The following is a 72,089-nucleotide window of genomic DNA, read 5'->3' on the forward strand; positions in this document are numbered from 1 at the left end:
CCCTTCGCCTGGCTTCTCCTAGCCCCCGGGAGGAGGCGCTGGTGGCCGGGTCAGCCTCTGCTCCCTCCCAGCCGGCGTCCCGGAGCCCCCATTCACAAAGGCCCGCTCGGTGGAGGACACACACACACACTCACACACACACACACTCACACCCCCAAAAGAGGGGAGTTTGATCTTGCCTCATTGGCGTCTGGGCCTGAAAGGAAAATCGTTTGGGTAAACAGCCAAGCTTCCAGGCTTAACGCCCGGCTCCCGCCCCCGCCCCTCCACCCCCTTCCCGCCTCCCCCATTCCCCTTCAACCCCACCCGCCACCCACACTCCGCTCCGCAGCCCGGCCCGGAGCGAGCTCCGCGCGTCTGGGCGGGAGCCCAGGGCTCCCCGGGTTCAAAGGGCCGCAGCCCCCGGGAATGCCCTCCTCGCTGTGCCCCGGGGGCAGAAGCGGACTGCTGGGCGGTGGGACCGGCCTGGGCCACGGTAGGAACCGCGAAACCCCCCGCTTCCCTAAGTGGGGCTCGTCCCGGGGGAGGGCGCAGGGGAGTTCGGAGCCCGCAGGGGCAGTTGCGCCCAGGCGGAGCGGAGGCCGAGCCCGGGGCGCCCCGGCAGGCACCCTGGGCCCCACCAGGCGGTCACAGGCCTGTGTCCACGTGTGTGCAGGGCCACGGGCGGGGGCGTGGAGCCTCTGCAGGCCGCGATGCGCTCCACGCACCCTGCGGTGATGACCGGGTCCCCACCTCCCTCCAAACGGCCTCGGCTCCCGGAAAAGCATTTAATCTGATATTAAGCGTTTTTCGAAGTTTGATTCTTTTTAAAAGAGAGTTCTTCTGTTAAGTGGCACAATTAATAGTTGTTAACATGCAAAAAAAGACTTGCGTGGTGTTGAAAAGGGTATTGGTTTCTCTCTAGCTCACACTCTCAAGCGTGGAAAGAACCTTGAAATCTGAAAATATCCTGATTTGATTATTACAGCTGATTATATGGTAACCCCCCCACCCCCTCCATTCTCTAATGCAATTCCTCTCCCTTCTCCCTTCCTGGGCCCTGTTCTCTCTCTCTCTCTCCTTCTAGTCTCCATCTCCCTCTAATCCAGGCGTCATTAGCAACACCCTCTGGCTACATGTTTTGCATCAATGAAACATTGTGACATAGTTGTAATACAAACTCTGCGCCTTGCACTGCATCTTGCGGTGGGAAGTGTAATAGCAATAAAAATCATTTTTCATCTCCAGGCATTATTCGGTGGGAAAAAAAAAAACACACACACACACCAGAAAATCTGAGTGTGAGAAGAGGGGTGGAGGAGAGAGAAATGGAAGGAGGCGAAGGAGGGAGGGAGAAAGAGAAAGAGCGACGGGAAACCTTGCCAATGTACAGACTTCTCAAAAACGGTGGGCATGTAGACTCAAGCCTATCCTTTTCTGGGCTCTACTCTCTTCTGCTTGTGTCCCTGTTCCTCACCGCTGTCCCTTGGTGGACCCGGGGGTCCTCTCAGCTCCCAGGATCTCAGCTCCCAGCCTCTTAGCTCCCAAGATCTCTCAACAGCTCCTTTCTGCCTTATGCAGCATTCCTCCAGGACTCCCAGGGGCCCAGGCACCCGTCCTCAGCTGGCTGGGGTGAGGGGCCCCCATTCAGTTCGGAGCCTCTTTCCTGTATGAACTCTCAGGAGGAATCTTTCCTAGCCTGATGGAGAAGGGACAAACCACCCAGAAAGCTGACCTGGCTATTTTCTCGGCTCAGCCCTGTAATTTCTAAGCTAAGGCTCTCGGAGAACCTGCTAATCTGCAATGAGGAGTGTTGGTTACAAGGAGAAGGCGCTTCCCTGCCGTTTGGGAGCTCAACCTGCCAACTCAGGAAGGAAGGGTCTCTAAGTTGAGTTTACTGAGGGCAGGAGACGCAGGGACTTAAACACCACCACACACACACGCTCGACCCCCACCCCCTGCTTTCCAGTGCATCCTGGGTTATAGGTGGCATCCACTGAGCTCCTTTAAACAAAAACAAAAACGCACTGGCAGTCCATTAGATAAAGAGTCTAAATTATGTTAGGAAAAGATCCTGTCCAGCCCCTCAAAACAAAGACGCCGCACCAATCCTCCCAGGACCACAAGACAGACACTCTCGTCTTCCACCACGTTTGGCAAATTCGCAGAAGAAATCTTGTTTTGTGAAATTTGTTTTTCCTGAGAACACCTGTCTCTTGGGGTGGTGCGCGTTTTGCAACAAATTGAAGCAAAGACTCACCATACAGTGAATTCAATTTTCTCTATAGTGTTTCGTGGCGAGGAGTTAAGAGTGAGGTGAAATTCAGAAGTTACCAAATGGGTAAAATAGGGTAAGATGTCCAGTTGCTCCTTAGAGAGAAATGCGGTGTAATCTCTACCTTCTGCTTGCGGCCCTCACTGGCGGACAGGCGCCCAGGTTTCCGGGCTGTATTTTATAGTCATTTTTGTGAGCAGAGCCGAAGGCTGCGGGGTACGAGGTTCCAATAGCCTGGCCACTGGCCCCTCTGGTGTCTGATTGACCAGAATGAGTGGGTTTCGGTGGAAATCTAAGTGGGAAGGAGGACTTCCTGGGAACCCGCTTGATGGGAGATATTTGCATAGGCCACAGCTGAGTGGCCCGAAACTGGCGGCCCGAACCTATGATCTCTGAGAACACATCTTTCATTTCTGTTCTCTTTTCTACCAAAATAGCACTTGAGCTTTGCTGAAATTGTACCCATATATTGTTTTCTCTTTCTCCTGTTATTTTTCCCTTGATCCCAATGCAGACATCGTGCGATGTGTCGGTCACAGATCATGGGTGTTAGCGGGTGGGAAGAAGACTGAAGCTTCTCTGAGGGTTTTGGGGGGAAAGTCCGGGGACGGTCAAGTTAGGCTGGGAGGCATGGCCGCGTAATTCCAGTTTCCGCAGCGAGGTGGCGCTCCAGGGCACGGCAGCGCGCCCGGCCGTCCGCCGCGTTCCCGCTGCGAGGCCGCCGCCACCGAGCAAGGTGAACGCCGGCTTCCCAAAGCCTCCGCGCGAAAATCGGGCAGCTCTCCGACCCGCAGGGCCCACTGTCCGTGGGTGGGCGAAGGCCCGAGGCCACAGCCGGGGAAGGCTGGCGACAGCGGGGAGCGCGGCCGGGCCGTGGCGGGGGCTCCGGGGGAATCTGCCAAGTTCGAGTTTGCAGTGGGACCCGGGCGGGGCCGACGCGGGGATGCGGGCCCCGGGTCCGGACGCAGCAAGGGAGTCACCCAACTCAGGACACTTTCATCTCTCTCTCTCTCTCAGGAAAAAAAAAAAAATCTTATGCACTGGGATGGATATTGTTGTGTCCCCCAAACTAGGTAGGTTTCCTATTTGATAGGTTTCTTTTCCCTCTCCTTTCCTGTGGTTTTTCTTCCCTTCCTTTCTTGATTTACCTCCCCCGCTTCTCTCTTTCCATCTTTCCTTCCTTCCTGTCTTCCTTCCTTCCTTCCTTCCTCTCTCTCCTTCTTTCTTTCTTTTTTTGGCTTCTGTCCGAGAGCTGGCTGTATCTGGATGGGGAAGAGAGACAGAGAGAGAGAGACTAAGCTCGGAGGTAGAAGACCCAGCACTGGGCAAATGACAGCAGAACAGAAGAAACTATTTCGATTTATTGACCGCACCTCCATGCCGGCGATTTCGTTCCCACACTTCTGCTCTCCAGGGGCATCTGACAAGCCTTTCACCCACCACGCTCAACCTGTGGTCGTGGAGGCCCTTTAAAATCATTTTTGAAACAAAGATCGAAATAACAGTGACAGTAACAGTGAACAACATGGCCACGCTGCGTGAACGTCCTCGTGGGTTTGCAGCCCCGCTCCGTGGGGCCAGAGCAAGGCCCGTGCGTGGCTTTAAATTGGTCCCTCTTTTCAGGAATTCATTGCAGCAGAACTCCCTGAAATTTCAACTATCCCCTTACCCAGTGGCTGTGGCTACCCCGCCTGGGCCCTGGCCACCTCTGGGAAGCTTTGCTGAGCCTGCACCGGGTCACCAACTTGTCACCAGCTGCATTTCTTTTAGCCCGCGTTTCCCGGCCACCTCACCTTGATTGAAGTTTTCTAGTATAAATGCAGGAATTTTCAGCCCAATTTAGGAGTCTACAGACACTCAGAGGGTCAGGCCATTAGGAATGTAAACGTGGTGACCAAGAATTATAAACATGATCTAAAAGTCTCTTCCAATTCATTTCTTCAAGTATTTATTCGACTTAAGTGATGAAAAGTGACAGTTGTGAAATAGACAGCTTTTAAAAGTAATGAAGTCAGATGAGGCTTTAACCTGTCGATTGCTATGAATCAACCTTGAAAAAGACGAATGAAGAACATTATTTGAGCACCTAAGAGCCAGCATTTGCTGTGCTGATGGTGGGTCCTGAAACCAGCCCACAAGCTCAGTGAGAGCGGCTGGCAGGGGAGGCCTTGGGTTTGCAGCGTGGCCCTCTGGTGACCCAGCAGGCCTGTGACCCTTGCTGCCTATAGGGGACATTTTCAGGAGGCTGGGTCTCCATTTCTACTTAGACTTCAGCCTTGGATTTGGGCCACTGCAGCCCTCAGCAGAGCTGGAAATTCAGAGGGGCCGCCATGCAGGCCACGATATATAGATGGGTGTTCAGTCCAGCTCCCCAGCAGCGGAGGGTGTCAACTTCCTTCTCCAGCCGGGTGGGGAAGGGCCAGGGCCTGCAGGAAACCGCGATCTTACCCATCTTTTGGAAATGGTGGCTTTTGGCAGAGGCCAGGGAGTAAGGTGAGGAAGTTGAGAAGAAAATGAAATTTCCCAGAGGTCCTGGGAGGCTGGTGGGTGTTGGGTTCTCAGGGACATCCGAGGACTCTAATCTGCTAGGGAAACCAGAGGAGGGCAGGGGCTGTGGTTTTGTGATAGGGAGTGGGTCTCAGCTCTGCACCGACCCCCCTCCCAGAGTCCAGGTATGGCTTCTGAGGAAGGTGCACTGGTGGGTGTCTTAAAATAAACACATTTTCTTGGAGATCTCAGCTCTCCCACAACCGCAATTTAGGTCAGAGCCAGACATGGGAGTGGGGTGAGTGCCTTCATCCCGGCATCCAATGTGGGCCCCAGGCGTCTGGGGGCTGCTGGGGTACAAGCCACAGGTCCTCCCCTGACTCCCGCACCCCCTTCCCTTTTCTTCTTCAGTTCTGGGGTCAACAGGAAAGAGGGGGATCCTCTCTCCTCCTCTCTCCCCCCTTGACCATGGAGAGCAGTCCACGGAAGGCCAGGAGACGGCACCCGATTTGGGGACAAGTGCCCGCCTGGAGGGACTGTCTGTGGCCCGAAATTCACTGAGCTTGAAATTCCCAGACTCTTGGCTGGTGGCTGCGACTCCGAGGACCCCCCTCAGATCCCAGAGAAAGTGAGGGGGAGGGGAGCGCACTGGACCACGCCCTCCCCTGGGACTGTCGGTCGCTGGGGACAAGCCGAGCGGGTGCGTCCATTCGGCCCCACCCTGGCCTGGGCAGCCTCTGGCGGCCTGGGGGCCTGATGCCCACCTCGGGCAGCGTCCCCTCCCTGCTTTGGAGAGCAGGACGTGAGGAGGGAGGCGCCCACACGGGTCGCACCAGGCTCTCGCTCTATCCGCGTCCGGATAGCCCTCCGGGTCAGCTGGAGCTGAAACCTGCCGGCCCAGGGACTCAGTGGGCGGATGCGTAGCCACTGCCCCCCGCCCGCCCGCCCCACTGGTGCCAGGGTCCCCACCTTCCCAGGCTGGGTGCCTAGGGCGCGGGGTAGAGAGGACGGCAACTTCCAGTTTCCATCCGGGCGGCGAGAGACCGCCGGAGGGGGCCGCGGGGAGACTCCTCCTGCACTGGGTCCCGAGGCAGCCGGGACTCGGCCGGCGGCGCGCCTTCGCCCGCCCGAGCGTTTCCATAAATCAGGCCGCTGGCAGGCTGCTAATTAGCTCCGACGGAAAAGAATAGAAAGCGGGAGAGTCCAGTAGAGCTCAGGGGGTGGGGGTGAGAGCTCAGTAGGTGGGAGATGAGAATTTCCCCGGGACCAACAGGAGACTCCAGGGGTCGCCTCAGCACGCCCCTCCCGCGAAGGCCACCGCTGTCACTCCCACCGCTCCCCGTCGCGGCCTCCAAGCTGGGGCCTCCCGATCGCAAGCGGCGCGCACCGCGCGCACCCCCACCTTGGACCTGGCGCGCCCACCCACGCCGAGGCCCCCTCTCCCCCGGGGCTGCGCTCGCCGGGCGTTAATTAACTCTCTCCGCGGCCCGTGCAATATCGCAGGACTTTCAAAACTCATCCCCGGGTGTTTCCTCCTAAGCCTGAAGCCTGCGCCGGGAACAATCGCCAGGAAAAGAGGGAGCTGGGGCTGGAGGAAGGGTCAGACACTTCAAGGGTTTGGGATGACGCCCCCCACCCAAGGATTGGGGGGACTGTGTGGGGTAGCAGCTTGTAACCCTATTCCTCCGACTCCCGTGAAAAGGCGAAGCGGGTCATTCCAGGTTAGAAATAACCCTGAAGTTGGATTCTTGATTGCCATGGAAATCCGAAGCTGAGGACTCCGCGAGGGAGCGCGACTGCAGTTGATTTTCTTTCTTTTCCTCCCCCACCCTCTTCCAGCCGCGGGGCTCTGCGCCCCTCCCCGTTCCCCCGCCCTCCGCCGGGAAGGGACTCTGCGATGACATCACCGCGGAGACCCGTGGCCTCCCCGCCCCCGGCCCGGGACCCCGGAGCGGAGATTGACAGGTGTCGCTCGCAAGGACAATGCCTTCCAGGTGTCACCGTGGCAGTCGCATCCCTCCTAACCCGCCCTCTGTGCCCTCTTCACTTCCAACTCTCCTACCCCCGTTTTTTCTCCTCTGAGGGAAGAGCTCTCATCTCCTTCCCTCGGCTCCTGGCATCTGGGCACCGCGGCCGGGTCTGCAGCTGTGGACCCGGGCCGGCAGGCAGGGCAGGGGCGGCGGGGACTCGGCCTGCTGCCGGCTGCGGGGCGGCTCGGGGACGCTTAGGGCCCCGGGAAGGGTCCGGGCGGCGGCCCACGGTGGGCAAGGAGGGAGCGGGCGTGTGTTTTAGAGGAATCACTGCGGTCTCCGGACCTCCCTGCCTTCGCTCTCCACCCCCACCCCCACACACGTAATATAACAGACGCGAAGATAATCCTGCCATCTGGCAAATCCCAAATTTGGCAACTAAGCTCGGAAAGCGACGGCGACGTGTCCTGCGGGGCGTAGGTGGCTGGTCCTGTCCGGCTCTCCGGAGCCGAGGCGACGACCACGAGCTCCGCAGGCACCTGCTTGCATCTCGGCGGAAGCCCCCAGCCCTGCCCCGACCCCCGAGACTTTGCGCGGCTTTTCCTCCCTCTCGGGGCAGCGGCCCTGGGGGTGCGGAATGGGGACGCAGGACTTGCGGGGCTCCCGTCGCAGGGTCCACCCACACCGCCTCACTGCGCTCAAACCCAAAGTCAGCTTCATTATGTAACACCGAATATAAGTTATAGCCGGGCGGCCTGTCGGCGGTGATTCACATCATTTGGTGATCGCGATCACACTTATTAGATGTCTTCAAAGCCGACGGGGGTTTTCTAGCTGCTGCTTCTTCTTTTTTTCCTTTTTTTAAGGAGGGCATTTGTGCTAAATTGCCCAGTACTGGTGTGATAACTGTCAAAAGTTTGACATCAAAGGAGCTAATATTATTCAGTTACTAGAGAAGCTGTCTAAATAAGAATATCTTAATTACCGCATGACAAAGGTAGGAAAGCAGTCGGATCTGAAAAGGGGAGCGCTGCTTTTGATGCGCTATCTATATCAGACCGATGCGCCTTAATCAGGCCTAGTCCGAGTTCCCTTCCTCTCCCCGTCGGTCCTCTGAACTTTATAACTCTATGTAAACACGTTGTCTGTGGGGACATAATCTTCTCGGGCTCTTCTTAGGAGAAATTTCCATCTTCTCCCGTTCTAGATTAGGCAGCGGAGTCCGCTCCGTCAATGAAGGGACTAAGGTTTCGGGGACAATAATGTGGCAATTGTTGATGGTTTGTGACCCATAAAATGTGGAGGTGACTGTTCTGGCTTTGGTATGTAATTATGCAAAACACTTTCCATAAAGACTTGCCATTCGATCTAATGGCAGTCCCTGCGGTCTATTTCAAAAAGGGAGGGTCTATATACAAGAGGGAAAAGTAACATTTGTTTTAACACAGGTTTTATGGGGGGGATGGATAAATACAAACACATCGCAACGCCTCCCAAAGTATTTTTTTTTGAGTCAAATTAAAATAATTACCAGGGCGTTTAATAAGTTAATCATAGCAACACGGCCCATCCAAATACAGAGAGAGGGGGTTCAGGGTGCAGCCCACCACTTGCCGTCCTGGGACTCTGCTTGTGTCACCTCCCACTTAGGCAGGGGTGGGGTGTAACTGTGTCTCCACTCAATCCACCTGGGTGCCCCGCTGGGTTCTGAAGCCTCAGTCTAGGGCTAAGGTTATGGAAAGGGTGGGCCAGCTCTCCACCCCTAAAATCTTGTCCGTGGAATTATTTGGCAGAGGGCATTTTAAGAAAACAGCCCTCTCCCCAAAGCCCTTCCCCATTTTCCCTGTAGTGCCCTCAAGCCCCCAGGATTTAGGGATCCCCAGAAAGGCGGGTGGGAAGGGGTGTCTGGGCAGGAAGCAGTGCCTGAGTGACTAGGCTGGGATGTCGAAAGCCTGAGCCCAGCTCAGAAATGGCAGTGGCTGGGCAGATTCCCAGCTGCTAAAGCTACCCGGGCACCTTTGCAAGCCACCTGAGGTTTTGTTTTGTTTAAAAAATAATAATACAAGACCTTTAGAAGGGACTGAAGGAGGAAAAGTAGAGTGAGATGGGGAGTCGTCTGTCCCAAGCCAGCCCTGGCGGCTGGTTAAAAGCAAGTGTTTCTCCGTCACCCCACGGGCCCCCAACCCTCCTGGAGATGCGCCCCCCTCAGGTGGGACCTTTCCTGTGGCCTCGCCGCCCTCTGCAGTGACTTGGCTGGTTGAGCCCTGCAGACGTGGGAGACAGGGGATTTTTCAAGGGGGAACCGATGATTAAAAGAGAGAATCATCTAAATATCAAAGTGACACATGGGGAGACCTGGAAAAAAATATTTAAGCTAATGAAAAGCAAATAAAGAAGCAGACACTTAGGCTGGGAAATAAAATATTGTGTTTAAGATGGTGCTTTTGGTGAGGGCTTGAAGATTTCCGATTCATGTACACATAATAAACACTCAGGTTTGTCATCTGGAGGTGCAAATCTGAAAGATATTCCAACAAATGAAGTGCCGGCAGAGAGAGGAATAAAGAGATCGGGCCTCTCAGGGGTCAGGCAGCCTGAGATTGCTTCTAGAGATCTTTTGAAAATTTCACAGGATTGAAGGCTTACGGGGCTTCACTGCGCTCGCATTTCAAACTCAGATCAGCGGGCTCACCATCAAAAATAGAGGTCTGGAAAATTTTGATGCAAAGATGGCCACGGACGGCAGGGTCTCTCTCACTAGCTCCTGCTCTTTTTTTTTTTTTTTCCCTTTCCAAGACATTCTGACATGGCTGTGATCCTCTGGATGACAGAATCGTCAGAAAAGAAAAAGAAAATTGCGTCTGGTCTCTCGTAACTTCCTTTCAGTGACAGGGAATGTCGGGTCTTCTTTCCAGTGGAAGAGGGAGTGGGGAATGATCCTTCCCTCGCAAGCAAGCGTACTAGGACCATAGCTCAAAGGAGTTTCATAATTAATGACCCGCTCCTGGCTGAGGATACACTTACACATATATGTACGCACACAGAACTTTAACCACTAAACAGGAAGATTGGCCGGGCTGTCTCCTATTTCGTGGGAGTTAATGCTCACTCATATTTTGCCCAGCCCCCTAAGATGTCAGCACATTCTGGTTCAAAAAGGACACAGAAAAATCAATTGTCTCTGTGATTGATCCACCAGGGGGGAAAAAATAAAAGGAACTGGGAAGGGAGTGTTCTGTGAAAATAGATCAAACTAAGGAACTCTGAGATGGGACCAGGCTGAGTAGATGCAAAAAGCTGGTTAGAGGCAGCCAGAGCTGGAGAACTCTCTGCCAATTATGCTAAAAATGGGAGTCATCCAAAACTAATTTCTACGGGTTTGGTGAACTTTAGGACAAGCAGGCAAAAAGGACAAATGCATTATCCCTTTGCCCGTTTTAATTTGTACCCGGCTATCTTAGACAAACAACAAAGTATTTGGAGGCAGGGAATAATCTGAATTAGTTGGTTTTCATTAACTCTGAGACCAAGGTGAGCAGAAGTCAGCTCCCTGACAACTTTCCTTAAGTGCATATATCAGGGGGTGTGCCTTGAGGAGAGACCCCACAGATGAGCAGGAGACCAGTATCACGAACATCTCCTGTTTCCTGAATTATCGACTCAAACCGTTAACAATGTGTGTTCTGTAACAGGTGAGCAGAAAGGGAAGTGTAAGAGTTGCTGTAACTGGTTTTACAAGTTCAAATCCTTGACTGCTAGAGCGTCTGCCAGGTGGGGCAGCTGCCCAAGACTTGGGGTGCCGGGACAGGATCCTACAGTCCTCAGGGCTGGCGGAACAACACCCCACAGGCCACAGGGTTGGCGGGACAGGTCCCAACCGCCCCAACTTTGGTGGGCCAGACTGAGGGGAACTCCGCCCCTGGCGCCCTGGGTTTGGTGATTCCGGGAAGAAGGAGGGAGAAAAGGGGATTGCGTGTACCCCGAAAGTCCCACATCTGGCGCCTTCGTAGACACCCAAGGTGCCAATTCCAGCGGCAGGACTTCCCGCCCGCCCTGGAGGTTTTGGAGAGAGCGGCCCTGTATCTACAGGGCAGCCGCTACCCTTACAGGGGCTTCTCCAAATACTTTCCTTCCACACCCCCCACCCCCAGATTCAGAGTTAAGGAATAGAGAGAGCAGGTCCTAAGTGGAACTTTTTAAAACTTGAGCAGAAATGAAAACGAAGGGGAGTCTTCTCTTTGCAGAAGGGCCACCCACAGGCTTCGCAATCTCGTTCTTTCTCGGTCTCCTACGTAGGATCCAGACCCCCAACTGGGCTTTCAAAGTGGGGGTTTTGTGCAATGAATGCGATAGGGTTTGTGTGCTTCCAGAAGAAGCGCTTAGAGAAGGGGCCGGCGGTATAACCCGAAGAGAGCAGGGAGAGGCAGGAGGGGACCTGAGCCGATGTGGATTGCACGGCCTCGGAGCCCGAGCCGCGCTGGGTGCCCAGCTGGGAGGCGGCGCAGCCGGGTAAGCGCTCGGCTGCGACCGAGGCCACCCGGGCGCACCGAGCGCCAGGGACTTCCCGAGCCAAGCTCCTCCCGCAGAGGGTGGGAGGCGTTGGGACAACCCTCCCTGCACAATGCAGAGCCCGCACGAGGCTTCGCAAAGACACTAGACCCAAGCGGTCTTGAGCGCTGCCCGCTTTAACCAAAACAGAGGGGTTTCCTCGAGCTAAGAGGGGAGGTGAACCCGAGCGGCTTGGCCCTGGCCAGCCATGCGGCACGGAATGCCCCTCCCGCAACGTTTTAACCAACAATATCAGGGGCAGGACGAGGGTGACAACTCCAAATCACAGGCTGCGAGTGACCTCCGGTCCTATTGACAGGTCCTCGTTTCTTACCGTCGCCACAGCCCTGGGAGCTGAAGACGCGCTAGTTACCTTCCTCTCACTGCCCAGTATCTCCTAACAAAAAAGAAAAGGGGGGAAAAAAGTCAGGGTTCAGCGGAGAATTGCAAACTGGGGGTCAGCTTGAGAGCAATCCCAGCCTCTAGATTTTAAAGCAAAAAAAAAAAAAAAAAAAAAAAAAGCCGAAAAGGACCCCAACGCCTTTGGCCGCGCACTGGCCGAGCTCGGTGCGTCTACTAGGGCTGGACCCTGGCGTACCCCTGCCAGGTTGGCCTCTAGTCACGCCTCTTCCCATTTGTGGGACCCCTCTGGACAGGCTGGCTGGGGTGCGGGGCGCTCACCAGGGCAGGGCCCAGGTTGAGAGCTCAGGGCCGCTGAAGGCTGGGCAGCCACGGCCTGGGCCCCACCCCAACCCTGGACTGCGCGCCCTGCCCTCTCCTGGACTCAAACACTATTAGACTCCCGGGCCTAGCCGAGTCCCGCGTAGGGAAAAGCAGAGCGCGGGAGGCTTTGCCCGCTGAGCGGAACACAGCGTTTCCAGCGTGGGAAACCTCCCTCCCACGGCTGCTGGGGGAGGCCCGCTCTGCGGGGCCGCCAGAACGCGCGCGAAATTCCGTGTTGCCATCTTAGCCTTTTCTAAAAGGATGGCTTTTCAAAAAAAAAAAAATCACGCAACTGAAAACTCCAGGCGAGGCAACGCCTTTCCTTCCGTTTTGATGGAACAGTCACTACATCCAAGTCTCTTGTAAGTCACCTCCCCTCTAACTTCAAAGGAGCGCGTGTGTTCATTTTCCCTTCATTGAAATGATGGCCCAGGCTGAGAGGCGAGGGGTTCTCCGCCTCCTCCAGCCCTCCCTCCAGATTTGGACGTAGGGAACCCAGGCATGATTTAGCGCCAGGCCCCCAACACCTTGACTCGCTTTTGTTGATAGTTAACTTCATGAGCTACTGTCTATAATGTAATATGAAATGCACGTGCCAGGACACAAATGGACGCAGAGAGAGCTGACCGGACCTTTCCTTGGGCGCCTGCAGGCCACGTCACGTGTGGAGTGGGCCCCATCTCCTGGCACACGGAGGTCTAAGCCCAGACACGGGTATTTCGGCGCCATGCGCGCCCAGATAACCACACTCCCAGGCGGCGTTGCCACTGGGGACTAACGAAACGCGAGGAACTTCAGGCGACCTTTTTGAGGCCACGTCCGGTTTTGAGGATCGCTTGCCAGTTTTTCAGTGTGTTTCTGTCCAGATAGACTACACTGTTTGGAGTGAATTAACCTGTGGTCCGACTCCAATTCATACAGAAGCAAAGACCGAAAGAGAGGGAATCAGGAGGAGGAGAGGGAAACACAAAAGGAACGTGCCTTGAGCTTGTACATTCCGTTACACCGGACTTTCCAGCTGAGAGGACCGATGTGCGCCACTTACTGTAATTGAATTGCTGTTATAACACCTTTCAGGGGACAGCGATACGTTTCAAAAAAGTTGCCCGCGCGGCCTGCGGCTGCTTGTCCTTCTCCGCCGGCGCCAGCCGCCCGCCTGCCAGGCACAGCTGCCCCGAGGGGACTGGGGACACACTCGCGACCCTGGGCGGAGCGGCAGGATCCCGGCCCTGGAGAACCCATCCCGGGCGTGCCAGGGAACCCGAGTGGGCAGGAACCGCGGCCGAGGCTTAGTGCGGCATGAAGCTGAGAACTGGGATTGCAGAGAAGGGTCGGGAGCGAACGCGGCGCCAGCGAGGCCTCTGCCCTCACGTCCCCCTGGACGGGCGTTCTCCCGCTGCCCTACCCTGGGGTTTGTAGCGCCTCTTTCCTCTCCGTCCTCCTCCCCCCAGCCTTGCTCTGGCCTCTCTGGGTCCCTACTCTCCCCAGGGAATGGAGGTGTCCTGCGCCACGGTGGCTAAGAGCCAGAAGCTGGGCCCTAGCGGAGAAGCCCGGTCTTGTGATTCCCTCCCCCGGTCGGATTTCCGCCCCGCGGCCCGGCCCAGCCTCGGAGCCGGCAGGAGCCGTCGCCCTGAGCTCTCAGCCGCAGCCTCTGGCCTCCTTCCTGGGCCTGTGGGACCTCCCACTCTTGGTCGCCTGTCCCCTAACCACCGAAAGTGTCCTCGCTTTGACCCCAGGGCCAGCTCTTCTCTCTGCCGCTCCTCATGGCGTACTGGCCCCCATCCGGGCTCCACACAACTTTCTGGGCACACAGCAAACTTTAGATTCATACGCACCGGCCCCCTCATCCCCCAGGAGAGCCAGTCCTCTGGCCTTCAGCACAACCTTTGGCGGAGTGGCCAGGAGCCACGGCTTGAGAGCAGTGTCTGGGGTGGGGGGAGGGTGCAAAGGGATCTGCGCACCCCATCGCCCTGTATAACTTCCCCCCGGCTAGTTTAAAGGGGCTCCAAGGGAAAGGCCAGTCCTGGAGGCTGGCGGGTGCTTCACCAGCCCTGGGAGGGTGTCCCGAGTGTGGTGGGGACCCGCGCGTTGGGCCCCGGGGTATCCGGAGCCCTTGTGCTTCCTGTCTCACGGATGCAGCCAAGGAGGCTGAGATTTCCCAGCCACACGAGCTCCACTTGTCCTGTGCCCTGAGGGGTGCGGGGCAGAAATCCATGAGGCTCCACAGGACTGTCCCGTGGGGCTGGTGCTGAACTGCCAGAGCAGAACAGGCTCGAGGAGCAACCACTCCGGGAGGAGGCACCATCCTGGGGTCAGGTCCAAACCGCAGGGTGGGGAAGCCCTATGGCCTTTGTTTGGGGTTCACCAAACCAGCGTGTGTGTGTCCACCCACAAGGTGGGGTGGTGAGAGGGAAACGTGGGACGGGGGCTTGGCATTCACCACGTGGAACAAACACGATGACTCGGGTTGAGCTTCTCTTTTTCTGGGAGGTCTTCAGCTTCCTCCAAGGCTTGCTGACGTAAGGTTGTCTTCGGAACCACAAAGTTGAATGTTCTCAGTGACATCCAGCAGCCTGAGCACGCGTGCGCTTCGTGGTCCTGAGAGGTGGGGCTCAGTCACCCAATCCCCACGCCTGCATTGACGTTTCTGCAAAATCAAGTTCTTTTCCTTTCCCGCGTGGCCAGGAGATGAGGCGTGGAGGACTCCCTGTCGCCTGGGCCTGGCGTGAGGCTGGGGAGGACGGTAACACATTCAGGAACTCGGGAAGGTGAGACGCGGGCTTGGATGGAAAGCCTCAGGGGCTGTGTGCGGGGTAGGTTGTTGCAAGGCTCAGCTGAGGACAAGAAATGCACGCCATGCACCTGGACCCAGTTGTCTCCTCGGGTCTTGGAGTTGCACCTCTGCCTGCCCGAGATGCCACAGGCCTGCGCCTGCCTCACTCTGCATCTTGGGGAGGGTCAGGAAGCGCCCAGGGGAGAAGGCGCTTCAGAGTGCATTAAGGAGTCAAGGGCGAAACGTCTGACCCGCCCCGGGTCAGAAACAAGGCTTCGGTGGGTCTGGCTGACACAAGACCCCTGTCGCCTGGGACCGCAGCCAGCACCGCCCCCAGTGCTCACGAAACCCATATCCTTGCATTTTTGACCTTCCCATCCCTAGACTTTCCTCAGCAGCGACACTCGCCGTGTATTAACCTTTGCACAGCAAAGATGATTGCCAACAGAAAGATTCTTTTGGAAAAGATGCGGAGAAAGATAGAAATAAGGAGAGCTGAAACGCACCAGTGTCACCTGCGTTCTTTCTTTACATCCCCACAACACCCTCCAGACGTAGGTACGGTTTCCTTTTTGCTGCTGGATACACTGAGGTTCAGGGAAGTTAAGAGCCTGGACCAAGCTTAGTCATTTCATAATCGTCTCTAAAATGGTCTTCATTTCCCCCCAGCCCTCGTCTGCAATGCAACGCCTTACATGTAAGTTTCCCCAAACATCCAGAAGGTTGCCTGGATTGTTTCCTGCTTTGCCGCCTGCCCGGACTAATTCTCTCCTCTGTGAGAGGGGTCTTTGCTTGTTCTTCACAGGCAGGGTGCGAGGGAACAAGCAAGCCCTGTTAGGAAAGGGTGCTTGGTGAACGGGATTCTGGGATGCTAAAGGGCCAGAGCCTTATCTTGTGGAAAACCAGCTCAGGCTGGTTCTCCCCATGCCCACTGAGTCTGAACTGCCAACCTAGGTTGGCAGCGGTAGGACAGCCCCAGCTTTCATGCTTGTCCTCTGGCTAATCAGTGAGACCCTGGAAGCCAGCTGAACGTACATGTTCAGCCAAACAGAAGGGAGAACCCAAAAGCAAAGAGAACGGGTGGTTCAGATTCAAATTTGGTGGCCAGGTATATGTCCGTGAGGCTAAAGCATCTCCGTGAAGTTAGACGTCTGATATTTTTTAAGGCCACTGTGAAAAAGAAAATCGGTGTACCTAGTTTTATTTCGTTGATTGCAAACAACAGAGTGACAGAGGGTATTCAAATCTCCAACTTGTAGGGAAGACCACACCCACGTGTGTTGCTTACCTGGTGGGAGGTGGTCAGCTGGGTCAGTGGGGCCTAGGGGACACTAAGTGAAGGTCAGCTGTGCCTACCTGGTCACACCCCAGGCCTACTGTGTATTTAGAGCTTCCAGTTTGGGAAGTGGCTCATGGGACATTGGGAGGAGGCAGAAGTGTGGGTGACGCCAGGGGTCTGTGTGTGTAGCACAGCGAATATAGGACTTTAGGAGCAAGAGTGATTATTTTCCTACTCTCCATGGAAACGTTCTCATTTCTGTGTTGATTTAACATCCACTTATTAAGTGGGTAGGATGTTCCAGCATGGTACAAGGGGCTGGTGGGTACAACGATTAATGTCAGACACACTGTCCTCAAGAAGTTTTTAAGTCTGTTGGGGAGAGGCAAGAAAATATAACATAATGCACTCCGAGAGCCGGCACGCAGATTGTAAAGCGTGAAGGAGGAAGAGCCTTGTAAAACTGCCTGGGGATGACTAGAGTGGAGGCGATTTTGGCCTGGGGCTCAGAAGATGTGGGAGACAGGGCAACACAAGGGTGGGGACAAAAGAGAGAAATGGGAACTGCAGCTGGAGGAGGGAAGCACAGAGCAAAGCCAAACAAGGTCAGATCAGGTTCTAACTCCTCTAGGGGTAAAACAAGGTCATTGTCCTTGGGTTACTGGGTGTGTGTAAAGAAACTGTAAGTTTCTCACCCAGTTCTTAAGACGTGTCCTCTGCCTTCCTGTCACGGTCATGGGCGAGGAGGGGATTTGAAATTGTTTCCAAGAGGATGGAGTTTTGTTTGTTTGTTTGTTTTGAAGTCCAACTGATGAGCTGCTACCTGTGTCCTGACAGAAGGACACAAAAAGTAGACGAGGTGTGGACATGTCAGAGGAGATTAGCACAAGGAACATTGTGGCAGAAAGAAAAAAAAGTTCCTGTCAGGAAGTATTCCTAATTTTGCAGAGGCCCAAAGTATTGGTACCACTGACTCTCTTCTGTCTATTAGAGCAGATGAAACGTGCTATTGGGGTTAGTTCTATGTCTATGTCTCTCTCCCTTGGGGCTGGAAGCTCCTCAGAGGCTGGGAGGACAGCTGACTCACTGGTCTTCCCAGCCCCCGGTCACATAATAGGAAGACCTCAGTACATTCGGAATGGACCACTGATGCAAGCTTAAGAATATTGGTTTTTAATTTGTGTTCATGATAGTTGGAGCGTCTGAATATCTTTTTAGGTTTGCCATTTTGGGTTTTTAACTGTGGTTGCATAAAGCGATCATTGTCAACTTAGTTTTTAATTATGGTGGGACCCGCTGGTTGAAGTGAAGGGCGTGAGCACAAATGGACATTCAGGAGCCCCTGTTTGAAAACCCCGGTACTAGAGGCTTCAAATCTAATTGGTTGCTTTAGATTACACTACCCTGGATCCGTCTGTTTAATATTCTTAGCCATAGGGAAACCTCATTCGACCAAAAAAACCCCTTACCTTTGTGTATATGTTTTGTTGTTGCTGTCATTTTATGTGTAGCCTGAACATTAGTCAAGATGCTTTGTTAGCTGGACTAAAATGTGGTGAAGAAGGCAGTATTTTCTTCCTTCTATGGCTTCCATATAACTTTTGGGTGACTAAGGAATAATCTGGATTCTTGAAAGTTAGTATTTTAAAGCCTCTTGCCCAGGGAGAGGGCGAGAGCTACGTAGAAGAAAGATTAATCCAAGATGTTTCGAAACCTTTTTCTGCCTCGCTGCATTACGTTATCATTTTCCAAACCCAAGCATCAATTAGATCTTGGAAATAAGCAGGAAGAAAAACATGAAATGAGAACAAATCGCGACCTGCTCCCTCTGAATTCTACCTTATATTTCAGCCAGTCTATTGGCTCCTTGGTTTGGAGTAATTTCCAAATCTCACTGGCTTAGTGGCAAGACATCTTCTCATTCTTCTCTGCTAAGTACATTCTCCCTTAAAAAACAAAAAAATTCCCCCTCCCACCTCATCTCCCTTGTGAATTCTCTTTTTAGAATTCAAATTGCCAAGAAATTCGCAAGTAAAATAGAACATATTTTTGAGCGCTTTGTTTACTGTTATTCGTGGGCTCTAGGGAGAGACTTTCCGTAAAGAAGCTTTTGTTTGCTTTGAGGACTCCACGTAACCTTGGTCATCGTCTCTGAGACACTGGCCTGTGTCTTGGTATTTAGACAGCAAAGGTACTGCCCAAATATCATCCAGCCACAGCTTGTGTCTCAAAGAAAGGAGAAACTTTGAGGCTGTGGGCCTCTAGTGACAATGGCAATATCCAACGCTCCCTGTTTTTTAATTAAAAAAAATTATTGAGGTATAATTGACATATGCAATTATATTCGTTTCAGGCCTGTAACAGAATGATTCGAAATGTCTTTATAAGGCAAAATGATCACCACAATTAGTTTAGTTAATAACACCTACATAGTTACACTTTTTTTTTCTTGTGATGAGAACTTTTAAGATCTACTCTACTAGCAACTTTTAAGCACACGATACAGTATTATTAGCTATAGTCACCATGTTGTACATTACATCCATTTCTTTCATAACGGACGTTTACACCTTTTGATCCCTTTTACGCATTTGATCTACCCTGCCCCCACCTCTGGCAACCACCAATCTGTCTTTGTATCTATAAGCTCATTTTTTAAATTGTTTTATTTTATTATTATTATTTTTTTAAGATGCCACATATAGGTGAGGTCTGAAGGGATTTGTCTTTCTCTGTATGACTTATGTCGCTTAGCAGGATGCCCTCAAATTTCATCCATATTGTCATAAATGGCAAGATTCCTTTCTTTTTTATAGCTGAATAGTATTCCATAATGCACTATTATTTACAAGAATAATACTTTATAACAACAATAATTACTTTCAATAGCCTAGATGCGAAAAAAGAAGTTTTCTTTTTGTGAAAAAAGTTTTCTTTTTTCACATCTAGGCTATCGTAAATAATGCTGCAATGAACATAGGGGTGCAGATATCTTCTTCAGTTACTGTTTTCATTTTCTTCAGATACATACTCAAAAGTAGAATTGCTGGTTTCAAACTCTCTTATTAACAGCATAATATGGTTCCAGAGAGCCCATGACAAGAGAGTCATATGAAATTGGATGACACAAATGCAAAAGATCTGAAGATGGTACCGTTTTTAGATCAACTGCCAACCCTTCTGCCTCCTGGTGGCTCTTTGAAGACTACAAAATGGAGACTCCACTTCTGATATGAAGGTTCGAATATAAAGCTGGTACAGTACCCTCTCCCGCCTTGGAGGATCTAAATAATTATTACAGCAAAATGATATTCTCCATCTAAACATTCCCAAGCAATGACAAGGGAGGAAGGACCTATCACAACATTATGGGATAATTACAAATCACATTCTTCAACCCTTGACTGTATTTATTGGATGTAGAAAACATTGGGAGGAAAATGAAAAATTCGTTTATCATTGAATAGATACTAAAGACCTAGATGCCTGGGAATTTTTAGAGAAATCATGGAACAAATTTCCTACTTCGCAATCGTAGGTTTTGCTTCGTGCATGTGGATTCAATTTGTCTGCCATCCACAGACAAAGCAAAGAAAGAGGTGGTACTAAATTCTGTCACTTGCTGAGAAAGGTAAAGATGAGAACACATAAGCGACTATCTTAGCATAAATCTGAAAATGAAAAAAAAAAAAGGAAGTAGAGTGAGTGGTAGAAATAAGGTTGTTTGTTAGTTTTTTCTTGAATTTACCTGGTTTGAGGAAGAGGGACTTAAAAAGACAAAGTGTGTCCTGGAGTTGGACCCTTCAGAGAAGGATTTTTGAGGGAAGGGGGGATTACTATCTAAGATCTGAAATTATAAATATGTAAGTTAAAAAGATACAAAAAAGTAATTGTAATCTGTAACTCAGGATGCTAGTACATTTCTTTTTGCATCGAGTATGGCCGCCTGTGCTATGTTTATTCGCACGGGATGGTATTTCCATGGTCATCAAGGAAAAAATGCTTCCTGTGTTGCCAATTCAGGGAGCATAAATTACTGGGAACCTTCTATGGAATAAATTATTTTCTTAAGCCGTCTCAGATGTGCAGCCAATGAAGAGTTTAAGGCAGAAACGAAATGCAAAATTTAGCTCGAAGGGACACTGGTGGTATTGGGAACTGTCTCTGGAGCTGTTTTCTCTCTGCACATCTGTGAAGGGGATTAGAGGGGCTACATTCCAACCTGAGGCTTTCTCAGCCACACGCGGCTCTTCAGAAACCGGCATGTGGTTTTCTTCTTCGATTTAAATAAAGCAACAAGGAAATATTGCAGTGTGGCCATGGCAGTGGGGGAAGGGGGGAGGAAGAAGAACAGCACTCGAGTCACAGACCTCCCCGTGCCATCACCTGATTTGTGTGCCTTCGTTGAGAACCCCACGCTACCGTCGTTGTGTGTAAAGCCCCTGTAAGTGCCATGTGTGGTACGTACACACATGCAAGGTAAGTTTAATTCATTTGTGGCTTTCCACACTGCTCACGGTGAAGTGGTACTTTGGCGTCTGAAAGGTGAGGGGAACTTTATTTCGATGCGAAGATGAGACTCTGCACTCTCGAACCTGACAGATGGGAATTCGAAGGACGATGGGGAAGGTTTGCATCGGCCAACCAGTTCAACAGGTCAAAATACAGTCAGACCAGTACTAGTTCAAGGAATTGGAACATGGAAAATTATTGGGAAATGCATTTGTGTGGCAGTTGCTCGGTTCCCTGATGACCTTTTTCTGATAGGATTTTCTGGGTCATCTTCAGTGTACCCCCACTGTCTTTGAGCATCTAAGGTGGCCAACTAGAATTTTAGGTCTAGGTAACAATTCTATGACACCCCGCATCTAAAGATACCACCTGTCCTGATGAGGAATTGGCGCTGTCTGGGTCTCCTGCAGAAAGGGTGAGAAGGCTCATCTCTGGACCCATGTCTCACTATCTCACCTTCCCACCGCAAGCCATGGCTATACGTCATTTGTAATGAGTTAAACATTTAAAAAAGCATCTGAAGAAAGTTTTGTTTCCTTTCTAATCAAGCCCCCTCCACGGCTCTCCAATGATATCCACGAATTCTCAGATGACCCTCTTTGAGAGCTGAAGCCTAATTCTGACAAGGGACAGAGAACGACTTTGGAAGCTAGGTAATAAAAAGCCAACTGTGTCTTCTGGTTTGGGTGCATGCTCTCTCTTTTTCTCTCTCTTGCATCGCTGGCTCTGGGAAGCGTTACAGAAACATCCACGTGGCAAGAAGCCGAAGTCTCTGCCAACAGCCAGAGAGGCACTGAGGGCCCCCCAAAACTATGGGCGTGAACTTGGAATTGGATTCTTCAGCCTCAATCTTCAGATGACCTCACTCCAGCTGGTAGCTGGACTGCACCTTGCGAGAGACCCTGAACCACAAAAGCTCCCCGCTAAGCTGTTCTCAGATTCCTGACCCTCAGAAGCTGTGAGATCATAAGTGTTTATTGTTTTAACTTGCCAAGTTTCGGGTTAATCTGTTACAAAACTATAGATAACTAGTACACCCCTAAGAAATAATTTGCACAGTCTCTGGTATCGACTAGAAAGCTAATAAATATTTGTTGAGTGAATTCATTAAAATGAAGAAGTGAAAAGCTGAATTTATATCCTTCCACATCTTTCCCTGTTTTTATGGCCCCTTTTAAAGTAGCTTCATGGCAGAATGTTTCTGAGAGACAGTCTCTTTAGTTATTAAAAGTTCAGTCATTCAACAAATATTTATTGCCGTTAACTATTTGTCAATAAACCTCTTTTCAACGGTGAAAGACTTGTGAGCCCAGGTGAGCTTCTGCCAAGGTTTTATACAACGGTATTTATGGAAGCTCTCTCTGCTAGTGTCTGCTTCTAGAAGTTAAAGCCAGATGTCGGGGGTCACCAGGGGACCCTGGAGGATGAACGGAAGGACAGACAGACTTCTCTCTACTCTGCCTTACTCAAGGCATTCGTAGGTGAAAATGAGACCAGTCATCGAATAAGGGGCATCAATAATGCAAGGCATTCAACAGTTAACGGGAGCATCTTGGGGGAAACGCAACTCCCTCATACTCCCTGTAGTGTGACATGTGGCTAAGAATCCCACTTCACCCGTTTACTAACCACGAGAACTTAAGTAACTCATTTAATTCTTTGGAGTCTCATTTGTTCATCTATGAATAAAGCAAAAAAAAAAAAAAAAGGAGGATTTCTTAAAAGACAAGGCATTGAAAGGTTTAGCTTACTGCCTGGCATGTCGTAGGTACTTCAGAAATTGTTAGCCACTTTTCTTAGGTTGATGAGTTGTCATCTTTTGTACATGGTGGGATTTCATTCTCCGTGTGATCGTCTGTCTAGTTTTGGTTCTGTCTTTTGATCTCTCCCAGTGCGTTTGGAGGCTCCCCTTGCACCACTGAAAGTGACCTTGATGTCCTGCATGTCAGCCCCATTTATATATATTTTTTCATGTAGACCCAGTTATATTTTAGATAGAAAGTCGAGGGCTTATGCGAGTATCAATGAAATGCATGTGAGATTTGGGCAAGATCAAGAACAGAGAGAGAAAACGAAATGAAAGGAGTAAATCCAGCTCTACAAATTTTCTTTTTATCTCTACTTTCTGTTCCTGAGCAGCTATCAATTTTGACAGACAATATACATAATCCATAGACATTTTGCACAACTGATAAATCTCCTCAGTTAGTGAAGATGCTTTCAGTCACACGCAATAGGACCTCACTAGAAACTGGCTTAATCAAAAAGAGGATGTATGAAATTACCTGATCAAAAAGGACAGGGGAGAGCTAAATGTGCAACTCATGCCTCTAAGAAACGATTTTGTATCTTTTGGCCCTGATTTTCTTTGTGTTGGCTTCATTGTCAGAAAGAGTCTGTTCAAGTGGAAGCAAAGATGGTTGCTAGTACCTCAAAGAGTGCATTTTACTAGCTTATCTTCTTTCTCAATAGTTATATCAGATTCACCCAGGGGTCCTGATTGGCTCACATGCCCAGCCTTGAAAATAATCACCATCATTTTGATTGGTCAGGCATAGGTCAGCTGCCAACCGCTGGAAACAATGTATGGTGTCAGCCCCATTTAAATCTAAGGCTTGAGAACAGAGAATGGGAGTGGTGTTCTAAACGAAACTCAAGATACTATTACTTAAAAGGGGGAACAGATGCTGGACAGAGAAAAATTACAGATATCTATTCTGGTAGATAGATATGTGCTTGAGTACTTAACAAACGCAGGAGGGAAAATGAATTATTATACTCAAGGGTGTTATTTTATGTGGAAAGCAAGGAGAGTTATGATGCTAAGGACAGGTGGGAAAGTCGGATAGATGAAATTGCATCTTACATTACCTTCTTCTCTTTACCGTTACATACATTTTCCCAGAGCTTTGCACATATAATAGCGGCAGATAACATCTTCTACATTTTCATAGTTTTATAGAAAAATATGTTGGAGGAGGCAGATGTATAGGCTATAAAACAAAATTTTAAAACCTTATAAGTGATCCGTCTTCTCCAAATAAATAAATATGAAGATGCTCTATTGATTCTTTAGATAAGACCTTTTTTTTTTTTTTTTTTTTTTTTTAATCCCCAGGAAATCATTCAGATTTCAGATGGACTTACCTTCGCTTAATCTGTAAGCAGTTCTGGTCCCAAACAGAGCTGTGCTCAGAAGGGCCATCTTATCTGTGGTGTTCCACTTTTCTGCAGGTGCCAGGGACTGTTCCCCCAAGCTTGGCATGACAGTTATGGGGCAGCCACTTCCTTCTTCAAATAACATCCATTTATCTGTATGGGAAAAGGCCATCATTTTCATTTCGTCATTTTCAACGGTCACACCTAAAATCCTAACTAAATTCGTACAAATCCATCAACAGGCCGTGCTTGTAAATAAAACCCATCAACTGATACTTGCTTAGCACCTCCTTATTCCCCAAGTTCTTTCATGCAAAGCATCTCATTGGATCACCCAGGGAGCTTTGGAAGGCTCCAAACGATACGATAATATTATCATTCTCATACTCTAAGTGATGAAACAGAGATGGAGTGACCTACTCAAGCTGATAATTAATGTCAATCTTCAGATTCCAGACCTCAGGTTTTTCCCACTACATCTCATTATCTGAGTTTGGGTGAGGGCCGAAGCGTTGGCTAGAAGCTCAGAGGCCAAGACTCTGCAATCAAATGAGCAGCGGTTTGAAGCCTGGCTCTGCTGATGGTTAGTGGTGTGATCTTGGGCAAATTTCTTAATGACTGGGCCTCAAATGACTCACCTGTATTGTTATCATCCTTCCATACGTCATAGGAGTCTTGTGACGATTGCATAAAATCGTGGACCACGCTTAGCAGAGGGTCTGCGTTTAGCCTCTGCTTCAGTATGTTAGTTATTGTTAGACTTGTGATCACTTATCTCTAAATGTATATTTACCCGGCATTTACAAAGGGAAGGATGAATCATTCATGGCAATTGCTCCATGAATAGAAGCAGTAGCTTCTATTAACTGCGGCTTTCAGGGATGGGTAAAAATGGGAGGGTGTAGTGCCTGAATCAGTCCTTTACCTCACTGGGTTTCCCTTCTAATTGCTTGATCGATTTTTTTCCCATTCCGATTACCCACCACCAAGCGTGGTGTATACCGCATGTATTCAAAAGATTATAAGGTTACTATCACTTTACGTATTCTAGGAGGTAAGTGAAACTCTGCAATGATTAAACAGTGAAGTTTAGACTTATGTAAAAACGCCACCATTTGAGTGTTTCTTCTTAGACACTCAAATAAGCCCCAAAGAAAAGTATGTCTCCCATTTTACTTTGTTTCAAAGTTTTCCCAATTCAGACGGCATCATAGATTTTCCCATTATTAGTTTTATAAAAGGGTAAATCAATTATTTCTACATAACCCAGCGCTGGTTTTTCTGTGATGTTCAGCTATAATGGCCAAACCACCATTTCATTTCAGAAGGCCCTCCCTGGCAGGGTGGTTCTGTGGAGTCCAGGTAAATAGCGGCCCGCCCCTGAGAAGCGGTGGCCTCGGTTGTTTCTTTCATCTGTTTGTGACCACGGCACCATGTGTCAGAAATGGAACTCGGGGACGGCGCACAGTGGTGAGTGACTAGACCAGGCCCTGTGAGATGGAGCTTGCGGCCTAACGCTGGGTACCGAAAAGTGACAGGTAATGCAAGATGGCCGTGGGAGTACAGGGGGCTGTGAGTGCTTGCAGGAAGAGATTCCGGAGTCCTTCTCAGAGGTGGTGACATCCAAGCAGAGATGAATGAATGTGAGTGCACCACGTCTGTTTGTTTGATGGGGAGAAGAGACGACTCTTTCAGGCCCGGGGAAGAGTAGATGCAAGGATGTCGAGAGAGCATGACGATAAGCTGGACTGTGGAGTGCAGGATTTAAGGAGAAACCTGGCAGGAGACGGGGGCAGAAGGAAATGTAGAGACCACAGTAGGGAGAACACGTGAAAAATGGAAACTTCTCCCAGTCCTAATTCCGTGAAAGGGGACAGAACCTCCACCGTCCCTGTTTCTCCCAGGGGAAAGATGATTTCCCTTAAAACCCAGGCTTTTGGGGGCTGGAAGAAAAATAACAAGGTCTGAACGCTTACATTCTGTGCCACGCACAGTGTTAGTTACTTGACCTTGCTTTGAACGTAACTGCTGTCCTATGATGTAGGCCGCATCGTCCTGATTTGCAGATGGAGAAGTCGAGGCAAGGGGCGTGGAACGACTTCCGTAAGGTGACCCAGCTGATGGGTGGCAGAGCCAGGACTGGCTCCTGAGATTGTCCCACCCACGGGGAGAGTTTACAGCAGTGGGGTGTCCCGTGAGCTGATTCAGGCACGCTCTGTAGAGCTCCTAGCGCGGCGCCTAACACAGCACTGTCGTGACACCGAGACATCTACTCTTATCTTTTTTGGGGAGGGTGGGACAGTGTTTTAATGAAATGTGCGTCTGAAAGTAAGAACGTACGCAAGTGCCCAGGTATCACCGCTATTGCAGATGAGGGTGGTTTACCATGGAAGCACTTCTGGACACGTTTGATCTTTACTCCTGCGTTTTTCTTTCACACGGGTAATAAAACTAGACAGGTCAATGTCCGTCAAAGTCAGTGACACTTCCTGGTTCCCCGGAGGTGAAAACGATGCCTTTCCAGCCCTGCTACACTTTACGGAAATTCAAAGACTACGTTTTACTGTGACTTATTCCAAACGTTATTTTGCTTTGTAATTTTTTTCAAGCAAAATTCCCCCCCCCTTTTTTTTTGGTAGATCGCGTGACGTTCTTTTGTCCCCAAATGGAAATGTGGAGTCTAACCATAAAAAATGCCTTTTTCAGAAGCTCATAAATTAGAACGTCAAAGGTGCCTTGTTGCTTTTGATGCGTCTTCAGTGGCATGAATGAAGTCCTAGAAACTACCCCACATTTTCTAAAAAAATACGTTAAAAGGGTGGGGTAGATAGAAAAAAAAAAGCTGAATTTAAACTGTGATGGCTTTATCAAAGGACTTCATAACTGACATTCAACATGACAACCTCAGAATTAACATCGCTTTGTTAATATTTACTGTGTGTTCACCACTTCTGACTAAACTCTACTTCCATTGGGAAAAAGAAAGTCATGCATGTTAACTGTTTTCGAGTTTGGCAGATGTACGCTGAGAATCCTTGTCAGAGAGTCAGATTAAAAAACAAAAACATTGCGTAATATTTATATTACCAGGAGAAAAATGCTTCTATGGAAAAAAAAATATTTCCGAAACGTCTTTAATTAGTTGCTGGAATTGATTTTTGCATTGTTTAAATTTTTTTTTTTTGTCCCTGCCAAAAAACGTCTGTCATGTTGGATCAGGTTATTTGATCTTTATATCCTATTTACACTTTCTCCTAGGACATGTGAACATGGGCAAATACTTTTTAATTATCCTGATCAAGTGTGGAGGACATCTTTTCGCTGACCCCACTTGTAATCAACGGTGATATCCTAGAAGGAGGTAAATTGATTGCTTCTATCCTTCCCAACTAGCCAGAGGAGTGGGTCATACATTATCCTGCCCCTTTGAAAAATCCCACTCAGTGATTGATTTTATGACTGCCTGTGGCCGCGAATTCCTTAGAATGAATTCTACCAGGTGAAGAAGTATTTCCTATAACTTGCTTTAAATTTCCTCAGCATTAACTTCTCCGAGGGGCCCAGTCTCTTATGGGATAACATAATAAAGATCTATCAGTTTTACTGCCCTGTACATGCCTTTAATACGTAAGTAAATCTCTCTTGTTTTCCAGCCTACACTTCGTAATTCTAACTTTGGAAATCTCTCGTGGTGAGTGAATTGACACGGCATGCAATTTCTCACCCAGCTCTGGAGCTTTGCCTAAACTACATTCCTTAAGGTGAGCAAATGAAAGATGGAGGCCGTGATACAGATGGACGTGTATCCGACTCTTCAATAATGCTACTGTTTGATGTCCTCTCTTACTTTTTCATCTTCTCGATTTTTTTTTCTTTTTGCACAAAAAAGGTAAATTCATCGAAAGCAATGGGAAGCTGTTTTTGAGAGATTTTTTCCCATAGTTCCTACTCCTGTACAGTCCAGTGTAATGTCCCCTCTTATACAGCTTGGACTTTTTCATCCGATGAGAAATGTCTTAAAGGGGCTTTGACAAATTGTTCCAATTTCTACATCCCCTGGGGTGGGATCAAGCCTCCTTTGTATTAAATTGAACAGACATCTATTTTATTAAATAGATGGACATCACGAGCATGAGTTACCAATGAAATGCAATTATAAATAAAGTGCTTAACAATCCAAAGACCACATTTTCTCTAGATTTTTTGCCAAAATGTGCGTCTCCATCTGCACCCTCACATACTATGATTTTTAAGTGCCTTCCTTTCATTAGTTTTGTAATGTCACTGTCAAGATGGAATTATTGGATGACTACAGGAAACTCCTGTAAGATTTTCAAAGCTTAAGTTCAAAAATGATATTTTAATGAAACATATTTTGTTATTTATTTATTGAGGTGTGTGAGAGAGAGGTTTGGTACTTCATGCTTGCTGAGTGCATTGGCTTGGAAATATATTTGAATTGTCGAATCAGGGCCCAGCAGGAGAAAGCAAAAAAAAAAAAAAACAGATCAAATTTTGGTGTGCACTGAGGCAGGGATGATTTCAATTTTGTTTTCATTTGGGTGTTTCTATGAAGAGAAGATAGAAGAAAGGGTGAAAAAGAGGAAGGGAGAGGTCACATGGGAGAGGGGTGTGGCAAATTAGGACGCCTCTGCAGTGTCACCTAATTTTCACTTCCTCTCACTGTCTTCTTTCCTTTCTCCCTCCTTCCCTACCTTCATTTCCTCCCTCTGTCTCTCCCTGTCCTCTCTCCCTTTTCCTTCTATCAAAGATTATTGCGCACCTACATGTGTAAAGATGGTGCTGGGATGCAAATGGTCCCTAATTCTGAGCAAGAACCAGAAATCAAAAAGCAGTTGCCTCAAGCTCTTTAGGTGGCACCTACAGGAACCACAAGAGCGTGGACCAAGGGCCCCTGTCCTCGTTGAGGGGGCAGGGAAGGTGTCCTGTGGGAATCCAGTCAAAACTGACACCTGAGGGATGCGTGGCCGTCATCGGCCTGGGAAAGACCTATCTCTTAGGGGCAGAAAAAGTCACCCACAAATCACACAGAGTTTGTGGCCGAGCAACTGAAGGGCATCTGCCAGGCTGGAGGGCAGCGTTCTAGGGGGACAGGAGACCCCTGTGATGTGACGCCATCCGGGCTTGGAGTGCCAACTGTTGCTTTGAGAACAAAACTAAGGGCAGTATTTGGAAAGCTCATTGGGGAAAAGTAGGTATTCTTTTCCTTAAAGCTAAGGGGAGGCTAGGAGCCAGGATAATGTGTGTTAATTCTGATTCAAAGAGGCCAAACTTTTATTTTGAAGGGCTCTTTCTACCTTGGCAGGACCCCCCACTATAACTGGACAGCCACGTCTGTGGAATCTCCCTGCCCAGACAACATGCTTGGGTGCACCTATGCTACGGTGCACCTATATAGCCTGGGTGCACCTATATTCCCACTCCCCAGGACCTCTCACCGAAAAACAAAGAAGGTCCCCAAAACACATTCAATGGAACTGAATTCAATGGCCAACCAAGCACAGTGGGTGGCACCTGAGGCTGCTGAAATGCCCAGCTCCAGTGCCCGTGCATAAGCCCTGCTCCTACTCTTTCTTTTTCTGCCTATTTTCTGTTCCGCGTCGAAGCATATCCACAACGGGGGTGGTCAACTCAATATCATAATAATGATAACGCGTGAGACTGAGCACTCACGGTGCATCAGATTGTGACAAGCACCCTTAGTCCTCCAGCGGTTGGAGGAGGTATTTCTATGTCACAAGCTAGGAGATGGGACTGGTCCATGTCACAGAGTTAGTAAGGGGTGGACCCGGAACTTCAAGTTGGTTTCTGTTGTCTGATTCTGGATGCTGGGCCATTAATCATTATCCAGACTCACCAGACTAGACCTTAAAATGTGGAAGGTTCTAGAAAAGAAGGGAGAGTTCCCCGGGCCCGAGTGCATGCAAAGCAAATTTAGAGTGGGCGGCTTCACCTTGACATTGATTCTTTCCTTCTTCCCTTTGTCCTCCGTTTCGGTCCTTTTCTCATGACTCTACTAAGCTGGACCAAGAACTAAGCAGGATTTTGAGCTCTGCTGTCCTGTTTCAGTTTTCCAGTTACTCAAAAAATATTTGGATCCAAATATGCTCTTAGTGTCATGCTTTACTAATGTGATACATCTCATACTAGCGAGTGCTTTTGAGTCATATGCCCTGAAGAAGTTACTGGGTTTCATTGTGTACCCTTTGTTAAAAAAAAAAAAAATTATTCCATGTGCTCTGACCTCATGATACCTAATCTCTGCGCATGCGGTTAAAACAGGAAAACTTGTTATCTGATCTCAGGAGAGACCGATCAGATGTCTCCACCCCCACTGGTGTGTGGGTGTGGTTGGTGGGGACCCACAGATGATGAATCAGAAATGTGCACGAGTTTCTTTTTGGTTTGCTTGTTCATGTCTACAATAAACCCAATATGAAGAGATACAGCGATGGCATTTCGTTTTTGCTGTTAGCGTATATCATTATGTCATCGCAGAAGCATTGCCCAAAGAAATTAAAAAAAACTTACCCCATGGGTTGCTTCACCGCCCTCCGCCTGCCTGTGGAGCTGTCTGAGAAAGAAAAGACAAGCGTGTCAGTTAGGGCCCTCGGGGCAAGGAGGTGTGTCAGTGGCAGCAAGCGCCAGCTTAGCCTGGGCGTCTGCAGAGCAGGCTTTGGCAGGCCACCAGCGAGAGGGCATTTCGTAATCCAGGACTTACCCCGGAGGATTGCCAGCTAGCAAGTCGCCAATGGGAACCAGGGGCAAGGCGGAGGGGGGTTATTCCGTGGACCAAAACCTCTGCACTTACAGACAATTCCTTTTTCAATTGGGTTTCCTTTCATTTTTAGTTGCTGCACATTTTTTTTTTTGGTTTGTTTTCATACCAGATTTCATTCACAAATTCTTCTGTCAGTGGTGGTCCTGAATGCCTTGTTATAGACATTTATAGACATTTATAGACATTTATCACTGAAGAAGGTACTAGCTATTTTGGGTGGAAAGATGTTGGTTTTTGTAATAAGATATATATAAGAATAGTGAATATGTATTGAGCACCTCCTTATACCAAGTGGTGTGCTAAGATGTGCATAGAATATCTCAGGTACCGTGACCAAGCCTAATTTCCATGGTGGAAACTGAAGCACAGAAAGGTTAAGTAACTTGCCTGGCGTCACACAGCAAGTAAGAAGCAAAGGCAGGAAGTGATCCCTTGTAGCTTGATCAAGTTCAAGCCCTGTGATCCTCCAGTTGGGAGCAGCTCTTGCCTTGCTGTCCATCAGGGGCTATTGGGAGGGTCTGGGTTTCCACGTTTGCTAAGTACCTACCATGCTAACTAATTTGAGCTTTGAAACCACCAACAAATGCATTGGGTTGGAAGACAGTTTGGCAATGTGTTACAAAACACACTCTTAGCATATGACCTAGAAATCGTGTTCCTTGGCATTTACACATATGAGTTGAAGATTTATGCCGGCACCAGAACCTGCAGAGGTGTCTACAGCGGCTTTACTCATAGCTGCCAAAACAGAGAACCAACCAGGATGCCCTTTGGTGGGTGACTGGATAAACAAACTGTGGTACGTCCAGGCAATGGCATAGTAGGCTGCGATTAAAAGAAATCAAGCCATGAACAGACGTGGAAGAACCTTACATGCATATTGTTAAGACAAAGCAGCTCGTTTTTAAAGGTGATGTGCTGTGTCATTTCAACTATCTGACATCCGGAAAAGGCAAAACTATGAAGCCAGTGAAAAGATCAGCTGTTGCCAGAGGTTTTGTGGGGAGGGACGGTGGATGTCCCAGCCTGGGGGATGTTTAGGGCAGTGAAGCTACCCCATGTGACACCATCATGGTAGACACACGTGCCAAACCCACAGAAGGTACAACACAAATACTAAAGCCTAATGTAAACGGTGGACTTTAGTTCATAATTATGTATCAATATTGGTTCATAACTTATAACAAATGGACCACACTAAAGTAACCACACTAAAGGGTGTAAAGGTGGGTAGGGTGTGAGGGGATACAGAGAAACTCTTCATACTTCCCACTCAATGTTTCTGGAAACCTAGCATTGCTCCCAAAAGTCTTACCCATTTTAAAAAGGGGCGTTGGTGATTTTAGGTGGGGATCGCCGGGAGGTAGGACTGAAGAAACAGGTTTCACCCTTTCCTACTTTTCGCCTATCTCGACTACCTATTCCAAACAAATGAAACATGTTTAAAGCCAGTAAAGGCAAGAATTCTCAACTTTGGGTATGACTGTGAGGCTACGGCCTCAAGTTTGGCCCGTTTTTAACGGTGGGATCTTGGTCCCCTGTATTCTCGAAGCACTAGGGGCGCCAGGCTCAGAAATGACCCCCTGGGTTAGAAAGTGGCCGGGGTTACACGAAGGGGCGTCACGCCGCCTGGTCCTTCACTTTCCAGCTTTGTAGGCAGTCACCCCTGCTCTCAGGCCTCTTCCGGTGGGGGAGCTTGCACCCAAGGGTGCTCATGCTCGGGAGAAACAGGAGAACAAGAAGGCAAGAAAACACAAAGGAGAAAGAGAGGGGAAGGAACAAAGGAAGGAAGGAAGGAAGGAAGGGGAGCAGGGAGGGAGGGAGGATGGTTTGGCCAGTTAGGAGGGTGGTCTCCCCTTGGCAGGCAATGCTGAAGAAAGGGGAAAGGGTGCCTTCATGTTTTCTAGCAAAACATAGGGGCTGGAATGTTTCCTGATCTCTCTTCTCCTACTTCCAACCTTGGACACAGCGTTAACCCAAAAGGGGGACGAGCTCACTCACGTCTGTCGCCATGTCCTGCGTTCTCACCACCAGGCCTGGTAGACGCCATCAATCATATGACACGTCCATCTGTGTGCTTTGTCATTTCAGCTGCTCCCCGTGGTCAGAAAAGCAGACGACTGGTAAATGCCAGGCACTGGGCTGTGTGGGTCTTCCCTGGAGCCTGGGTGGAGAAGTTACTTCTCTTCGCCTACATTTTAATTTTCACTAAATCCAATTCACTCAGACAGAACGAGGCAGGGAGGTTCAGAGAGAACAGCGCAAACCCAGTTCCACTTGGCTTTCTCGCCGAAGTGACGACATTAGAGGTTTTAAATATGACACACACACATACATCAAACCTGGTACAATGAATCAGGAATAAGGACTATCTGAACAATTTGGTTTTCTAGCTAATCGTTCAAGAAATGCTTGGTTCTCTCTACTGAAGCTTGGCTAGGACAAGCATTTTTCTTTTCTTTTTTTCAGTTGTGTGACTTAAGTGGCTTAAGATTGGAAACTTCCAGTTCTTCTTTACCCCTTTGTCCCCCAGGGAGATTATACCCATGAACTTTGATCTACAAGGAAATTTCCCGAGGTACAGAATATGATTTTCAACATGAAATCTCATTCATGATATATGGATCCCCTGTAAAGGCCCCCATAAAAATTAATTATTGGCTCAGTGTAAAGTTCTCCGAGAACCAGGGCCAATGGCTCCTTTCCAGGTAGAAGTAAGTTTTCTAAGAAGCACCTGGCTCTTCCTGCAGGTGCTGGAAGCTGCTGCCTCCAGGTTTGCTTTGATTATTTCAGGATGAATCTTCAAACAGCAACATGGTTTATCCTTAATTGCAAACTCCAGAAAGGTTTGATCCTGTTTCTGGAAGGAACGAATGATATCAGGATGTCAACGATATATTTCAACTCTCCACATTCTCCTGCTGCTCTCGACTCATCTTTGGACCAGTGAAACACACGACCTGAGTTTATCTGTTGTCTTTGGTGGTAGAAGTGGCCTTGGGCTGTGGGATACCCAGTGGGATACTTTTACAAGAATGACTGACACAGGACAAAGGACATTCACTGGCCCTCGTTCTCAACTTTGGCTTCCTTCGTGCCAACTAAGCCTTTAGATCCAGACATGAAAAGCCACCAAGTGGAACTCTTCCCAAAGTGAGTATTTCACCCGTTTCCACGGGCCCTCTGAATAAAATCCCAACAAGCCACCTCCCACTGACTGAAGGGCTTTACACACTTTATCTCCAGCCCTGTTGGTGTTACGATTTCTGTTCCCCAGAGGAAGATCCAGACACTTAGAGAGGTTCCGTCACCATCCTCATCCATGGCAATCATGGGTGGTTACACTGAGAACTCTTTCGAGGAACACAGAAAGCGTGTTCTTTCATGTATCCTCAAAGAAGTTTGTAAATTACGGACTCTGCATATTCCCATATTACAGAGGAAGAAACTAAGGCCCAGAGAATTACGTGACGTGCCTGCCCAATGCATCCTATACTCATGTCCAAAGCCTTTGGTCTCCATTGTTACAATTTCTGGCAATTAGTGGAGTAAAAATAAAGTAAAAGTCAGTGTCCGATTTACACAGACATTTCATGAAAAAGAGAAAGGGAAAAATCAGGACAAAGGAGAAACACTATAATATCTGGTTACTGGAAGCTTCAAATGTGTAAATTTTGAAACACTAAATTATTTTCCTAAGAACCAGAGACACCCAAAATTAAGTACAAATCTCTTCAACGCGACTGCTTCTGTTTCATAATCAGAGGTGGTTTTTCTTTTCTTTTTCTTTCCTTCCTTCCTTCCTTCCTTCCTTCCTTCTTTCCTTCCTTCCTTCCTTCCTTCCTTCCTTCCTTCCTTCCTTCCTTCCTTCCTTCCTTCCTTCCTTCCTTCCTCCTTTCCAATCAACTTTTTCCAAAGCTTAAAACAACTTTGAAACTTGTGAAAGTAGAGGTTAGACAATAAAAAGACCTGGGATAGCATACTTTTTTCCCCCTTAAGAATATGACTCGTACATTGCTCCGGAAATCAAAGTCCGTTGTGCAAACAATAATTTGGGATTGTAAGGATTATGTGTAAAAGCCAAAGGAGAGATGAATACTGTTATATAGATCGATGGTCACCACTCAGGTATAAAGTGATAACAGGTGACATTATCCACTGAGGACAACAGACCTGCTTCCTAGTTGGGACCCAGTCTCCCGGTGTGGTTCTCCTGGTTCCCTCCTGTGAATTCAGCATTAAGCACTTGCCATTCCTCTGTAGGGGAACAGAGGAAGGGATGAGAAAAGACAGATGAATGGAAGTAATGCCTATTTAGCAATGTGGAAAACAGTCTTGGTTTATTTTATTTGTTGAGACTGACAGGAGCATCTGAAGGGAGATGAAATACCTTTCGTGGACTTTTATCTGTGGGCATAGAGTGTGACCCGGAAAAGCACCAGGTGAGCTGCCGGAGAGATGTGTTTGCATATGGCGCCCCTGGGAACCAAAGGGCTTCTGCCTGCCTACGTTGCATGGACCTGCATCAAATTTTCCACCCCATTTCTGCCCTCTCCCCGCGGCCAGCACGCGCACGTGTGTTCAGGCATCACAGGAGGGAGGGGAATTTATTCTCCACAAACAATTCTCTCTTTGGCCACTCTTAGAATGTGCCAACCAGGTTGCCAATTCTGATACAGACACCTGTCCATTTGGAACAGGAATGAAAACAGCCACTCATTTCCTAGAAACCATCAAACACCCTGTCAGGGAACAACAGCTCTCCGTTGACTGCAATCTGGGCGAGACACGAACGGGTCACATTGATAGCCAATTACCGATCCTCCCAGCCATTCCGCTTCCTTCAGATTGATGCAAGTTTCTGACTCCTTTGCTACCACATGGTTTCGGAGGGTTGTCTTTTTAATTACGGTGATAAGGAAATGCTAAAGTGTTCATGTTTGTTATACAGTTGGGTCTTTAAAACAACGCTAACTTGCTAATGAGAGTCCAAGGTCAACCCACATTTTCAGGTGGCTTCCTGAGTGACACGATTGTTCCAATAATAATGATTTCCAAACACGTTGCTGCTGCATTCTGGAAATTCTGCATAATTTCAAATAGAAACAATATTCTCCAGTATGTGTGTTTGTGGGCGTGGGGGGCGGGTGAGGGCTGGTCTTTCTAAGTATAATACCCTCACGACACTCAGGTAAAGCATACTGTAGGTTAGTGCTGCCTGTGACTTTCAGATGAATTGCAGCCACCGAAGGGAACTTTCTGAGAAGCCTGGGTCCCACGTTTCAGAGCCCCTGCCTGGCGGAGGCTGGAGGTGAACGTGGGTTTAGGGTTTTTATGAGCTGGGAGGCTGAGCAATACGCGTCTGTTGGACATGACTTCTGGGTTGTCACGTTCAATTTGCACATGACCTCCTGGCCAAAAACCAGGAAAGAAGTAGTTTTTTTCAAAGCTCTTATTATTGCTTTGACAGTTTCACTCATCTAGAAGTAATGCAAAATGCAATTTATATTTATACACTCTGACCTCCCGCGCAGACAGGGGGAGTACCTAATGATGGGCCAAAGGTAGGGGAGGAAGAAACAGATCTCGGTGCAGCTGGCATTTGTCTACATTTTTGCTTTTCAACCATTCAATTACAGTCACAAGCTAAATGAAACACAAACAGTGCCCTGGTGAGGTAGTGACACGATAACTTGAGAGTGATTGGGTTCTGGCTTGGAGTCTTAGCAAAGGTGACCACCACACGCCTTATTTCACTGGAGATGGATAATCTGCCTGCTCCCAGGGGACAAAGGGCCTCGGCCCTCTGCTCCCAGGTGCGTCATTATGCCCATCAGAGAGGAAAACAGACACCAGCGACTCAGTGACACTCTGGATCTGCATTTGGAAATTCTTGAGGGGCTGACACGGTAATCCTATTAACTAAGATAAATCAAGTCAGGCCCGGTGGTAACTTCACTTGGGAGTGGAAATAGATGGTGGGCAGAAAGCACCGTTTTCTTTTGTGTGGCAGGAAATTTCCTTGCTTTTCTCTGCGCCCAAATAGCTTCATTTTGAGTCACGTCTACGGGGCTGAGAAGGGGCAGGACTTTTCCGGATCCTCAAATGTGTCCTGAGTATTTCTGAACAGTGTTTTCAATGAGTATCGTTTCTAGGGTCTATAGCCTCATAGCTCCTACAAAAGCAGGACACACAGGGGTAAAGGATTCTGGCTTTGTCCAGAGATTAAAAGGGGCAGTAGCAATCACCTTTGTAAAGGCAACAGGGCTTGCACAACTGATGGCAAACGATCACTTTAAGAAATCCACATCAAGGGTCCTACTGGAGACCCACAGATCAACCTTGAGAAATAAACACAAAGAGAAACCACGCCATGAAACATTCCTAAAATGATTGCTCAAACACAAGTACATTTTTCTATATTCTTCCTAATTTTGTTTTCCTTTGTCCCCCTCCACCCCCCCCCAAAAAAAGCCTCCACCACTTAAGTTTTCCTAGATGGATTAAACTTCTCCCCATTATATCTCACGGGTGCCTTCGGAGGCACAAGACTGAAATGCATTTTTCCCCTTAACTGAACGGAATGGACGTTGATATGGAGGGAATATCAAATAACCCCTACTCTCAAATCAAATCTTTCTACTTTCTCTCTCTTATCACAGTTTATGACACAAAGTCTTTCCTTCCCCCATTTCCCCACCTCCCCCAAAAGGAAATGGCCTGCTGAGTGCAGGCTGGCCAATTTCTTCAGGTTTCCTTTCGGGAATAGAATGTGGTTTGGGCTTTGAAAGCCTGGTTTGGAAGGTTTTACTAGCTTCCCAGTGCATAAAGAAATTAGCAGGAAAGGTGTGCATTGGAAGAGGGTACAGAAAGTCTGGAATCTGTCACACAGGCCACAGTCAGAATGCATTTCTCCAGGGGACACCCCTGAGAAGGGAAGGTGCCAGACCTAGGGGCAAGGTGAGGGTAGGCTGTTTCAGCTTCTCAACTGGATGAGAATAAGCTCATAGGCCCCTCCTTGTTTGGGGGACCTCCCAGAGGAGTTCTGGGGTGGATGTGGGGCCCCAGGGGTCAGGGAGTAGATACTCTGGAACCACCTCCATGAGGGGTCTTTCTCCTTCCTTTTTAAAATAAATCAGCCCATGACAGAATAAGGCTCCAGGAAGGCAGCTGCAGGGGCGCTCTGCTTTGCCTCCCCTTTCTCAGTCACTGGCCCCCTTACCTGCCTGTTTAACCCCTCTGCCCGGTTGGGGTGACATCACAGCTATTAATTCCTCTCTGTCACAAATGGTCAAAGACAAATAAAAAAATGTCTGGGAGACTCCCTGGCTCCTACCAGCAACCTCAGGATATTTTAAGGTGACTCTGCTGGGTAAGAAGAAATGGGGCCCGGAGATCCGGGGGCGGGGTACCCCTCGATCACGAGGGTGCCAAGCCAGAGGTCTCGTTCAGAGGCACTCACCCAAGTCTTGAGGACGCTGAGGACAACGCACCTGGCCCGGGGCATGAGGGACACCCCAGTCCCGCCCTCTGGGGGATGCCACACCCCTGCGCGCTCCCCCACCTCCGGTGAGAATTAATCTCAGCGTGTGGGTACCCTTAACGTTCACGTGTGGAATAGAAAATCTCGAATGAATCTCCCTCTTTTGATTCCTGGCCTAGGAAAACAATTATGAGCCGGGTTAGAGGCATTAAGGGAATGGTTTGAACCAGTTCAGTAACCCCCGGGGAAAGCGTTAGGGCCGGGACGACGCTGGCCCGCGTGGCGTGGCCTCTGTCTGAGCCTTGTTTGTTGTCATCCTCTTCTCCTTGGTCAAAACCCCCTCCAATTAAAAAAAGAACAGTGCAACCAGGCTGTTAGGATTTTGAGAAATACGCCTTTGCACACGTGTGTGCGCAGCCCTGGAGGCCCAGAAATTTCGCCGCAGTGTCCGCGGGGGCCCCACTCCGGAGCTGGGGGGCTTTCGGGGCGGCGGGACCCCCCCTCCCCGACCTGGGAGCGGGGTCTCCTGGCCGATCCCTCAGGAGTTAAACCCCCCCGAGGCAGACAAAAGGGAGGCCGCACGTCCTTTGCTCGGCTGTCAGTTGCAAAGAGAAGCGCTGCCCTCTGGACTACAACTCCCGCCAGACAGGGCACTTTATTACAGGTTATGACAAGTTGCCGAGAGACGCGGAGAACTCAATAATAAGGAGCGGCGAGTGGCATCACAAATGCTGGAGAGGTTTGGAAGACAGAGCGAAGACGGCTTCAAATGATAGGTGTTAGCAGGACTCGAGATGGAATCTCTGGATCGGCCGGGCGGGAGCCGCGCGGTGTCGCCGGGCGGGCGGGGACGCGGTGGCCCTGGCCCGGAGATGCCTGCCCCTGCAGCCACCACGGGGGACCCATTTTCCACCGCCTCAGAGAGTCTAGTCACTACTGCACCCCACCGATCGTCGCAAGAAATTAGCCAACCCCCTCTAACCAGATTTGTTACTTTGTGTTTTACGTTTTATAGGCAGGAAGTGGGCGCGCCCTTCTCTCCCGGCCTGTTTCTTTCTGGACCTCCGGGATATTCACCCTATAGACTTCCTTGTGTCCCTCCCCCCTCCCACCCCCATACACTTCCACTAGACTTTTCTTTGAATTGTCTACTTAAAACAGAGGAAAAATGAAATCAAGCCAGAGACATATTTTCTGCCAGGCGGAGAGGCGACTTGGGAAGTTTCTGCTAAGTCAGGCCGCAGTGTCGGCAGCTGCTTAGGGAAGGGTGGGGAGCACGCCCTCCTCCCCCGGCAGCTTTTCAAGTGCTTTTCATCACCCATCGCCAGTGGAAAACAGTTCTGTCTCTGTGAGTGCCCAGACCTGCAGAGCTCGTCCTGCCCTGAACGTGGAGTGGGGTGCAGGACCCCAAACAGAACCCTCAAACAAGTCCCCAAACTGGAAGTAGAGCTTGCAAGATTTGGGGGTGGTCTGAGGATGCCAACTGAGTTTGAGGGGGGCAGATCTCATGAGAAACGCTAGAGGAAAGGGGTGGGGGTGCTGTGTATTCCAAACAGGCTGATATGTTTACCCAAATTCCATTCCCATCGCTCAAATCTAGAGAAGACTGGTTAGCAGTTTCGAAAACAAGTCTCTGTACAATGTTTGTTTCTTTGAAGGGACTAGAAACTTTCTACCAGCAATATCTCCACACACTCTGGCAAAATGCTTCCCACACAGACCCTACAGATCCTTCTCTTTTCTTCTCCCCTTCTCTTGTTTTTTTTTTTTTAAATCTATGCAAACATCCCTGCCTAAATCTATCATTAAGGAGGGACAGAGAGTAAATAAATTGCAAATATGTAGCTAGCGTCCCATCAGTGTTTTCCATTGTCTGAGGGAGGGCTGGGTCCTGCCTGTGTTTGAAAAGTTGCTCAAGGGCTTGCAGGATGGGTGAATCGGATAAACTGTAACAACTCAAAAAAGTTTTAGAGAGCCCTTTCAAATAGGTGGGTTCTTGGGGTGAACACCTTGGACACATTCTGCGCTTAGCCCTTCCCACTGGGTATCAGACCATGGAAAACTAAACTTTGTTTTCCCAGCCTCCACCCAATCTCCTCTAAATTTCTTTCAGAACAATTTATTCTGGTCAGGTCAGAGTGTGCCTGATTTTTATAAACCTTAATTATTTGCTCTCTCTCTGGAACTCTCACTTGACCTTCCCCTCCCCTCAACAACTTACGCCAGACATAGAAACAGACTTCTATCTCAAATTTTGACAGAAGTTGGAGAAGGTCCCCAATAAAACAACTGAGCCTAAAAACACGAGTCCTCGGTGCCCATTGAGAGCTGGTGCAGAACCTTCTGTTAAATGTAAAAAGACTGGAACTAAGTGAATGGAAGAGGCTTCTAGAAAACAGATAATTTTATCAAATTGCATTGAAGTCACAAAATAAATGGAATGAGAAGTAATACTATTTATTTTTCTGTTAGGATATACCATTAGTAATAATTCCACCTTGAAGATAAAACTGTATTTCCCCAAAGATCAGTTTATTTGTGGTATTTTTGTTTTAAAACTCCTCAGAACTAAAAATAAAAATGCAAAATAGTTGTTCTTCAAATGTCCATTGGCATTTGAAATCAGCTGAAAGGTTTGCAGGACTAGAGGGTTCTTTCCGTCAATAAGTGACACACAGAAAAAGTTTTAGTCCTCTAGTTGGAAAACCTCCCTCTAATGTTTTCAAAAGATTGGGAGAGAGACGGAAACGAAATCAGTCCCCTGGCTTGGTCTGTGTAAACTGGAATTCTTAAACATCTGCTGGGCAATACCAACAACAGGAAAATGCAAATTATACTGAGCGTAATGCTCACTGCATTTGGGCGAAGATTTAACAGGTAAGACTCAATCTTTTTCTTTTTCTTCTCTCTTCCTTTCTGGAATCTGGTTCTATATCAATTCACCCTCCAGCATCAAACTCAGATATGCTTAACACTTCATTCATTACACAGGTTCTTCTTTTTTCTATATGCTGTGCCCCCTCTCTCTTTCTGGAAACAGCAAATTGTTGAGAGTCAAGAAAATCCAACATTTCAAACTTTGCCCCATACCCTTCTAAAAAAAAAATAAAGCCCAAAGACTAGAGATTTAAGTAGAAGATATATGAAGCTGTCACCAGCAACACCTCTGAAAAAAACAGCAGCAAAAATGAGAAAGGTCATCTGTAAGAAAGTTAAAACGAGGTTGTCATCTGTAAGGGGAATTGTCCTGGCAGAGGAGTTTTTTGCCCTGTATTGTGGCAAAAAATATGAACAGAATGGGCACCTGGAAATGACTAGTAATGACGGTACTGGTGAGGAGAAAAAGGGACACGTATTTGTAAGGAGAGGTGAATGAAAACAGGCGACATCCCCAGGAATACATTTTTTTTTTTTGCACCCCTATCCTTACAAAATTTCCAGGCAGCTTGGAGAAGAGCTGAAGACCAGACAAGGAAGATGAGACCAGAAACTCTGCGGAAGTTTTGGGCGGCTTTTGCCCCTTTATAGAAGCTAAAAGGGGGACATCTCTTTTTATGTCCTGCCCCCTTCCCCACCTTTTGAGCCTTGGAATAATAAACTCAAGTGGCCACCCGTCAGCCCCTGTCCGTCTTCTTTAGCAAAGTTGACACAGGGGAAGAAATATGACACGTGAATTATTAAAGAGCAGCTAGTTGACTTTTAACCCTGATTGCTGTTCTCAGACCCCTTACCTGCACATTTACCTAGTAATACACTGCAGGAATTACAGGACGAGCAAGCTAGGAAGGAAAGTGCAAAGCTAGGCTTTTGTGACGATATCAGGGAAAAGCAGGGCATTTTGCCTTCCCATCTGTGCCACTCAAGGTGAAGATAAAATGCTACAGAAAACAAACCACCTCTAAGAAGGGTCGGTTTCCTGGTCCAAGAAAGCAGAGGCAGAATTTAAAGCATCTGCATGACTTTCCCTTATATCTCGGATGCCCACTCCCTCAGGCAGAGCTTCTGACCATTTTGATTTTTGTTATCTTTAACCTGATTTAAATCAATTCCTAACTTTAGGAGGAACTTTCCCCCTCCATCTCCTCTTCTTCCTTCTTTCCTGTTTCTACTCAGAGGCAAACACTTCCCACAAGGGAAGAAACACAAGGCACTTTTAAAGATAGTCCACAGACCCTTCCTAAGTTGGACTCTTCCAAAATTTTAGGAACCTTCCAGAGACTGCTGAATTTGGGCCACTGATAACATTCTAAAAATCAGCAATAATCATTCAGGCATTCAAACAAAAGTCTCTTTGTGCCAATGAAGCAGCCATTACCCTGTGAGGTTCAGTAACTGGACAGCTGTTAGGCTAACCCAGGAAGGAATTTTTGAACACGGAGGGATTTTTGTTTGGTTTTAAATGGACCAAACAGGAGAGGTGTAATAATAATGATAGTAATACCTATTATTATTTTGTTCTTTGGCCATAGATCTGTACATCTTTTGGCCAGGGTGCAGACAACAATTGAATCTCTTCCAAATCTGAGCGATACAGTAATCAGAAAAGACTCCATCTGACAGGAGAGCCAGGAGGCAAGTGATAGACACTATTGTCCCAACGTGACCCTCCATTAACACTCCCTTTCAGCAGCTGGATCCTGTCACCATGTCCCATCCCAGAGCTAAGAGGACTGACGGGCATATTCCAAGTACTTCAACGGCTTCCAGGCTGCGCTCAAGCCCGTACCAACTAAATAGGTGGGGAGCTTGACCCCCAACCTGGCTGCCTCTGTCTCCACTTGCCTTATTACCCCTCTCCAGGCTCATTGCTTGGCAGGTGCTGCCAATTTGCTCCTTACCCCAGTCCTGTTTACGAGGCCTTTTATTAATAACAAAGGGAGAGACGGTATGAATATTAACACAATAAATAAAACAGTTTTGGGAATCCACCAGATGAATCATCTCATCATCTAATTGGAACTGGAGAGAAAGAGGAGGAGGAGGAGGGGGAGGGTGGGGGGAGGGGGGACACAGATGACCTACTGGGTGATAGGCACAGGTTGGAAGGGTGACATTTTATTGTAAGCCTCCCAATGAAAGGAAGAAAAGGAAGGGACCAGTCAATTTAATACAGGGACCAAGAGTGCAAGAGTGTTGCTAAGAGACAGAGATGCTGCTAAAGTTCTATCTGAAGCACGACTCTGACCTTATGCAAATAGAGGCGGCCAACTCTTTGTGGAACGGCTGAAAATTCCACCCCCTGTGTCACCAATACCTGGCATTGAGCCTTTTATTCAAATGTTCCCTGAAAACACACACAGAGGATCTGACAAAGCATGACACATTTAGGGGCTGTAAAGGAAAAAAAAAAAACACCAGACAAAATAGGGGGGGGGAATAAAATAATAGTCATAATTTTTAAAACCTGGGAAAAAAAATCAACACCAGCTCTTCCTGGGGGAAATGTCACCCATTTTTACCTTCTGGCTGTCATTTTCCTTTGGCTGAAAGTAACCTAAAGATTCAGAAACTGCCTTCTCATTGCAGAAATAGAAGCTTATTAAGACACCGCGGTGACATTCAAAGTACGGTGGTTAATTTACACCCCAGGAGTGTGGGGGAGGGGGTGGTGCGTGGGTGGGAGGGCAAGGGGGTAGACTAGAAGAATCACATCATATGCCCCCCCACACACACAAAATAAAGTAAGTATGCCCTTCCTTCTAGTTTAACTGTCCACTCCAGGGCAAGGTTAAGTGCAAAAGGCAAGAGAGGCTTGGGGACCAGTTGCGTCTCCCAGCAAGTTGACCGTCCTTGCAGTTATATAAAGTGGGAAGGCGGGACACGTCTAGGCGGGTGGAGTGGGGGTGGCACTCGGGCACCTTTGGTGGAAGGGCTCCCACCAGATCAGTCTTTGACAGGATTCAGCAGTGGGTGCACCTGTCCACCCCCCCCACCACAATTGGGTGCAGAGAAGGACGCTGGCCGCCCCTGTACAAGGCATGCCTCCAGCTGAAGCCTGCCTCTGCACGCCGCCTGACCCCACCTCTCAGCTGTGCAGCCCTTGGGGGACCCGTGAGAAAATCCTACCCCATTACTCAGTGTGGCCTGGCCTGCAGCCCTGGCACTGCTACCCTCTGGGAGACTTTGGGCAGCATGTTTTCGGGGTCCCTTCGTGTACTAGCACTTCCAACTGTCCAGGCCAAATTCTCATCGCCCCCTCCCTCTGCTTTTTACTCCAAATTAGCATCTGTCCCTCTGGGACATGAAAAAGGAGCCACATTTCCCAGGACAATCTTTCTCCCAGGAAAACCTCCCGACCTTAGGGTGCCAATCCTGAAAAGCAGCAAAACAGGTGATTGTTTTACAGTTCCTGTTGGAGTGTGTTCACCTGGGGCCAACCCCAGGTCTGTAACTTTGGGAACTTCTGGGGCTTTGGCTGGGCTGTCCTTGGGTGGAAGCTGTGGGGAGAGAACCCCACACAACCTGGGACCTTCTGCTGGCCTCACCCCCCTCCCCCAACGATAGTACCTGCGGAAGAGCAGACACTTCTATTCGCGCAGACACAGCACCACCACGCACAACTTTGCAAACTCAATTTAACCAGCGAGCTTTTACCCACTCCCTTCCCTCCCTCAGTTTTGATTTCAATATGGATAAAAGGCCCACGGGTTTCCATCTTTATGGTAATAGTTGCAAATGAATACATTTAACGACTGCGGGTGGGGCCTTTCAAGCGTTCAGTGGGGGACAACTTCCAGGGCAGCCTCTCCCACCTCCCCTCTTAATGGTGGGACTTTTCATAATGTGCACAATACTATTAAAATTTCATATTAGCAGTGTGTACGGTGAACTTTGTAATGGGAAATTCAATAGCTGCTGTAAATATTAATGGAATATGAAATGAAGCCACAGCCTCCACCAGCTCTGACAGTAAAACCCAGTGAGCATGTGGCGGCCCGGGGCGAGAGAAGCCCACCCTCGTGTCGCTCTCGCTTTATTACATTAGCGCCAGCCTCCCCGCGCCGGCGTGGGCTCAGAAGCCGAGGCGCCGGGTCACCCATGACAAATGTCCCCGTGTCTCGCCCACAGGCCCTGCCACTCCATCTGCCCAACAGGTCCCCGGAGAGTGCTTGCGGGTGTCAGTTTCAGGTAAAGGGCTCTTGAAAGAGCAAAGTCTCCAGAAACGGTACAAGGATTCCAGCTCCTGTTCCCGCAGCCCCGGTGGCGGCCACCGAAGAGGGGTTCTCACCCGGAGGTGGAGGGGGCACCCTGAGAATTTCTGGGATAGAAAGCGCTCTCAGGGCAGCCAGATCCCTACCTCCCACCTTCCTCTCCATCCCTCCGCGCCCCCTGCGAGGAGGACCTGCCTGGGGGCTGGGTAGGGCGTTTGGGATGGGATCAGGGAGCAGGCCACGTGGTTCTGCCGGGTCTCGATTTGTCCCCAAGGGCGCCAACGTGGCACGGGCCGCCGGGCGAGCCTGCGAGGCAATGGTGCGGGTTTGGGGGAGGGAGGACAGTTTACAGGGATCTAAGGTCGCTCGACCCCAGGGCCCAGCGTCGCCGGCGCAGCCTGTGCCTGGCGTGGATCTTCGCAAAACCGGCGGGGAGGGCGCGCGGGGACCGTGGGAGGGGCAGCGGTCACCCACGCCCGGAGTGAATCAGTCCCCAGCTCCCGTCACCTCCCAGGAGGGTCGGCGGAGGCACAACTCGCTGACAAACGTGGCCGTCAACACCTCGAGCTGCCCGGCGAGTTATTTCAACAGGCTGGGAAAGATCGGTATTTTGAGTGGCAGGCGACGCCTTTCCTCATTGCCAGTGTTTATGTTGCACGGAGGGCACTTAGGCGAGCTTAGTTTGAGATGGGGCATTAATCTTCACTGTGAAGAGATAGCCTGTCAGCATTTCCCCGGCCTTTCCCACTCGCGGCCACTCTCTGAGTACGATGTCCTCCCAGCCAGGCCGTGATGTGACACAGGCGCATAGGGCGATGCAGGAGAGGAACGGGGGCAAGGTGAGCGTGGGGGAGATGCCAAACGCGCCCGCGGGCGAAAGGTTCAAGTCAAAAATCCACTGACGTGACAGCCCAGCCTGGGCCCACACTCTCGAGGGTTCTAACACGATCCCCTCTCCTTTTTGCAAGTGGGGTATGAACCACAGCGAGGAGCATGGCTTTTCAGCCACAAAGCACACAGGGGCTAAACCCTCTCTGCGAATCAGAGCAAGTGTCTCTTTTCCTATTACGGACCCCCAGGATTCAGCTGCAGGAGTCATCCTGACCTCCCCTTTCCCACCAGCTCTATGGGGTCACTTTTCTCTTAAAATCGCTAGGGGCTCCCCTCCTTTTCAATGGTTTCCTGTCCAGTTATTCTTCCCCCCAATGAACCCAGAATAATTCCCTCCTCTGGTCCAGAAAGAGGCATGCCAAGGCAAGGGCTGAAATGAGCTGAGCTGAGCTGAGCTGAGCACGGAGTTGAAATAACATGGGTTTGCTTTGTACCAGAGGGTTCACTGCAGGAATAGTTTCAACAAGGTATGGAAAGCTTCAGGTGTGGTTTTTGCATCCTCACAGCCTCTTCTGGCCAGTTCCCCACCCCAGCCGCTGTTCTTTGCACACCCCTTGTGGAAGACTTGTGCCTTACTGCTTCTCTGGTGCCATTAAATCTTTTCCCTTCCCCCCTACACCCATCACGCAACTCCTTCCCTTTACCCTTTAAAAGAGTTACACTTTCTAAGAAGACTTAAGAAAAAGAAAAGGAGGGTGGGTGGGACAAAAGAAATGGATATAGGTTTTGTAAGTGTTAAATAACTTTCCCAGCGTGTATTAAAGGAAGATTGTATTTTATCAAGAGCTGATTGACGCAGCCGTGTGATCTGTCGCTTTGTCTATAGCATATTTATTTAACCTGCTGGGGAACTGCGTTCAGGGGCAGCCTGCTCACGCTGACAAGAGCAGGCACATTACACACTACCCCAGGTATCCTGATTGATTGTCCCCACCCCAAAGCCTTTGGTTCATAATTTAGCACAGCAGGTTTTACATCACAGACTAGGTTGCAAGGAAAAAAAAAATCCTGTAAGAGATTTCAATGAACAACAACCGCCAAGAAACCCTTTTCCACCTGCCACCCCCAAATATTTCAAATGCCTCCTGAGATGGTTCAGTTTGTATAATTACAGGGCACACAACCTTTATTTACCCTCGTTCCCCAAGTGTGATCAGATTATTCATTTTAATTTGTGGTTTGACCAACATTCTCTGAAGGGGGGGGTGGCAGCAGGGTGGGGTGGTGGTGACAAAAATGTCAACTCGTGTGGGCTTCTCTTTTGCTCTCTTTCTTTCAATAACAGGATATGGGAGGTGGAAACAGTGGAAAGACAAAATGATTCTTTTCACAGTCTCCTGAGGTTGCTTTGGGAATTAGTTCATAAAATCTTTCGGAAGCAGACCGAGTTTTACCACCACCACTCAGCCCCCATTTCCGAATAAACTTCCAAAATATTTGTGTCTTTTCAAGTAAATAATCCCAATCATTTGGACACGTCCCAGAGGTTCTGAAATCTGTGACCTGAAATTAGCATTAGCTGCTGAAGGACCCATGAATAATTACTTCCTAGGAGATTTCTATAAGGGAGAAGGCTTCTCCTTGATGCACTTTTTTTTTTTTTTTGCCAGCAACAACAGAGTACACATGTCTGTGTGCTAATTGGCACTTGATAAATACTATTTTTTGATATAATAAAAATGAGACTTTTTTTCCTGTGCATTTTTTTGGATTATAATTATCTTGCCTAGCAAGGGTATGTGTGTGTGTGTGTGTGTGTGTGTGTGTGTAAAAGGGAAGTTTCAAAATTGTGTGCTATTTTCCAATAATAAAAATGTGTTTCTTGGGCTTGCTGATTTTACATTTTTCCTTCAGAAACTCTTGGGATGACTCTTCAAGCCTGAAAAGATCCTCTTATGATCCATCTGATTAAGAGCTGACCAGACAGAGACCCAAGATGGTAGAGGAGAGAAACACGGTGCCTGCTTCTTTCCGAGAACACATTAAAATTACAACTAAATTACAGAACAACCAACCTGGAGAACCATGTGAAGTCTGGCTGAAGTTTTATGACTAAGCATGTGAAAGAAGAGGCCACGTGGAGACTAGTAGCAGAGGCAGAGACGCCCAATGGACCCCAAACCTCTGTGTGGCGGTTGAGAATCAAGAGGATATCTGGGCCACAGAGGTTCCCCCCGACCTGAGGAGTGAGAGACCCCAGCCCCACATCGGGCAGCCCACCCAGAGTCCTCGTGCTGGGAAGAGAAGACCCTACAACATCTGGCTGTGAAAGTCAGTGGGGATTCCGACCAGCGGGGTCGGTCGGACGGAAGGTGGCGGGAAACCGAGCATCTTCTTAAAGGGCCATGCACAGCCTCCCTCACTTACAGGGACTCACCTTAGGCTCCAACGAAGTGACGGTGACTCAGGGGTTGTCGGAGGCACACGGGGAGTAGACTGAGGCGTGCGGCTGCAAGGCCAGGGCTGGTGGACACTCAGCATTTCCCTGTGAAGCGACCTCCTCCTCCAGGCAGCGGGCAGCCAAGTGCAATCTATCCTGTGATGAGCCCGCCCCCTACGCAATCGGAATCTGATTGGCCTGGTGAGCTCCGCTGAGACCCCGCCCCATGCAACGCCCCCAACACCTGAGCGCTTTCCCGCAGCCGCCAGCCCTGCCCTCATTGCCCTCAGGACCCAGGTGGACGGCACCTGGCCTCCACGCGCTCTGAGACTTTGGTGAGTAGCTCCAGGCTCAGCACTGGCGCCAAACCAGAATTTATATAACCTGGTACCACAACTCTTTACAGTCTAGTGCTCCCTGAGACCCTGCCTCACCCAACTCAGGGAACGCAGGAGGCTTTATCAGGGGCTGAACCTTAAAAGAGCCGGCAGGTGGCAGCAGGCCTTGGGGGGGGGGTCCTGGCTTTTTGTGGAGCTACCCCAGGCCAGGTACAGGTGGCAGCCTCTCTCACGTGCCTCTAATTTTAGCACAGGCAGCGAACAACTGTGGATGGCCCTGTAGCTCCTACCAGGTAGTCCCCAGCTGGTCACAGGCAGTGGGTGACCTGGGCCTGCACTAGAGCCCCTCCCAAGAGGCCCCAGAACTTACATACTTGGAGGTGGGCTTCAGACCACAACAGAGCACTGCCCAGTTAGCCCCGCAAGCGTCACACACAAAGGGTGTTCTCAACAGGCACCAGAGCCTGTTGGGGTGAATTCCCCTCAGTGGGGTAAGCCCCCCCCACAGCAGCCTGTAAGCTGTGGACGTGGGCAAACCCCATAGCCAGTCAGCCTGAGGGTCAGTCCCACCTACTCATGTGCCAATAACAATCAAGACTCAACAGGTGAAGGGATTAAGTACAAATTGGTAATTACAAAATAGTCACGGGGATGTGAAGTAAGGCATAAGGAACACAGTCAATAATATGGTAATAACTATATATCGTGCCAGGTGGGTACTAGACTAGTCAGGGGGATCACTTCTTACACTATATAAATGGCTAACCACTATGCCACACATCTGAAATTAATATAAAATAATATTGACTGTCAACTGTAATGGAAAAAACTTAAAAGGGGGGAAGGTGAAGGGGAGTAAGAGGTCCACATTTCTAGGTATAAAACAAATAAGTCATGAGGCTGTAATGTACAGTCAATAATATTGTGATCGCATCGCATGGTGTCAGATGGCAGCTGGACTTATCGTGGTGGTCACTTCTCTAGGCCTATAAATGTTGAGTAACTATGCTGTACCCCTGAAACTAATATAATATTGTATGCTAGCTATATTTAAATAAAAATCTTCAAAAAAAAAAAAAGGACCAACTCAGCATTGTTAATTATCTCTTCATCCATCAGCGTTTCATTTGGTAAGTCTAGGTCATACGGGAAGGTCACGACCAACGTGGTTCATTGGATATGTATGAAATGCTGCACGGGAGGATGGGGATTCACAGCGTTTTAAAAAGATATTAAGTGAATAATTGGCCCCCAAATAACACGTCTGAAGTAGTTGTCCCCCAAGCTCTTAGGTTAATATTAGGGGAAAATCCTTATGTACCCTGCAATGACAGTAACGGTGACATTTATAATTAAAACTTTTTCCTCCTTCATCGCATTCTTTAATATTATTATGCACAAAAGTGCATCTTTTATATCTTGGTTGTGTTCTTTATAATGATGGTAAAGAAATCGACCGAGTGTGATCCACACCTCCCACTGCAGTTAATATTTCCTTTTATCAAATGTCCCTTATATTTGGGGCAGGTTTGGGAGACCCTGATGGTGTATACCTTCTTTGCTATCATATCACGTCCAGCAACTTTTTTTTTTTAATCCCTAGATGTTGTTAATTTGCCTTCAGATGGTGTTCAATGGCAAAAACCAAAATAGTTGCAAAATTCCAGGAGATACATGTTTCTCCTGAGAAAACCACTGTTATCAAAAGTACGTACAGATACACTATCCAGGGAGAGAGAGAGAGGGCAGGCTGACAAAAGCAATATTTGCTTACGACTTAATGGCAGCCAGGGGGTACTAAGGCAGATCAAGCGAGGTGAAATAAAGGCGAATTTGTTTGTAGACAAAATTACACATTTTAATCACTGAGATACCAAGTGAATCGATTTGCAGCCATTTTTCAAACTGTTTTAAAAACCGCTGGTTTGCCTTGAAAATAAATTTTCAAAAGCCATTCACCACCAGTTTTCTTTAATAGAATACAACGTACATCACCCCAAATAACGAAGAAATTAATTTCACAAGTTGTCTCCTGGGGAGAAAAATAAATTGGGTGGGGTCCTATTTCTTTCCAAGGGGGCACTTTTACCGTATTAATAAAAGCTCACATACACACACATCCACCCAGATACATGTACAAATGAACATCTTTGAAGTTTGGCCACTTCCTGGCTGTGCGGCCCTGGGCCAGTTACTTCCTTTCTCTGTGCCTCAGTTTCCTCATCTGGCTTGCTGTAAGGAATAAGTGAGTTAACATACGTGAAGCTCTTGCCTCAGTGCCTGACATGTGCTTGTTTCGAGACCTGCATCTGCTTGTATCAAAGCTCATAGCATCCATTTGGGTTTTACTATTCTTATTAGTGACAGTGATTTTTTTTTTAGTTATGGATACCCAGAAAGTGGTGACCAGACTCCACAACTTAAACTCTAAACGTGAAGTGGTTCGACGAAGGCATTGTGCTCAGATGTGCAGTGCACTGAAGTACAAAATTGCCCCGGAAGGGGCACAGCGATTACGATCTTTCTTCTTGTATCCCTAGGCCTCAGACACACAGGCTTCTGTGTAAATGGAAAACTAAAATGCAGCTCCGGGGAGCGGCGGGTACGCCCCTGAAATGTTTGTACACCAAAGAGCGGAAAGATCCCACCAAGTGCCTGCAAAAAGGCCAACACCTGTGTGACCTGCTATCCAGCCATTCTGGTAAGGAACCTCATTTTGTCTCATGTACCTAAGTCTTTTGTATCATATTTTAACATCTTCTGGGTTTTTTGATATGCTTTTCCTACGCGCCACTGTCCCCTATTAGGTTGTTCAAGTTTAACTGTATTTTAACAGAAAGAGAGGTTTCTTGATAATATGTTAGCACATCGACTAGAAATGAGGGTCTCAATGTAAAAAGGAATGGAATTAAATGGTAACATTTCTCAGGGTTGGATTTTTCCCCCATGTTGACTTTTGAAATTAAGGCAAAACCAGTTTCCATTGGGAACTGGATCAGCATTACCTCAACGACGGAATATCTTTTCTTTTTCTTTCTTTCCTTTTTTTTTTTCTTTTCTTTTTTTTTTTTTTAGCTGATCTATTGCCACTTCACATAGCAACTTGAGATCAGAGCAAAAGTGAAACCAGAGTGCTTGAAAGGCAGCTGACATCACCTTCCCCTGCCCCCCAGGTCACCCTTACACAAGTACAGTATATGACTTGCGTTGGTTACAATTAGATCACAGAACCTGAGGTATGAATACTTTTCATTTTATGTCACTCCCCAAACGAAATCATGCAAACAAGCCGAGACAGGAGCTGGTGTTTTCTTACACGTGTTAACATTGACCTTGCCACTTTGAACCGGCCCCCTCATCTCTTTAAATCAGCCTTTCTCACATCTTTTCAATCTCCTCCATGGGGTAAGACAGGCTTTTCCTACTCTGTACAGATGCCAAAAATCTGGGAGGTTCTGAGAAGCTGGACTTTCCGTGAGGTTAAGATTCTGAAAAACAGGCGTCGATTCTGTGCATTTGCTAAAATATTTCCTTCTGCATAGCACGTCATTGCTCTATTTGGTAAGAAAAGTTGAATCTCAGCTGTTTAAACTCAGCGTCAGTGTTAGATGGTGTGTCACGTTGTACTTAATCCATTCACGCTCTTATGTAGATCAGGGAAAAGTAACTTCAGTGGAATATACATAACTTCCTGCATGTCTTTTCATGATTGTTCCATGGAAAGGCCTGGCATGAACCTTTGACTTTCTCATGATTGGACTAATAATATCTTCGAGGTTGCCTAAAAGCACAAAACAAAGATATTAGACTATCCCCCCCACAGAAACTTATCCCTTCGTTGTGATCTGTTTCCTGTCTGTGAATGCCCAGATTTGAGACAATAACCGTGGTTTGCCTTTCACTCACATAGAAATTCTTTTTATAACATTGCTCCCTTTGAGATTTGCAAATAGTTAAACTAGCTTACACCGTTCTTTTCTTTCCCCCTTCCTTTTAAGTACAGCTCTTAAGTAAGCAGACACTTTAACTCGCCGTCCAGCTTTTTCTTTATTGCCATTTCATAGTGCAGCTATCAAAAATAAGATAATGTCCCACATCTGTGACCTAATCAGCTTTCTAGCTGAGTTTAAAGAGTCTAGAGGCTGTTTAAAGGTAGCTCTGGTTACGTGTGCGGGCCCAGTGCAGTGTTTGCTCTGTCATATTTTGATGGAGAGGGTAATGTGTTTGTTAGATAAGGCAAAAGGGGCCAGCCAAAAAAGCAAGGCTCTGGTTGATAAACCTTGACATAGTCAGCCATTTTTCACACACATGAAAGGAAGCTTGAAAACTCCAAGGAAAATAGAGGTGTCCATTCAAGCACACTAATGTTTATCAAGACAAAAAAGGTAAATAGAGAAAACTGGCATCTTTTAGTCTATTAAATTAATTAGCTCTAGAGCTTATCATTAAACTGAAAAGTGCGGTAAAAATCCCAGTCTGTTTCTTGTTGTCATTATTCAATGTGAAAGGTTTAAGTCAGTGTACATTGGAAAGACAGTTATTTGGTTTCGCTTGTCTCACCCTGGTGGCAAGATTTGAACCCTGTATCTCCATGGATTGAAGTTAAACTTTCGTAAGAATGACCTGAAAGGATGTGAGATGAGAACTCGATTTGAAATCAGTGTTAACATACATGATGACATTCTTTGTTCAGTGACCTGTAGCCTGAAAACGGACTGATAAAGCCCAAATGAAAATATGCCGCCTGGAATCTACTTATAATTAGAGGTTGGTCCAATTAAAAGAAGTTCAGACTAAAACAGTTTCACAATCTAGAATGATTAAAAAATGCTGGAGGTGAACTATTACTTGCCTCATAAGAACTTCCCTTTTTTGAGAAAAAGTAGAGGAAAAAACATATCAGAAAGTTTCACAAAATATAGCCACCTCTCAAAATAAGAATTTAAATGATGTGTGTATAAAGATAGTTTGGGGCTCAGTTTTTGAAAAATTATTATTAGTTTCAGGTGTACAAAACAATGTACTAGAGACATTTATACCCCTCACAAAGTGATGACCCCTCTCCCCCAATCTACTACCCCTGTGACATCGTATGTAGCTGTTACAGTTCCACTGACTCTCTTCCCTAGGCTGTACTCCACATCCCATGACTATATATATATATATATATATATATATATATATATATATATATATATAAAATTATAGTTGACATTCATTATTATTCAGCTTCAGCTTCAGGTGTACACTGCAGTGGTCAGGCACCTACACCGTCCATGAAGTGGTCTCCCTAATAAGACAAGTGTCCATCGGATATCCTACAAAATCTTGACAACATTATTGATTATATTCCGCAAACTGCCTTTCGTATCCCCGTGGCAATATTGCAGTTACCGGTTGTGCTTTCTAATCCCCTCACCTTCTTCCTCATCCCCACCCCCCTTCCCACTGAGGCTCAGTTTTTATACGGTGATCACTTTAAGTTCATTCAGAAGGAAATATCGACTCTAAATGAATACCCTCGTAAAATGTTCTAATTTTTCTCTTTAGCAAAGATACTTTTCTGTTTTCTTATTTTTATAAACCAAATGTATTTGAGAAACTGAAGAAATGGCTTCACAAGATTAGTTCATTGATAGGACATTGCAAAATATAATCACCTGAACCTCTAGAAATGTGTATCTTCTCTATATTAATCATTTTAAGTATTTTTATGCCTTAGTGTTAATCTATGTGAGTGTAGATTTTTAGATGAATTTAATGTCAACTAGGGATTAATGTGAATTAATTAAATTGACTGTATCTTCTTTATTGAGAAAAAAGGATTTAGTTTTAATACTGATGATCTTAATAAAGCTTCTCTGTGTTTTCTCTACTTCTCTGTATTTTCTCAACATTAGGAATTATTTTATTAGGTGAATTAATTTAATAATGACAGAGTAGCAAAACATGAAATAAATCAAGTGGCTGCAAACTGACGTTATTATTGAGGTTGCAAAATCAAACCAACTAAACTTCAATTAGAAAAAAATCAATTTGTGTAATTTATTTAAAAATAAAAGCATAAATGGGAGTGCACATTTAATTTTCTTTTGAAATAGCCACTCCACAGAATTTAAAACACTATCTACAATGTACGTTAAATGTTTAGTATACTTGACTCCATTCTCTAAATAGTGAAAAGTGACATCTCACAAATGCATTTCCAACAAAGGCTTTGTCCTAAAAGATGCAGTGTCATAAAATAAAATCTTAGCAGAAATCTGTGATGTCTCTGAAATGAACTCATCACTATGTGGACAAAAATAAACAAATCTCCAACACATACCTGGACTGCGTAAGGTTTCACGTCACCTCCTGTAAACGATAAGATGCAAAAAGAAGATTAATGTTAGTTGAGCATGACAGATCACCTTGTAGTTCTTTTTTTAAAATTTATTTTCAGTTACAGCTGACACTCAATATTGTATTAGTTTCAGGTACACAGCATTGTGATTAGACAATTATGTAACTTACAAAGTGATCAGCCCAATAAATCTAGTACCATACATAATTACAATATTATGGCCTACATTCTCTGTGCTGTACTTTACATCCCTGTGACTATTTTTAAAATTGCCAGTTTGTACATTTTAATTCCTTCACCTTTTTCACCCAACTCCCAAAGCCCCTCCTTCCTGAGGACCATCATTTTGTTCTCTGTGACTTTGTTTCTGTTTTGTTTGTTCATTTATTTTGTTTTTTAGATTCCACATATAAGTGAAATCATATGGCATTTGTCTTGCTCTGTCTGACTTACTTCACTCGGCACAGTACCCTCTAGGTCCATCCATGTTGTTGCAAATGGCAAGATCTCTTTATTTTTTTATGACTGAGTAATATTCCTTTATATGTACCACATCTTTTTTATCCATTCATCTATTGATGGACACTTAGGTTGATTCCATATCTTGGCTATTGTATATAATGCTAAAATAAACAAAGGGTGAATATATCGTTTCGATTAGTATTTTAGATTTCTTTGGATAAATATACAGAAGTGGAATTGCTGGGTCATATGGTAATACTATTTTTTAATTTTTTGAGGACCCTCCATACTGTTTTCCGTAGTGGCTGCACCAAATTGCAATCCCACCCATAATGCACGAGGTTTCCCTTTTCTCCACATCTTTGTCAACACTTGATTTATTGATGATAGACATTCTGACAGGTGTGAGGTGATACCTCACTGTGGTTTTAGTTTGCAATTCCCTGATGACTAGTGATGCTGAGTGCCTTTTCATGTACCTGTTGGCCAATTGGATGTCTTCTTAGGAAAAATGTCTATTCTGTTCCTCTGCCCATTGTAAAATCAAATTGGTTTTGTTGTTGTTGCTGTTGAGTTGTATGATTTTTAAAAAATATGTTGGTTATGATTTGCAAATATTTTCTGCCATTTCAAAGGTGGCCTTTTCATTTTGTTGACTGTGCCTTGCGCTGTGCAGAAGCTTTTTAGTTTGCTATAATCCCACTTGTTGATTTTCTCTTTTCTTGCTTGTACTCAATCCTGTTTAGAAGACAGACTCATCCCTAAGTACTTTACAGGTAACTTTCTTCCTAAATAAGTGCACCTAATGATAGACGGGCAATGTGCAAGGTGTTTCACCTGTGCTTCCTTCAGTCCTGACAACTTTTTCTGAGGTAGATATCCTTAATTCATCAGGGAAGCAACTCATTCTCAGAGAGGTTAGATAACTCATCCTAGGTCACACAGGCACTAAGTGGCAGAAGAGAGATTTACAGCAGGATGTCATCGTTTCAAAGCCTATTCTCTTTCTGTGATACTCCCGAATTTATGTGCACGTACATTAATATGATGTAATGTAATGTAGTGTAACATAGTAGACTAGGATAGAATAGAATAGAATTTAGTGTAGTGTGGTGTAGTGTAGTATAATTAATATAATATAATACAGTACAATATAATACAACACAATGCAATATAATACAATAAATACAATACAATATGGAAAAAATATAGTGTGGTGCAGTGTAAAATAATGTGATGTAATACAACGCAGTGCAATACAAGACAAGATAATATAATAATATAATATAATAAAATATAATATTCATACCTTGATCCATACAGGACTTAAAGTGATTAACAAAAGTGTAAATTATATTGCTAAATAAATTAGAAGCAAATAAAGTAAAACAAGAAGGAAAAGAAGATGGAGTACAAAATGGCATTCCATCACGTCCTAGTCCCCTGCTAGTACTGGGACGTGAACTTGACTCTGAACTCATAAAGAAAGGGCACCGTATTACAGGTTGATATGGTCCATGGGAAGGTACCGTATTTTCCCGAAAATAAGCCCTAACCGCAAGATAAGACCTCACTGGAAAATAAGCCCTAGCATGATTTTTTAGGAGGACATCCCCTGAACATAAGCCCTAATGTGTCTTTTGGAGCAAACCTTAATATAAGAGCCCTTCTTATTTTCGGGGAAACACGGTAGAGAGGAAGAAAAGTGGAGGAAGCTGTCTCATTTCTCAAATGGGGCCCTGACCTGGTCTTCACCCTAAGTCTAGGACGCCCTCTTGGGCGTGTGACCATCTGAGAAGTCCGCTGACGTGCTCGTGGGTCTACCTGCCCCTGAGATCTATGGAGAAAAAACCCAGGTGATGCCTGGGTACCATACGTGTTACTATTGACCTAAAGCAGCCTGCATGCCATTGTGACTCTGAAGTCTGGGATCTTGTCCTTTTAATTCCATTTGTAATCTCTCCAGCATGGCACGGGGGACAGGTTTTCAGTTAAAACAGTACCACCAGGTTAGTGACAATGCTTCAGGTTAATTACTTTACAGTAAATGTATGATCTTGTCCTTCATAGGCTGCAACACTGGAAGTCCTACTTTGGTCTTTCATTTGTTTCCAAGTTCAATCCATTTGGCTAGGGGAAATGTAGGGAGGGCTTTAGGGTAGATGATTTCAGCCGAAGAAGAAACAGAAAGAGCTGTGGGAAAGACACGAAACAAGATTTCTTCTTCAAGGGCAAGGAAGCTCTCTCACGGTTGAAAAAATTTCCAGAGAGCTTCTTTGCAAGTTTCCTCATCTGAAAATAAGGGCGTTACTGTTCGACTGATCTCAGGGGTTCTTTGTGGTTCTAGCACTTGGGAAGGCATTATTTGGGCTGCCATTTGATGGGATCAGAGATTGACAAAGGAGATCAAAGAGGAAATAGTCCTCAGGATACCAGAGCCGGGCATCCATCTGTGATGTAGCCTCAAAACTTCCAAAGCAGTCATGCAGCTGGCAGGGTGGGGACTTGTCTCATTGTCACCTGCAGCTGTACACCTGAAGGGTCAGCCAGCTAGCTCAGAGCAGGGAGTTCAACCCAGGTTGGAAGGCATTTCCAAGGAATTTAGATCTTTCACGAAGTAGGTTCCTTGAGTCATGTCTCAACATCATATTTTAGTTATCATGCTCACGCAGGGTTGTCATGCATTTTCCATGGATCTAAAGCAAAAGCAAAAATTATAAACTTCCAGGGAAAAGAAAGAGACTATCTTTAAGGATATGAGTTAGGCAAATATTTCTCAGAATTTAAGGGCCTTTTTAAAAAGATACAAATTAAATATAAAAAAAGATATGTTACTTCATCAAAATATGAGTCCTATATGTCAAAAGACATTATTAAGAAAATGGATAGGATTCATTTTTGTCTCCATTTTATAAAACTTTGGTATAATTTGGACTCTTTGATATTTAGCGAAATGTATAGTTTTTTGAACATTGCTTTTAACTTACTTTCTGTCCCTAAAATTTCCTTTGCTTTCTTTTCCTCTGTTAAGCATATACTCTGTGGCTTTTACCTCTCAAATCCCAAATTTGCTAATGTCAGTATCAGCAGAATATTAGTATTTGCCTTGTGCATGAAGACTTAGAGCCAATTCATTCCATTTATGCAATTACTTCTCTGTCTATAAAGATCTCCGCTGGGATTTCCTTGGAAATATTTCAGTGATAGCTTCATTTTGCAGACAAAGGAAACTGAGAGAATAAAACATTTCCGGGAAATGTGACAGTCTCGACGTTGAAAAGTTAAGCACCGTAAATTTAACAGATGCAAACAAACCAGTCCTCCTAATAAAATGTCAGACCAGTCCCTGAATTCTTACTTGATTGCTGTGGCTGAGAAAGCATTTCCCGTTTCTGTCCTTGCAATACCTGAACATTGTGAAGAGAGCTATTCTATGAAAAGGTTTATAAAATGGCATGTGTGTGTGTATTAAGCATACCCTGAAGATATGTATTCTTTCTGACTAAAACTTCTTAAAATTCTTTAAAAATTTCTTAAAATTCTACTTTTGCTTAAATATCACGATTAACACCTGAAGCTGCTAAAAGGGAGGTGAGCTGGTAGATAAGGGAACCATCGGAGGGGGGAGAGAACGTCTCGCCTCCCCACTGATTGTATGGAAATACGGTGTCTTGACTTTTCTAGCAGATCTGCACTGAGACGCGTATAAGTTTGCACTCATCTGGTGGGTCGTCTTTTATGCAGGATTTTCACAGACCTGGTATTACTTAACCCTAAAAATCCTAATCCTGATCCTAAAAATTGTACTGTGATGGCGAAAGTCCCCGAGTGGGAGCTGATACTGGTTTCCCCCAGTAGCATGTGTCATGGTGACATGAATGCATTTATTCTGAAGCTTCATGACTTCAGAATTCTTCCTGGATTCTTCCTGTGCTTGGGTGTGACGACCCCATGTGCTGAGGTTGTCCAGCTTCCATTTGCACGTCTCAAAGCACCCAGCCTGTGCAGCGTTCTGGGCCTGGTGTCCTGCCAGACAAGTCCAAAGGGAGAGGTTTCTCTTTTCCCTGCCCCAGTACAGACAGGTCCGGACATGTGTCCCACGACTCACAAACAGACGGAAGCAGGGGTACGACTTCTTGATACCCAGAGGCTGCTTCTGGCCAGGTGATTTCTGCATAAGGATGATCCTGGAGAGCCCGAGCTGCCTCTGTTCCTGCCTTTACCCCACCCTGAAAATACCCTGCGTCCTCATCTCCTTCCAGCAGATTTTCTTCACTTGACATTAGCTAGAATTTTAAAGATTCAATATTACTAATGCACAATATTATGTTAGTTTCAGGGGCATACCGTCATTGTTCCACATTTATAGACCTAAAGAGACCACCATGATAAGTGCAGCCACCATCTGACACTGTCCCACGTTATCATGATAGTATTGACTATATTCCCTCTGCGGCACATTGCATCCCCATGACTTAATTGTTTTATACCTGGAAAGTTGGACCTTTTATTCCCCTTCCCCTTTTTAATTTTTCCAATATTATCTTATATTAATTTCAGGTGTACAGCATAGTGGTTAGACATTTACATAAGTTAAGAAGTGATCCCCTGACTAGTCTAGTACCCACCTGGCACTATGCATAGTTATTATATTATTGACGATCTTCCCTGTGCTGTACTAAGTTACTAATAGTCCTCCCCATGACTATTTTGTAACTACCAGCTTGTACTTCTTAATCCCTTCATCTTTTTCACTCTGTCTCCCACCCCTCTCCCATCTATCACTCCAACAAATCTAGTACCCATCTGATATCATACATAGTATTACAGTAGCATTGACTGTATTCCTTATGCTATAGCTTACATCCCCATGATGACTGTGTAACAACAAATTTGCACTTTGCTGCTTTTAGGATTCTCTTTGTCTTTCACCATTACCATTTTAATTATAATGTGTCCTGCTGTGGGCCTGTTTGGGTTCACCTTGTAAAAGGATGCTCTGTGCTTCTGGGACTTGTATGTATATTTCCTTCACTCCCGGTGCTCCAGGAGTGTCCCTTGTGTGGGTTGCATGTGCCCTCCTGTTATAGCTGAGTCTTGATTGCTATTGGCACATGAATAGGTGGGATTGACCCTCAGGCTGATTGGCTGTGGGGTTTGACCACATCCATAGCTTAGGGGCTGCTGTGCAGGGGGCTTACCCCACAGAGCAGAATTTGCCCCAGTGGGCTCTGGTGCCTGTTGAGACTGACCTTTGTGTGTGCCACTTGTGGGGCTAACTGGGTGGTGCTCTGCTGTGGTCTGAAGCCCACCTCCAAGTATATTGGTTCTGAGGTCTCTTGCAAGGGGCTCTGGTGCAGGCCCAGGTCACCCCTGCCTGTGACCGGCTGAGGACTACTAGATAGGAGCTACAAAGTGATTGTTTGCTGCCTTTGCTAACTCTGGAGGTGCATGGGAGAGGCCACATTTTGAACCGAGGACAGCTGCCATCAATACCTGGCCTGGGGTAGCTCTGCAAAAAGCCAGGACACCTCAAGGCCTGCTGCCACCTGCCAACTCTTTTAAGGGTAAGCCCCTGCTAAAGCCTCATGAGGTACACGAGTTGGGTGAGGCAGGGTCTCAGAATCACTAGACTGTAAAGAGTTGTGGTCAGCAAGTTAATGTAGACTCTGGTTTGGTGCCAGTGCTGAGCCTGGAGCTACTCAGCAAAAGTCTCAGAGCACACTGACCAGTCCCTTCCTGCCTGGGGCCTGTGGACTCAGTTTTTGAAGAAAGAGTGCAATGTGGGCAGGGCTGGCTGCTCATGTAGAAAGTGCTTCCGGCATTGGGGCAGTTGGGTGGGTCAGGGTCTCAGCGGAGCTCATCAGGCCAATCAGGTTCTGATTTGGCCGTTAGCCTAGGAGGCAGGCTCAATACAGGAAAAATGGCACTTAGCTGCTGGCTGCACAATCGGGAGGAGGACTTTCTCACAGGGAAATGGTGACTGTCTTTCAGCCCTCCTTTCTAAGTCACACACCTCAATCTACCCCTTGTCTGCCTTTGACAACCCCCCTGAGTTACTGTCGCTTCCCTGGAGCCCAAGGTGAGTCCCTGCGAGCGAGGGAGTCTGTGTGTGGCCATTTAAAAAGACGCCAGGGTTTCCCTCAGCCTTTGGTCCCACCCAGATGGTCAGAATCCCCACTGCTTTTCACAGCCAGATGCTGTGGCGGCTCCTTTTCCCAGCACCAGTACTCTGGGCTGAGGTGGCTGGTGGTCTCTTACTCCTCAGGTGGCAGGAGAGTGGGGGGGCCCTCCAGGGCCGAGATATCCCTCCTGGTTTTCAACTGCCTCACAGAGGTTTGGGGCCTGTTTTGCGTCTCCACCGCTCCCACCAGTCTCAAGGTGGCTTCTTCATTGTTTCCTTAGTTATAAAACTTCTGTTCAGCGAGACTTAAGATATTTCTCCAGTTTGGTTGTTCTATGATGTCGTTGTAATTTTAATATGTTCCTGGAAGGTAGCAGGCACAGTGTTTACGTACTCCACCATCTTGGCTCTAGCCAGAGTAATTATTTTTATTGTTTTCCCTGAAAAGACCCATCTGTGTAGGTTCTCTTTTGGAAAAGTGAGCCCACAGTCATCGTACCTAGTTTGCTGAAGTAATTTGCAAGTAATGATACCCTGATTCCTTTGAACAAAAAGGGGGTGATTTTTTGGAGACTAGGACTTGTTAGGGCTTTTCTCAAAATAATAATAATTCTGCTTCCACTTGGATAGTTACCTTACTAATCAAAGAGATGAACTAGGTTGTGTGTATACAGAGTAGCACAGAATTCTGATTTCATAGCAAACAATGCGTGAAGCTGACCATTTTCCCCAGTGGTAAGATAATACTTGTGCCTAGGACTTTCCAGGTGTGCAGTGGATGGAAAGCCATATCCACGCACTGTCTCATTTCCTTCTAAAAACAACAGGAAAAAGTAGGCACTATTATGATCATTACCCTCATTTTATTGATGACAAATAAACATCGGTTATGTAAGTTGCTGGTATGTGGCACGGCCTACATCCAAACTAAGGTACCAACCCATGCTTTCTACCAACTTCTCTATGCTAGTACAATAATGATGGGTTGGACTATAAGGCCTGTTTTCTGATTACACAGATTGTGGAAATAGATACTATTTATTCTTAATGTTTATTCTTAGCTCCAGCTACACATTTAGCTCATACATTTCATATTTATCTCATTTGTTTATAAAAATATACTTTGCTTTTATGATTAAATGACTAACTGGCAGGGGCTATAACTTAATTATATGTGGCTTAATTGGAGTATTAGTTAATTATATGGGGTAAATTTAAAAAATTCAGTCATTGTATTTTGTGACATGCTACTCTTCCGAGGTGAATCATATTTCTCTGTTAATTTTGAAACTTTGACTCAAGCATTGTTAAATGCATAGTTAGTTAATTTTAATGCTAAAATTAGTATAGGTTATTAGTAAGATTATACAGACATAACACACACACACACCTCAAATGTTCAAACTATTTATTTACAATATGTGCAAAATAGGTTAAATATTAAGAAAAATCTACAAGTAACTCCTAAAAGTGAGCCTCCATTTTGAGAGGAGTGTGGAAATTTTGTTATCTAAATTTAGCATTTCTTGGTCTTAGTGTTCGCTCCTATTATTTAAGTAGAAAGGATTATAGGTTGAAAACCTACTGTGAGAAAATGACTCAACTATGCTGTCAGCTTCTTTAGGACAAGGTCCCTGTTTTATATTCTCCATGTGCAATAGCTCCAGGCACAATAAATGTTTGTTGAATTTGAATTTTGAATTTAAGTGAAATGATGCTGAAAATTTTACATTAGCTACAGCCATCCATCTGAGTTTAAGCCAGCAGTTGCAATCTTGCATAGAGGAATCATTAATAATGACGTTTCTAGTGAGAGTATTTTGGTGCCAGTACAAAATAAAATACTTCTTCTTTGAGCTTTCTGTTTCAATCATGCATGGCTCAGTCTTTAGGCTAGTGTCTTTGATGCAAAGGAAAATAATACAATTTATTCTCATTAAGATTTCTGATACTTTATGGGACAAGAAATTAGTAAATTTAACTCTATCCTTTACTTTGCAAGGATAAAGAAATTGAAGCCCAGAGAGGCTGAGTAATTTATTAATGTCACACAGCTAGCTACTTCCAGAAGTGGCTCTGAGCTTCAGTTCACTACTCGTTCGGTAGCACCTATCACAGAACGTCCAATTAAATGATTAGAAATGAATTATTACTTGTTATTGAGCTTAACACTTCCCGACTAGGCTCTCAGTTTAGACCCTTTCTCAATGTATATGATGTGTAATGAAAACAAAATTATCTAGTGCACCATTTTAGGATAAAAATTTCCTGTGAAGTATTTAAGGCATTTCCAATTCTCAGGGTGAGGAGTGCTTAGTTTTCCAACACACTTCTATGGCATTATAACTGGAAAGAGTTTTGCAAGGGATATGAACTGCCTTAAAAAAGTGTATTCCTTTCAATCCAGCAGTTCCATTTCTAGGACGTTTTCCAAAGGGGTAGAGGATATATGACAAATGCATACACACACACACACACACACACACACACACACACACCTTCATTGTAGCATTGTTTAATATTAGAAGCATATTTTATGTCCACCAATGGGATTGGTTCAGATATATACTTGCTGTGTTTGCTGACAGCGGTCACATTTTCCTGATTTGTGCAAAAGTGTCAGATAGATTAGTGGTAGAGCTAGTCTAAATTTTAGCAAAAACCACTGTAGTAAATATTGAGTCCCTGACAGAGTTGATTTTTTTTGTAGGTAAGGCAGGCCAGGAAACCACTAAATTGTAGCAGGGGTTTAGGTTAGATTGGGGAGGCATTGCTGGAGGTTTTGAAAGAAAAGATGGACTACTGTGTTTCAAAGATGGTTCTCGATCAGTGACAATGCCAGCTGTAGTGACCCAACAGATTTCTATGAGACTCTGGAGTCATTACACCGGAACTCTATATGTCTTCATTTTCCTTGTTTGCTTAAATGCAAATTAAATGGCGCTCAGTATTGAGATAGTAAAGTAGAACATATTATTGGCAATTCATGCAGATTAAGATGCTGAGATTTGGGGACTCTGACCTGTCACAACAAGTATAGAAAATATAAAACAAAATATATACAGTACAGTGAACACTGTATCTCAGTCGATTTCCATGAGTGGGACCTGGGGCAGCCTCCTCCTTTCTAAGGACCTAATGTTGCTGCAACGACTGTCCCGTGCAGACAGTAGCTATCTGTCTGCAATCTTTAGAAAGGGTCCTTAATACACTTGAGTTTGGAAGTAGGTGAAATAAGGTCGTGTAAGTCAGGGCAAGGTGAGCTGCCATTCTTCTCATGCATTCCAAATTAAGAGGCAGCGGACGGGTTAACTATGACGTATGCCACCTTGAACCCCCGCGCTCGCTTTATCTAGCACACCATAATAAAAGATCAAGAGTTCCTGCTTATTATCTTATTTTTCCTGCTTGCTGCACCAGACTAAGGCCCCGTCTGGTTATGGATTAACACGGTGATCAATAGTAAGCCTGCTGTCTCTCTCTCGGCAGGGGAAAATGAACTCAAAATGCAGTCAAACTCTTATTGATCAAGGATATAGGTCTCACTTTCATTACCTCTGTCTCCCGATAACCCACAAATAATGTGATGAGTTGCTAATATCTCTGATTTTCAATGGACCCCTCACCCCTCCTGTCTGCACACCGCGGCTCTTATTTTCATCATGATATGCGGTCTGTGTAATTCATGTGCCGCTGACTCTCTCTCTCTCTCTTCCCGACAGACCTGGTCAATCAGAGCTAATAATAACACTTGTCACTGGGGATGGTGGCTCCAGTGAGTTCAAAATATAAGCGTCCCCACACATGGCAAGGAAATGCAGTGTGAAGCCTATTTCTTTTGGGGACAAAGTGCTGTGACGTCGTCTTAGTGAAGCAACACTCAGCTTGGTGGTAACCTTCTCAGGATGTGCCTGGCTTCTACCAACGTAGCCCCGATTTTACATGTTCACTCTTCAAATCTGTTGTATGGCTAATCCCATCTTAGCTGCTGCTGCTGCTGCTTCTAAGAGGACCTGAGCTGATATACAACCCAAGCTTTTTACCACCATGAATATCGGCTCTCGGTGTAGGTATGAGCTGCAGTGCTAGGACGGGGTCCCCTTACTCTTGGCATCTTAATAACCTCAGAAATTCCTGTGAAACAGCAGTAGAGAATGCCACGGGATAAGCCCAGACAACTGGTGGTATTTGAAAAATGATGTATTGATTCTTTAAGGTGGTCGGGCAGAAACAATATGGTTTTGGGGTGGAAAAGCCCTACTTTCAGACTTTTGGAGCTCCTACTTACTCAGACGGAGATGATGTTGTGCTTGGCAAAAATAGGTTGTTTTTGTCTAGAAAATTCTCATCGGCTTTAATGTCCGAGATGGGCGTGGAATCCCATCAGAGTTTTAGGAAAATAACTACTTTCAGAAGCATAGTTTCTTTCCGATTTGTTAATAATGTATGTATGGCTTTATTATCATTTTTTTGTCTGCCACTTTTTTTTTTAAAGCAGCGTTAAAAAAGAAAAACCCAACTTCCATAATGTGTCATATCAGTCATATTAAACATCTGGCTTATAAAGATGGCATCAAACACAGATTTAAGACAGAGGGTACTGGAGTTCATTCTTCTCTTCAGCTGAATTGTTGGAGTTAAATTAAAGCTACCATGTTTCCCCGAAAATAAGACCTAGCCGGACAATCAGCTCTAATGCGTCTTTTGGAGCAAAAATTAATATAAGACCTGGTCTTATTTTACTATAAGACCGGGTCTATAATATAATATAATATAATATAATATAATATAATATAATATAATACAATACAACATAATATAATGTAATATATATAATACTGGGTCTTATATATTAATTTTTGCTCTAAAAGACGCATTAGAGTTGATTGTCCAGCTAGGTCTCATTTTTGGGGAAACACGGTAGCAACAGTGGCATTACAGGTCTGATATAAACTTAGGGACGCTCACCTATTGAACCACTTTTGTGAGGGCAGTCGTCATATTTCCTGCTGCCAATCTGATGAAAACAAGTCACAATGACACAAAGTCCTTTCTCTTGGAGAAAATACCAGATGACCAAGATCAATGAAGCTAATGAACTAAGCTGCCTGCTGAAATTCCGCCGGTAGGGTCTGAACGATGCTTCACAGCTCCAGCCCCAACAATGTGTACACCTGTTGAAGAGAAACCAAACTATGACAGTGGTACAAAGTCCGGGGATTAAAGTGATTTGCACTGAGCTCTTAAAGCCAAGGTAATTGTAGGTCTCATTTCCTTCTTTTGTTTGGCAGAGCTGCATTTGAAATTTGACAAGAAAGCCCCCTTTTTTCTTTTTCTTTTTCTTTTTTTTTTTTTGCAAGGGACTAGGTGGAATTTCACCAGATTCCCTCCTCCCCACCCCTTTTGCTGTTTTTTTTTTTTTTTTTTTTTAATGCTCTGGTTTCATGTGGCTTCATAGAAGGCGACGAAGGTAGTAGACCTCTCCGTGTAGACTTTTGTTTACTTGATAGCTCTTGGAACCACTTTTGGTGGCAAGCTCTTTTACTTATTCTTTAAAACTCCTGAGAGCAGAAAGGCAGGAGAACGAGAGGAAAGTGGACTGGGTTTCAGGTGGCATGAAAGCTCTGCGTCCACCCGGGAGGAGAAGGCACTCGGTCGGTTGTTCTAGTCCCCGCTCAGGGCTGCGTCTTCCCGGGGTGTCGCGTGTCAGGCTCTGATTTGCTCTACTTCTCAGGCTGAATGTACGCTACTGAATACGTTTGATGTTGCCGTAATTGTGTGCGTGTGATCTTCAATCACGGATGTCATCAAATTTTATTAAACGTAATATAGATAAAGCCAAGACATTATTGATTAGTTCTGCCATGCAAAGCTCCCAGGCTTCCTCGTAGAGTGGTTGTCTTCTGGGGAAGCTGTCTTTATCCTTCCGATAATACTCATGCCCTCGGAGCCACTGTGGCTTCTGAGTTTTCTTTTGAAGCCCACATCAATCATATAATTAAGACATCTTAATACAACTACAGCAATCTGGCCATTTTGCGAGGCGTGCTCCCTGGTCTGCCCCTGCAAAGTTAATTCCCGACCCTCTTTCATGTGGGCGTAATTACTGCTGTTCTTTGTTTAGGGTTTTTCGTGGCATACTTCCCATTGATCCAGATTTAACCAGATAGACCCCTATTTGGATTTAAACTTTTCTCCCTTATTAATAAGATTAATTTGATTCCGACAAAGGAAGCCATATTCTCTTTCCCCTCTCTAGACATCTCAGCCATGCCCTCCGTAAATAATGTCTGGTGGTATTCAAGTGATGCCACACAGTCAGGTGGAAAATGAAGTATGTGGACAATCTTCCAGGTGTCCCAGACGGCCAGATGTTTGGTATGACGTAGGCAAAGCATCCAGTTCACTGACTTTTTTTTAAAAAAAATTATTTTTCATCCAGTGTTTTGGCATTGGGCAAACACACCCAATTTCCAGCTCCCATTCCTCTGTTCTTTTTTCTTCCACACTATTATCCAATTTGGTAGTCTCTTTGCTTTTCTTCCTTTTCTCTTTGCCTGTCACATCGCTGTACCCATCCTCACATGTGATAGGAAAACATAGGAGGGAAGGCAGGAGAGGCAGCGTGGGGGCCCCCTTTGGGAATGAGATCGGAGCAGTGGTAGTTCTGGGGCGTTGCTAAGTGGCTGTGTTTCCAGGGTCTCAACCAGGTATCTGCATTTCTCGAAAAGAACTAGACCTACTTCCAGATGAAAATATTGGCTCTCGCTGAAGAAAAAGCCTTTGGTTTTTGTTTGAATAGGCTTGGCCTCCTGCTGAGCTTGGGTGCAGTGAAACACTCTTAAAACACAAGCAATGGATGAATAACCTTTTCCATCTTCACGTCTAGTGTTTAAAGCATACGGTTCTCAGCTTAAATAAGTTCATAAAAGATCTTCATTGTAGGTTCTTGTTAGAGAATTATTTCATGAGATGTTGGCAATTCAGCATCTGCTAGAGGTTTGTTCAAACATCTCATATTCATCTAGAATGTTAGTGTTTTTTTGTTTGTTTTTTGTTTTGTTTTAAGTAGCTGGGCTATTTTGCCCAGCTGCCGGGAGTGATGGTATCCTTTCCTGGCACAATGATGGTGTGAAACAGTCACCCCTCAGTATCTGTCGGGGAACATTCGGACAGAGTGTGTGTATTGCTCTTTTAAAACCATACTTTACATCAGAAACATTTTTCACAATAACCTGATAAAAAGACCACAAACTATTGTCTGACTTGAGTTTAGAAGAAGTTTCGTCACTGAAAACTGGTGCTTTCCCCATCTTTTAGCAGAAAAGGAAAACCACGTGTCCAGCGCATGTCCTGTTGGACCTCAGCTACCGGGAAACTGTCTCTAACCTGGCACCAGTGCCAAGCATCTCAGGGACATGAGAGCACCTGCTTCCTTTGCTGCCTTTGGAACAGTGGTTTTCATTTTCTGAGCAGTTTTAAAAAATATACATTGGAGCCTGAGATCCACGCCTGGGAACTCTGGTTTAATTGATTTCGGCTTATAGCTGATTTGGTAAGACCTGTTGGAAGTTGGAGTAGACAGACACAATAAACCAACTATATTAAATTCTTAGGTTAAGAATAAGACAAGATACACATAAAATATATACATACAGAACACAAATCAGCCAGCAAAGAAATAGCAAGGGGGCCTGGACAAGCCATTTAACCCGCCTGGCTTTGTTTCCTCATTGTGATTGCCAAGGTCCCATCTGCCAGGGGCCCTCACTGTAGTCTGGGGTCCCCCCCCCAGCCTTCCTCAGTCCTCAGCCTCTCACTGTCCAATTGGCTCCATCTTCTGCACCTCGGATAATCTTTTACTCCTGCTGTTTCCATTCTCCCTTTCTCAAGACCCTCAAACGACTTCCCATTAACTTCCAGGTCATATGCAAATTATTACCTATTGGTTTCAAGACCTTTACTCAGGCAATCCCTTTTTATGTCACTTTTAATCTCTCCTCTTGCTGCTCCCTCTGTGGGTGTCCGAATCGTCTTCCCCAAGCACTCCTTCTTACTTTCTGTCTCTTTTCTCCTGAGCCCTGTTTGCTTCAGCCTCTGGGGAAAACTTTTCGGATTATACACACCTGACTTCAGCCATCCTTTCCCTCATTCCAGTGGTTAACCCTTGTCACAAACCTCAGGTACCGACTGGTGCGTTAAACCATATAACCAACCAGGTTTTGTTAGCCTGACAAAGCCAGAAAGTCACAGAGACCTGTCTAGCTCAAACCATGTAGAGGTGACCCAACAGAGGACGGTAGGAAAAAACACAGATGGCATAATTTGTATGCTCTGCACACAATCCCGGTAACTTGGGGGTTCCCCCCAAATCATTAATCAATAAATCAATTGTCCTCTCCCTCCACATGCATATGTCTCCTTGTCACAACTCAGGAAGTCCTTAAAATGGAAATAGAATCCAATACCTTAGATTTGGGGCTAATGTGATTACTTTCTTGTTGTAGAATATGTCAGGAAGGAACGCAAGAACTCAACTGTTATCGTAACCGGAGTTTAGACCGTCTGAGAGGATTTTCAAGCGTCACAATGCAATTAGCAATAGTCTTCTGTTTTGAGTTTACTTTCTAATTGTCCCTTGAAAGAAAAGGGGGAGGAACAAATTCATCTTACATGACTTGTAGCCTCTGGACATCTTCTCTGACACATAGTAAGCATTTCATACATATGTGTGTGTGTGTGTGTGTGTGTGTGTATGTATACATACATATATACATATATATATGGTTTGTCTTTTTTTTTGGATGAGGTGAAACCATCCTCAGAGCTCTTTTACTTCTTGGACTAGTACTAATAGAATTCCTTACTAGGGTTTATAAGTGTGTGTGTGTGTGTGTGTGTGTGTACGGAGTACCTGTTCAAGCTAAGATTCTGGGGCCTCACACTAGATTTATTGAACTTTAACAAAAACTGAGGAAATTTTTAGGTACACCAACCTTTGAAAACCGCTGCATAGGACGATATTCAGATGTACTCTGTCATACATTTTATTTGGAGTACATCAGCTCAGGGAAAGTGAGCAGCCAGTTAGTGCCTCTATCTGCATGCTACACTTGCACCCACACCCTACAGTATGCGGTTACTAAGACTCTGAACAGTCAGTCTTGCTCCTAAATCTTTTTTTTTTTTCTAACATCATTCATCACATTATAGGAATAAAATCCGAGCCAATGTCCGTGTGGTCTAGTCTGCTAATGCGCCAACCTGTCACGTGAGCTCTTTCAGTCTTCACTTTCTATCCTTGGCGGCCCAATGGAAGAAATAAAACAGCATGCCCCACTAAGTACTTTCAACTTTTCTTAATTCACAGAGACTTCATATTTTAAAGACAGCGTATGAAAATGGCAATATATTCCACTTTAGACTGATTTGAAGCTGAGCGCCACCACTACCTATAATACAGTAAGAATTAATGTTAGGAAGGATGAGAATAGAGATTTTGGTTGTCCTGCCAGAATGTCCCTTGTATGTTGTTCCTTAAGTAGATCATGAACATTTCAAATGGAGCATTTTTAGGCCCGCAGGGGACAATGTTTATGCTCTTTGCTTCCTGGCCTGTGTTGGGCCACTTGGGACCACTCCACAGGGTGGATATGAAAGGTGCCATTTGGGAAAACAATGGGAAAGAAAATGGAGCGAGAAATACCACATTTGTACACGTTCACTTTAAAAACCATAGCGATGATTTCACTAAAATGTTATACCCCTGAGCTCTGGAGCTCACCTTTGGATCAGCTTCCTGATGTCTGCCTTACCCTGAACTCCTGCAGGTCTGACCGGCTTGTTGGGAATTTCAACCGTGTGACCACCTCCTAGGAAATTCACAGGGCGCTAGTGGAGTCTAACTCTGTAGTTAAGGGCTGGTCAAAGACATTTAAGGCTTTGGAGAAAGAAAAAGGCCGAACCACAGAAAGCTCTTAAATTAAGTGGTTTGAAGTATATTTCATGAATTCTACACTTTTGGAGTGTGGTTCCAAGTACAGGATATCTATCGTCTATCTATCTAGCTAGCTAGCTATCATCTATCTCTGGAATGCTATGCATGCCATGGGGTTATCACGACTACTAGGAGGGCCAATCCATTGCAAAGGGCTTAGTAAGTGCCCAAGAGATAACTGTTCCTATAACTGCTATCTTCAGCTATTTCTACTTATCCCTATACCTTCAATGTATACAAACATACAACGCCAATTGTCCAGTGTGACTTAAAATCATGCTAGACTTCAAAGTGGAATACTTGAAAACTTGAACAATTTATTCCCAAGGCAGCTCTGGATTAGAATTCCATTGTTCCTGGAATACGGTACATTCTACAGAGCCTGGCCACTTTCTCATGGTTGATGAAAT

General features: G+C 46.3%; 1 long non-coding RNA gene across 2 annotated transcripts; it reads left to right on the forward strand.

The window, feature by feature from the left end:
* The first annotated feature begins 333 nt into the window (after positions 1–333).
* Positions 334–27,872, forward strand: LOC117018918 (uncharacterized). 2 transcript variants are annotated; one of them, XR_004422365.1, is made up of 3 exons: positions 334–475; positions 26,964–27,066; positions 27,359–27,872. It is a non-coding gene; the product is annotated as an uncharacterized LOC117018918 (long non-coding RNA). The 2 variants fall into 2 exon arrangements; XR_004422366.1 differs by lacking the exon at positions 334–475 and adding an exon at positions 25,111–25,175.
* The last annotated feature ends 44,217 nt before the right edge of the window (positions 27,873–72,089 follow it).

The sequence above is a fragment of the Rhinolophus ferrumequinum genome, chromosome 28, assembly GCF_004115265.2.
Source record: "Rhinolophus ferrumequinum isolate MPI-CBG mRhiFer1 chromosome 28, mRhiFer1_v1.p, whole genome shotgun sequence".
Classification (NCBI taxonomy): Eukaryota; Metazoa; Chordata; class Mammalia; order Chiroptera; family Rhinolophidae; genus Rhinolophus; species Rhinolophus ferrumequinum.